At 39.7% G+C, this 62,315-nt stretch overlaps 2 protein-coding genes across 2 annotated transcripts; one reads left to right on the top strand and one right to left on the bottom strand.

The window, feature by feature from the left end:
- Positions 1–3,265: 3,265 nt before the first annotated feature.
- Positions 3,266–17,044, top strand: cd44b (CD44 molecule (Indian blood group) b). The gene is made up of 8 exons (XM_044357482.1): positions 3,266–3,506; positions 11,214–11,379; positions 11,957–12,099; positions 12,264–12,329; positions 13,284–13,691; positions 14,508–14,588; positions 14,777–14,855; positions 15,056–17,044. Exons 1-8 carry the CDS (start codon positions 3,440–3,442, stop codon positions 15,267–15,269), a joined length of 1,224 nt encoding a protein of 407 aa, XP_044213417.1. The 5' UTR covers positions 3,266–3,439; the 3' UTR covers positions 15,270–17,044.
- A 1,357-nt stretch (positions 17,045–18,401) lies between these two features.
- On the bottom strand, positions 18,402–33,267 carry slc1a2b (solute carrier family 1 member 2b). Its single transcript, XM_044357307.1, has 11 exons — positions 32,987–33,267; positions 30,181–30,320; positions 28,304–28,456; positions 27,724–27,974; positions 27,231–27,378; positions 26,972–27,098; positions 26,488–26,721; positions 26,196–26,390; positions 25,106–25,240; positions 24,709–24,973; positions 18,402–22,766 (listed from the first exon to the last, which is right to left on the bottom strand). Exons 1-11 carry the CDS (start codon positions 33,022–33,024, stop codon positions 22,695–22,697), a joined length of 1,758 nt encoding a protein of 585 aa, XP_044213242.1. The 5' UTR covers positions 33,025–33,267; the 3' UTR covers positions 18,402–22,694.
- Between the last annotated feature and the right edge of the window lie 29,048 nt (positions 33,268–62,315).

Raw genomic sequence — 62,315 nt, 5'->3', positions numbered from 1 at the left:
CAGATAATAACTCTGGAGCCTTGGTTAACTGTTTGGTGAGTTTTTGAGCCGACATTCAGACAAATAGGCTCCCTTGTCCTTTTGCAGCCTCTTTTAAATCTTTCTCAAAACATAACCCACTTAGTTTTTAGGTCATGTTTATGTTCACTCAAGTTCTTGAATATGAATACTTGAGTTCAACTAGGGTGAACATGTTTATTTTACTTGTATAGAGTGACAGTGATTGAGAGTTTTGTGCATTCCATCGTACTGGAGTGTTGACTGAGTTAGTCTTTTTTTCTAAATCAGTTGAACCTACATGGGACCATGTGTATGTTCAGCTGTTTTAAAAGAGATTTATCAATCACAGCAAATGTTACACATTGACCCAGCTATTCATTAAAGGAGAGGATCGTCTTTAAAGTTTGTGTCAATGTTGTTTCTCCAGAGAGAGAAACCGGGATAGACATTGTTCTGTTAGGGAAACTAACTCAGGCTGGATAATCATTTGTTTTTAGAGTCTCTGTGTCACTGTCAGTTTTTTTCCTCTGTCTCTTTTTCACTCTATGTGTCTGGATTTCTAAGTTTACCTTATTAGATTGTATTAGAAATCACTTATAGTTTAAACATATTTACATTATTTTTAACTTTTTAATCACATCTGGCAAGGCAAGGCACACTGTATTTATATAGCACATTTCATATACCACATATACCAAAAAAGTCAGTGTAGTTTATATGAAAAAAAAACAAAACCTCGAACCAAATACAACCTATAGATTTTTTTTTCTTATATGATGTAAACGCGCTTGTTTTGTTGTTTATATTGCATCAGTGTTGCTATGCCAACTAAACAGGAAGAGATTTGTATCAGTGGGGCAGGAAATACATACAGGAAATGACAGTATGTGTGAATCATTTTGATGCGTGGTGTTCTTTTTGTTCCTTATTTTTGGGGTGTAATGTGTGTGTGTGTGTGTGAAATGAGTCATCAGCAAAGATACATGTGTCTGAGCCAGTGTCTAAAATCATATCCAGAATCAGGGTAGATACTTAATTTTATCTTTAATATGTTCTCTAAATTGAAATATCTAATTTAATCTTAGTTCCTGCACTTATTCAAAGAATTTCAGCCTTTCTGTTTTTAATGGCCTCTTGTGAACCACTTGACCTGGAGTGCTAATCAGTGGTTTGCCTTAAACCGGAGGTCAGTAAAGGCTAAAGGAAGTCAAGGGGCTCTTATAGGCACCCATTGGGAGTACATTGTTCTCAATGTCTTCAGCATTGTTTGAGGTCCCATCTATGGATTATTATTAGCTGTGTGATGGAGCTGAAGGTGTTTTTCATCTCTACTTCCTGTGTTTCACTGATGAAGTAAGAAGTCTCTGTTTGCAAAACATGTCTACCTACAGTAACTAATCTGTATTCTCATTATTTTTAGTGTCAGAATCATCAAGTCTTTCCAATATGATGTTTCAAGAATATGATTTATTTAAAGCAGATCTTTACCAACAGTCAGTGCTGAAAATAGCAATACCAGAACCTGATTTTTTATCTGTAATAATGACATAATAATAGTAAAATTTATTTATATACAACAATTCATGCATGAAATGCAACACAAAATGCTTAACATAAGAGCAGAGAATCATAGCAGACAAGAAAAAATAAGATAAAATTAAGTTAAAATGATGGGATAAAATAATATAAAACAACCATCTGGTAAAAACACTTAAGGAGAAAGCAATGGTAATCTGTACCACACAGATTAGCTATAATGCTGCCATGTCACTGTATTAAACGCTGTCAGTCCATATGAGTTGGGTCAGCATGCCACTCTCAAAAATGTAAAAATTATAATAAAACAATATTTTGTAGTTTGATTACTATAACCTCACCTCTCCCTGTGGCCCCAACCTGCATTAAACTGGTCTCACACTCGCACATTACCCCCAATACTCCCTCTTTGTCAAATCTGGATATAAATGAGCTGAAAATGCTGTGATTTAAATGCCATAAGCAGTTGAGCGTAATAATAGCTGTGTTCAACTGAAAGGCCAGGTCAAATCAGTTTGAGTGCTGTTCCCATGAAGTCACTGACCATGCTGAGCCATTAGACATTCTTTATCCATGGTTGGTAAGGAAGTCACAGAATTAAGCAGTCATGCTTTCTTATCACACTTGTTTAAGAATCGAGATATTGCACAATCACATGCAAACAACACATGAAATGTTGTCAAGGGAGCTTCCGGAAACCTGAAGTGACTCCATCCATTGCTTGCTGAGGTGAAATGTTCAATCCAAGGTAAGAGTGGAGGTAAGTTTCCCACGAGGAAAGTGGGACATAGTTAGATCTTGCAGATTGCAATGGAGCATGGTTCTATATTTGTAGGCTCCTAAGCTAGAGGCTTTGCTGGAACAGATTTTCATGGCCATCATTGTTTTCATTCCAGTGCATAGTATACAGAGGTTTACTGGTAGTGACTTTCACATCTTAACTATATTTTTCTGGTGGCTTTATGTATGTTTGGCAAATCTGTGCGATAAGCTCAAGGCAGGTAAAAATAGATGTTAGACACATAGGAATGTTTCAGACTTTTTCATCCATGTTTTGGATCTTTAGAAACTTGAAGATGAGGTCTGTCTCTTTGAAATGGATGTGACCCCTTTCAGTTGGTGCCACGGGATCACACTGAGACATACAGCTCGAGAGAGTGCAAGGGAGCAGAGAAAAAGAAAATCAGATGAATTGAAAATGGAGTAAGGAGGACTGAACAAAAGACCAGATGGGCTTTCAGAAAGTGTTGCTGTCAGGAACATGAAAAGAGGAAGAGGGGGAGAGCGGGAGACATGGAGGGAGGGAGGGAGGCAGACAAGGATAAGCAGCCAGACAGAAGGAGAGATCACCTTCTTCTTATCCATTACAAACTGTGGAGGCAGTCAGAGGCTGGAAGAGGGGAGAGAATGAGCAAGAGAGGCTGTGAGAGGTGGGGCGGGAGGGGAGGTGGGGCAAGTGTGGGAGAGGCAGAAGGGTGTGTGCTCACATGAACCACTCTTCCCCTTCTGCATGTGTGTGCCAGTAGCCTCTGTGTTTTTCAGGCAGAGAATAGAAAAGTTGGGCAAAGTCTGAGTCAGCTCCTGCAGCTACCAGACACTCACAGCAACTCCCTTCACAGTACCAGGTTTCTTCTCTCTCTCTCTCTCTCTCTCTCTCTCTCTCTCTCTGTCTCTCTGTCTGTCTCTCTTTTTGTTTTTTGTTTTTTCTACTGCTCTCTCACTCATTCACTCTCTCTCTCTTTCACACACTCTCATACACACACTCTCATACACACACACACACACACACACACACACACAGCACCCGTCACTCCTGGCAGAGGGAAGACAGGACCACAGGAGAGCTGTTACACACCTTTACTCCCAGCTACTCACCCAGCCATCACCAGACGTTTTGCCCAGGATGTGGACTCTTCTCTTGGGGGTCACCTTTGGATTTCTGGCCTCCTCCAGGTCAGAACAACTTCAAGGTGAGGGGACTGTGCTTTCACCCAGCGGATGGCTCTTTGTTTGAGCTTTTTTTTTTTTTTTTTTTTTCCTTATTCTGTCTAAATTCTGCCTGGCTGACTGGCCGACACTCCTTTGTTGCCAGACTTTAGAACCAGACAGTATTGTTATTTTTTTCCCCTGTTGAGCCTTGGTGAGAATTTGAGTGAGCATTCATATAAGGAGAAGAGAGTGAAAGAAAGAGGCTGTGCTCTGCTGCTGCTGCTGCTGCTTGTAGAATGGATGAGTGGATGCCGGTTAGAGAGCGTGTGCTACACCAGCACAGACAGGCTTACGTCTGGCAGTCTGAGACTCCTGATAGACACAAAGGAGACAGGCGCTCTTACTCACTCTGTGTCTCATACACATTCACACGCTGGGAAGTGAACCTTATTTATTAGGGTTTTGGATGATCAGTCTAGCTTTCAGCAGCAGTCCTTTTTTTCCAGTTATACTCAAGAATAGAGATGATTTTTTCCTTTTTTTTTGCTGTGCTGCTACAGCTGGAGTCTGCCATGCTTAATGCTTTATTCTCTGACACAAAGGATGTTCAGCAATCGCTCTAGCTTTTCTCCCTCAATGTCTCCCTCTTTCTCTTTGTCTCTTTCTCACATGTGCTTTCTGCGTAAGATTTTTGATTGGATTTGTTGCTCGGAGCAATATATCTCTGGAGGTGAAGTTGGTACTGAATCAAACAGGTTTGGGTTCGTCTGGCTCATTCCCTTAGGAGGTGGTGGTGAGGTTGCTCACAAAGACTCCCTATAGCACTGCGCCAAAGAACAATCAGCATCCAGTATTTAAAGGTAAATAAGAGATTACCTAGGCAGCTTGTATGTACACTGTATGTAGGAAGATGGAGAGAGGTCAGTGGACCCACTTTCACTCCCCCAGTGCTTCAACATGTGCTTGTCCCCACAAGGCTTCTTGTGTGCTGTGGAGTTGTGAGCTTGTGTGTGTGTGTGTGTTTGCGCATGTATCTCTATGTCTGAGTGTGGAGAGTAATTGGTGTCTGGTGAGAAGTGTCCTGCGGTGGTTACTACTCGTCCTGGTCCAGACGTTGTCTTTGAACCTTAAACCTGTGGTTGTGTTTCGCCTGAAGCACATCATTAAGAGCAGGACTCGTGAACCTGTGGCCAGGCGAGACTTTCATATAAACCAAGATGAGATTTATGGAGGGATTTTACAATGCTGTCTGTATACCCGATAGCATCTTTGAGCATGTATGCTTCGATGAAAATTGTCTGAAAAAAACAACATTTTGAGTACAATTGGCTACTGGCATCTCTAATACAGTAGTGACTAAAAATGCCAAAAGACATTTTAATTCTATATATTTTTCAGTAGTTAAGTGAATTGATTTAATCCATTTAAATTCATATGTAACTATGTGAACTCTGCAAGAAACACAATAAAAACCCATTTAGAATAATTCAAGTTCATTACTGCATTTCAATAATTTAGTTGATCGTGAGACTGAAGAGAGTGATGATCACCAAATTGTGAGACCTTTTAATTTGATAATTGGTCAATTTCTTGTCTCCAACACTAGGTAAGGGATTAATCTGTTGATTTTGATCAAGAGATATACAAAGTCAGCACATCCAAAAACCCCCATTAACTTTATCTAATCTAAAAGCTTAGTGTTCTTGTATCTTTGGAGTTTCCCATATAGACAGCAGGCATGACGATATACCTACCACTAATGTCACTTCTATGCACAGAAATTCCCTCTCTCTCACCCACACACATACAAAAGCGCATGCACTTGGGCCAACGACTGCTGGACTTCCTGCAAATGTGGCCGTATTTGCCTCCTTGGCATAACGACCCCTCCTATATTTGCCCGTGTCATGTTTCAAGGTCAGGGGTGGTCAGGGGCCCCGTGGACTGGGACTGGGCCCTTACAAAGAAGGCTTGTGCCTGTATAGGCTCTGAGTACCATCTCCTGCCACCTGAGACTCTCAGACACGTGTTTGCCTCCTTCACTGCTGTACCCTCCTCTTCAAACCAGAATGGCCCTGCATGAATATCTTGCAAAATTCTTCTCCTCTCCTATACCCAGCCCCACATCTGCATTACAACTTGTTCTGAATAGTGCAGGGGTTCTTGTACTCCAGTCCTTTTCTACTTTTTTGTGTGCTGTTAAAGCTACTAGTTACTTTTTAAAACCTTTTTGTTAGTTATAAGCTCCCTAATGACACTCCCCCTGTCTGCTCTCCCTCCTCATACACACTTAAGTCTTTGTGTCCCTGGGAAATCTGCTTTGAAAGCATGCTGTAATGTACAAACATCCTCCTGCACGATGATGCACATGATTTCCAAACACACCATATCAACAGCCATAACAGAAGATTGTACTTCTTTGATTTTAAGCATAAATTTGAAAGGTCATATATAATAGATAAAAACAACGCAAATCCTACTTTAAAGGAATACTTCAACATTTTTGGGAAATACAGTAATTTGTTTTCTTGCAAAAAAGTTGGTTGAGACAATCAATGCTGCTCTCAAGTCTGAAGCCTACATTAAGTATAAAGCAGAGCCAGGGTGCGATTAGCCTCACGCGGGCCAAAGTCTTGTTTCTGTTTCCTTTTTTTATGTGTGGATTAAACATATTAATTGGGAGCTTTAGATGTGCCAGTATGGTTTTTTGTTGTTTTTATTTATTTATTTATTTTTTTGCTATTTAAAGAGCCAAGCTAGCTGTTTCCCTGCAGTCTTTATCATAAGCTAGCTAGGCTCACCACCATCAGCGAGCAAATGACCATGCATTTTACTGAGAATGTTGAGCTTTTTCTTTAAAAAAGAAACAAGCTTAGAAAACACAAATTGAATCACATAAAAGAATCTTTTTTATATATTTTTAGGGCATTTTTGTGCCTTTTTTTTATTATAGCGACAGTGGAGAGAGTTAACAGGAAATGAAGGGGAGGGAGAGATACAAGAACCAGCTGCCAGAATCGAAACACGGATGTGGTGGTTGGGTGACAAGCGTCTTAACCAGTAGGCTACCAGGGCACGCTATGGGTAGGAATTTCTGTAAAACACATCACATGTGCTGACAGTTTGATTGCCCAAACAAAAGCAGCCAGTAAAAGGAGATCTGCATTGCAAGGAATGTTTCAAAGTGTCATTTCCACTAAAATCCTCTTTACCTTCAAATCTGAATGTTTAAAAAGAATGTTGGAGGTCAAGTTTTATCTTACAGGAGATTATCTATTTAGATTCATTGAAAGCAAAAAAATAGATGTATTTGTGTGAAAGCAGGGCTACTTTGAAAAGTGGATATAATGGGTGGAGGTGTAGTTGGAAAGAGGCAGAGCAAGCAAATTGCACATTAGGGAGAAAATCAGATAATGAGAGTCCTTCTTGTGACCTTCAGGTAATGTTGTCAGTGTGTGTGTGTGCGTGCGCACAAACATATTTGCACCAGATCTCATGTTTCACCTGTCCCACTGGCCCTGTGGACCTTTGTTGTAACCACTGAGGGGAAAGACATGCCTGCTGACAGAGCAACTTCACTGAGGTGTGATAATGGAAGATAGTGGAGCATTGTGGGAGTGATGGTGACAACGCCTCTCTCCAAACCAGCTGATGAACTATGGCTAAAATGATGATACAGTAGTTGTGGACTACAGGGACATTAACAAGAGATTCTCTGTTTAAGCATGGGACTGACTTTAGTTTCGTTCAAACATTATCAGCAAAGTGTAACTGAGAAAAACAAGAGAAAAATGCAGATAAAAATAAGCCAATATTGTGTTTCTTATTAATCTTGACATTGAGATACTGAGCATGCTGGTTTTCTCACTGTGCTCCATGCTGTGTCATGGCTCTACAAACATTATAACTTTAGCGATTATCAGCCAATGTCAGTATGTTTGTGTGCATGTGATCCACCTCTCTGTGTATGTGTGTGCGCCTGCATGCAGGGGGTAATTTGTTCTTTATTGCTGGCATAGAGAATACAAACAGAGAGTAATGAGAGAAAACAAGAGAAAATGAAAGAGAGATGGGAATAGAGAAAGTGAAGTGAGAGTGGAGAGTCAGGCTTGTCTATTACTCCTAGAGCAGCTGGAGGTTTTGGCAAGACACTGTGTAAGAGCTCCCTTTCTCTCAGGTTCTGTACACCCAGACTTTGCAGTCTCCTTGGTTTCAACTCCATTAGGTGACAATGGAGCCTTTTGGAGAATCACTGCCTTGGCATAGCAGGCTTCTGGACTGTATAAAGACACCCATGACTGTTCCCTTTGCATACTAATGATTAGATTCATGTCAGCCCCCTTTTCAGCTTACTGATGGTGAGCTGTGCTCTCTTTGATCTCTCTGGGCAGTTTTGCAAGGCCAAGACTGTTGTCTTGTTTTTCAGCTCACTTTCAGGGACACTGTGCCATGTGGCAGCATGTGCCGCGGTTCTGTCAGGTGTCTGTGTGTGGTTAAAAAAACCCCAGAAAGACAGAAAGAAAGAACTGAAACTGCCTAACAAAACCAAGTATTGGCACTGACTCTTGTTGCCAAACTGCCACTGATAGCAGACAGCTCAACTTCCTGCATCTGTTAGTGCTCTGTTTACTCATAACAGCTAGTAGAAAAGTGGGGGGCTTAAATCATATTTTGTCTTTTAGAAGTTAGATTTGTGATAAACGTGGCTACAAAATAACAAATTGTTATTTAGCAAATTTCCTAAATGTTTAGGTGTTTTACTTAAAAGTCTGGGATTTCACATCTAATCAAATATAATCAAAATTCAAATCAATATATTGTTTTTTGTTTAAAGTATTCTTTAACATTTTCTTACATTTACTGTACATGCTGCAATGCAAGAGTCAAATTCAGGATGCAACCTTGTGCAACCAGTGCAGCTGGTTGCATAACAGCGCATTTCTTCTTTACTAACTGAACAATTTGTCTGTTAGTATTGCATGTGATTACTATGTGAGCATATACAGGGGCAGACAATGTACAATATAATGCAATCTAAAACAACAACAACACAAACCACTACAAAAAGTACCATAGAGTTGATTTAATGTCAGTCAAATGTAATATTGATTGCAGGATATTTGTATTAGATTACTGCTAATGAGCAGATTTTACAGGTCTTCACTATTATGCACAAATGGTTCTGTAACTGCAGCTACAAGAAAAGAAAAAAAGTGTAAGTGTATTTTAGTGCCCTGGCATGATTTCTTCATTTAACTCCCTCAACTTGTAGTGTATATTTTTTGTTTGGTCCTGTGAGCAAAATCAACTAGGTGAGATAGAGCTATGCAGTATTTATTCAGTCTTCACTTTAGGAATAGTTCCAATATGTTTCTTGAAAATCCTAAATTAACAACATTATAGTTTTTAATGTTATATTTTTCTTCCTATTTTCCAGGATTCATTGCAGGAAGACTAGCAATCAAGAATTATAATATACAGTACCAGTCAAAAGTTTGGACATAAGTTCCCATTCCCTTCAATGAGAAAATGTGTCCAAACTTTTGACTGGTACTGTATATTATATGTGGGGTCTTATACCATACAAGTCTGATGTTGTAACTGAGTGACTTACATCTTTCACAACCCATGCATCCACTGCCATGGTAGCACATGTAAACAAGCACTAAACAGATGCAGTGCAAGTATGAGTGTCTTCTATGCATGAGTGGTGCTGATTTTAATAACTCTATGCATGACATATCTGTGGTGTCTGTGGTGAAGGATCTTACTTACTGCAAATTGTGTTTGTATTAAATCAATATAGCATATGAAATACACTGATATTTGACAGTTCATGCAGTGTAACTTTTTATTTTGTGTAGTCACAACTATCTGTTAAGCCGTTATAGAATGAACACATCAGTTTCCTGATCAACTTTTCTGCAACTGGTTGCATAATAAATGGTTAAATTTATAACTTCTGTTGCAACCATGACATCTGAATGTAGCTTCACATGATTAAAATTTGATGCTTTCAAAACTTTTGAACAGATTTTCACAAAAATTCTCATGCACTAAACTTTTATGTGTGTGTGTGTGTGTGACTATGGAGACAAAGTCACGGGTAAATAATAAGTGTGAGGACTGTGTGTCATAGTTATATCACAAGACTCCTCCCATGTGCTCTCTCTCTCTTTTCATTGTCAATGCAAATGTTCACCTGCTCATAACAGGAAAATCCCCAGGTGTTTAAACTCTGACATTTATGTTTTGCCACTTTCAGCAATTATCTTATTTGTGTGGAGAGCATGTGTGTGCTGCACATGTGGCTATTTGAATGGGGAGATCTATGTGTACACACACTACTGCCTGTTCAATAGCTCATTTGCCAGGCCTATTTTGCATTTTAGTCTTCATTTCAACGAGGGAAAGTAATTTCCCTGATGTTTCTCCTTTAGTCAACCAAATTTAAGCAAATACTGTAGACTGACATCACATGTGAGCACCACTGACCAGATTGTATTGCACAACCTGCCACTGATCTAAAACAAAAAAAGAAGTTGTAAGTTTTGAGGATTACCACTTTAATCTCCCTTTGTACAGATAATATTGGCTACTGAGGACCAACTAGAATGAAAGTTTGGTTACCACCCTCTAACAAGGCATACTTTACAAAGAGCAAGTAAATCACCTCTAGCACAACTGAGCAAGTTATGCTAGAGGTGATCTTTTCAGCCATCAAATTCCACCAGCAGTGCAGCATTTGCATTTTGTTTTAGTTGAACATCTTTTTAAGAAAGTGGTCAGTTAGTGTGATGAGAAGTGTAGTGAAACTACATTTTATGATAACCCAGTTGAGTATTTATTTGCCAGTATAGTGTGTGCATGCACATATAGTCTGTGTGTGTGTCTCTGTGTGTGGACCTTTGTCTATCCCTCCTTGGCTCAGCAAGGCCTGAGGGCCAAACACTGAAGATGACTGAAGATGCTGCCCAGCACATGGTGATTCAGTTCTTCTTTCCCAGACAGTTTGTCTGAACATTATCTCAAGACTCACACAATAATGCAGCCACAAAACACACCACACATGGTTAAATCAATTCTTTGCTTATCATACATGGTATGGCTGTGAAATGTGGACAGTGTCTCAGAGTAGTGAGTGAGTGAAACCTCTGAAGGAAAGTTTAATTGAGTGACTCGTTGTGTTACCTTAGTCAAGAAAGAAAGGTACAAAGATGTCTAAATCACTGTAGATCCATACATATCCTGCAAACAAAATATGAATGAGCAGCGAAGAGCTTTTAAAACTACCGAATGATTCCCAGCTGGCCCATTGTTTCTTTTACCCTGATTCAACTGTATTCCTTATATATAAATCAAGGCCAAATAATAAATTCCAGTTATCTAACCCACAGCACCTGGATCCCTATTGTAGTATATTATTTCATGAGCTAAATATCTGTCTAAAACATTCTACTTCTTTATATATTGGATGTACATATTGTCCCACAAGTCAGTGATAACAGTAATATTATAGCAGCCTCAGTTTTATCTTCTATCTTTTAATTGCTATTAAATTACTTGTTGATTGTTCACACATTTAAAAAAAAAAACTTTGAAGTGCTAGATTTGTTCTCAACTGAGTGGAATTCCCATCTCATCTAAAAATGTTGTATTCAAATATAAGCAACCCTCACTGTGTCTAAATTGTTATAAATCCTGTAAGACACTGAACCTACTTTTTCCCCCTTCATCTTTCCCTACAGTGAGTTCTCGCACCTGCAGCTATGCTGGAGTATTTCTGGTTGAGGGAGAAAGCCGTCACTCCCTGACCTTTGACATGGCTAAAGAGGTGTGTGAGCAACAGGAAAGCAAAATTGCAAGTCCAGAACAACTCGAAGAGGCCTATGCTAAAAACATGGAAACCTGCAGGTGAAACCTTTGTCTAATTCATATTATTACATTTATCTTTATTCACGGGACTCTTTTTTTCATCAAATACTTTATTAATGGTTGTTGAATAAAAATGTGGAACATTTTGGACCAAAAGATTCTCAAGAACATCTTTCCATGAGTTTAAATCTATTTTCCTTTGACAACACTGATACTGATTCTTCTTCGGTTCAAAAATATATCAGGAACATCATTTATTCACAGTCAGAAATCCTAATTGAATCCCAGAACTGGAGTTAAACTGTAAATGCACTTGGTCACTATCATGAAGTTTCATCAAAAGTTATGAAACCAGAAAAGAGGAAGAAGGTTTTCTAGTTTGACAATACGGTTACTGCACGTTTGTCATGTGGTAGAAATCATGTGAACGTAACAACCATCTGTTCCTCAACTGTGTTTGTTCTTAAGTCTGACAGCAATTTGACTCAGTTTTGAGTATGATGTAGTGTGTTTAGATCTGGCTACTTGGAGACAGATTGCATTCTGTATCAACAAAAGTTGCAACAAATTCTGTTAAAATGCAGCTGCTAATAATGATAATGTTGCGTCCATTCAGACACGGCTGGATCAGCAATGGGAGCTCTGCCATCCTCAGACACACACACCATGAAAACTGTGGAAAGAACATGACGGGTTTAATTATTAATTCACATGTAACTGATGGAGAACGCCTTGATGCCTACTGCTATGATGACAAAGGTGACTATACCCACAATGAATGGTCTGTTACACTTTATCTGTGCAAGCCAACGCTTATAGTGTGACTGAAGTGTCATGCAAATTTACAGTCTGCATCACATAGACCTGTTGTTATTTGCTTCTATATTTTGTTCACTACTTCTTCCTGTTCTCTCATGTTCCAGTTGGGCCTGAGAAGGACTGTGCCAAAAAATTTTCAAATCCTTCGAACGGTCTCACAGATGAACCAGGTTGGTAAAATATGTCCAGTTCACTCACCATACTCAATACATTTAGTTCCCCATTTGTCACCATATACGCAAAGTTTAAACACCAGTCTCGACTGAAAAACAAAGGATCTGAAATAATAGATTAAAACAGTGTAATCCATCAACATTTAAGCATTGAAACTTTAAGCAAAGAAAGCAAAGTGAAACTTCTTAGACAACACCTCAGTTCCCAAATGATCTCACCTCGATAGTCAACGCCAACAACCTCTCAGCTTCTAGCAATGTTATTTGAGGCACTCACGAAGGTGGGACATACAGTTAACCCAAATTTTCTCTGGCTGAACAAGTAGACTCTTGGGTGAAGTTACTTGTTATGACCGCCCTGAGTACTAATTAAGGATCAGTTTCCCAACCACTGGGGTTTCCCTTTTATTATTATTTTTTGCACAGTTGCACAACCTGGAAAGTACCTGAGTAGCGGTAGCACTTTACATGGCCTCATTGCAGTTTATCAAGCTGTGTATTACCCTAGAAAGTAGTATTTTAATTACAGGATGATGATTTGTGAATGCATAATGATGAAAAGAATGCTCTAACATACTAAGTGCTTACATGCAGATGTGACAACAAATTGAAAGCACAAAATACACAGTGTACTAAAAAAAAAAAGATCAAACAATGCAAGGTCATGCTTTCATGAACAGATTTTATTTTTATTTTAAGACGCATGCTTAAAATCAGGAAAGAGAAGAGCTGAGTTGTTAATATATGTTAATATGTATTGTAATGTATTATTGTAACATAAATATTGCATGACAAGAAAAAGAATCCCAAAGGAGAATGTGTTCAGACTTTACAAGATGATAATATGATAGCTATATACAGATACTGCCATGTTACTAAGAAATGTCTGTTCTTACAAAACATTTCAAAAGAAAAGTTGTGACTGTAACCATGTATGACCCACTTCCACAGAATCCTCATCACAGCCTGAAATACAGGTGTCTACAGGAGCAGCAGGCCAGGCAGCAACACAACCTGAGGATGCTTCTGATGGTGATGGAGCAAACCCCACATTAACCCCTGGGGAGAATTTTCTTGGGGAGGTGACCTCATCAGCTACCATCACTCCCATGGAACTGAGTCCAGAGGAGGCTTCTACAGAGGGTCCTACTAGGGAGGAAATCTTTGGAGGGAGTGAGAAAAGCACTGCGGGGCCCGTTTTCACTCCCACAGTATACGATCAGCCCAATGGATCTGGGATGCAGCCGTCCCTCTCTGAGGAGGAAGCAGCCTCTCCAACGGCACCTGTTGGAAAACCTGAGGAAAGACAGGATATGGATGAGAACATGGTGCCTGAAGTTGATGATGCCAGAACAGAGTGTAAGATAAACTCAGACTCAGATAAACTTACAAATAGCCCAAGTAGAGATGTGTATATGATTATAGCTCACTAAAGTATGCAGAATTTGATCAGTATCATCATACTGATTCAACTCTGTCATTTTTTGACTGCAAATTTATATTCTAAGACTGCTGTTATTTGGTGTAGTCCTTTATATCCAAAAATGTAATCATAGAAAATTGACTTAAATGCCAGTACTTAATTTGTATTTTAAAAGCCTAAAGAGATTCTTTAAAAGCAGCACATAATGCCATCAGATGCAACAGGTTTTGGGAGGACTGAAGTAACTTTAAGAACACAGGACGCCCCCTTGTGTTAGTTCAGCTGTAAAGTAGACTTTTTATAAAACAGGCCTCTGTCTCTCTGCCCCTCAGAGGAATTACAATCAAGCTCATTCCACAAATGCACCAAATGTTTAAAAGTGTGTCTTAAAGTCATTGAAGCATGAACTGTAGTATACTGCATACAGATCAGTTTATTCCACAAATCAAATTCCAAAATCAATTTTCATACAATAACAGCACTAGAAATATAATCTTATGGAGATCATTTAAAAGAACAAACAACTTTCTCATTACGTAGTTTGAGTATCTGGAGCCTGCAGCCTCAAAAACTGATGAAAACACATACGATTAAAGGCAGTTTAAAGAGAAAGAAATCCTAAAAAATAAAGTTTTATGTTGTAAATATGCAAATTTTGGTGACAGGGCATACTTTCAAGTTTGATATGTCATTGAATAACTTTTATGAGAGATGACTGAAATTTTTGCCTTTTTGTTTTTTTTGACATACAGCTCCACATCTCCCTAATGGCAGAAAACAGATGGATCCTGTCGTGCCTAAGCCTGATCCACAGGGCAACAGTGGTTCTACGAGTGAGCAGCCATGTTACTGTACTTCACGTATACATCCAACACCCTGAAGTCCATAATAATTGTAGTCAAATAACATCATGTTGGGCACAGGCACTACCAATACATCGGGTTTTTTATTTGGATCCGCTCTTTATTGACCGTGATTTTTTATTTCTTTTTGACTCATGGCTTGTTATTTCTCCTTCCAGACTGGCTGGTAATCGTTGGAGTGATAGTGGCAGTCGCTGCTATTCTTCTTGTGTGTGCAGCTGTTGCCAAAAGAAACAGGTATGACTTTTCTTATTGTCTTGCACTAATAGTGCTGTTGTGTACCATGGTTCAGACTTAATCATCCCCCCTGTTTCTCTTTCTTACTGTGCACAGTAGGCAAAAGCCAGCCTTCCAATTTTCACATATTTTGCTGCTGACTGAGGCATGGTAAAAAAGAAATCAATAATAAATAAATGTGTCTGAATGTGCTCTTGCAGCTGGTGTGGCAAACAGCAGACCCTGATGATCACATCCAAAGACAGCGGCGAGGGGAACGGTGCAGCAGCATCGGCGTCCAGCTCCCACGCCCAGGAGAGAGAGCAGGAAATGGTGACCCTCATGAACAAGGAGAAGATCCAGGAGAACGGCAACACAGAAGAGTTCACCGTCATCACGCTAGAGGAGTCACCAGATAAAGAACAACTGGCGTGAGAGAGGAGTGTAGAGGCAGACAGGACAGAGTAGGAGAGGACAGGACAGGGAAGGAGGGACAGAGTGAGGAGTTGGTTGGGAGATTGGACGGGTGGGGGGTTAGGGCCCCATAAAATTTTGGTGGCCAGCACTGAATGGACAGTGGGTAAGGGTGTTTGTGAAGACAGGGCTGATGTGTGTGTTATTTAGAAATGTTGGAGTACAAAGTATTGTACTAGGTCTGAAGCTGTTGATTCTCAGTGCGATCAGGTCTTTCAAACCATCATGTGCAGCATTTTGTTTGTCTGGAATGCCAGGTTAGTTAGGACTGAATGGAGGTAAAAGATGGTGCAGGTTGTGAATGTGATGTGTGTCAGTTCTTTGTGTTAATGTGGTTGTATTTTTTGTTGGTGACAGGGGTTGACAGGCACTGGTTTTAAAGGGAGGGGGGGTGGTGAGGGTCTTTTTTTTTTTTTTTTTTAAGTGGTGAAGCCCTAAAGTGTAAGGCTTATCGGCCAAAATGGGAAATGATCAATCAATGATGAGAAACTGGACTGAATATTAATGGGTTATTTTATTTGAAAAACTGCAAATAGAAAAAAAAACATTTAAGCAAAACAACCCTTTGATTTTGTTTTGTTTTGTTTGCTTATTGTTGTAACCTTGTGTATATTTCAGACATTGCCTGTGGACTGGAGTGGAAACTGGGGATGTCACTACCTTAATTTATGCAGCTTTGATTCCCTTTTTCTTGGTCTCTGTATATAAAGTATATGTTTTGGAAATGCCTTAGCAATAGCTGCCAGTGCTTTTTTCAGTAGGAAGGGGCTTTGTATCCCTTTTAAATAAAGGAATGTGTCATTTTTTGAGAGTTATTTAATTAGAAACAGTACCTATCAGGTAAAGAATTGTGAATGGATTTTTGCAATAGTCAAAGTGGAGTGGATATTGTATGAATCAACGTGATGTATAGCATTCAAATCTGTGCAGTTTATGCACCACTGAAGTCAGTAAATATGGTATACATTTATATTGAGTTGAGAATGTGGTGATATCGAGTCCCTGATGTTATCCTGAGGATAAGTAGAATAATAATGATGACATATACATGCTATATACACAGTGTGTACATTGATTCGGGAAAAAAGAAAAAAGCAAAAGACAGAATTGGATAGTATCTATAGCAGATTAATCTGTTTTTGAGTGCAAGATTTAAGCTCAATCTCAACATGTGAGTGACAGCGGCTTAGCCTTAGATGTTGAAGGAAGTGGCACATATGATAATGGGGGGCCCATGTGCTGTAAACACATAGCAATGTAAAAGGTTTCTTCATAAAAAAAGAGGCTGTGACAACGTTCTCTGTGTGCTCACGAGGGGAGGGTGGGGCGGGGGGGGGGAATTGATGAATGAAGCTTGTGTGCTTACCCAGGCCTCAATGTGCCAGTTACTCTGTACATTCACACATATAAACAAAATGCTGCATTTTTTTTTTCTACTGACCTTCTCATTGGTGAAATATATCATACATTGTGTCATATCAATATTTCCTGTGTGACAGATCATTTTTCTCGGTTTTCAATGTAAAGCCGAATTATATACAACGATTGCAAACAGATTTATGTTTCTGACTTGTTCTCTGTTATTTCCTGCTTTTGCTCTTATATGAATCATTTTGAGGAGAAGTAGCAAATGTTCTAGCGTAGGCAAGTTTTATTACGAATTAACAAAAGATGTCGCTGAAAAAAAAAGATTTGTAAAGTCATGAACGAATGAAATAAATGTATATAGAAAGAGATGTAGTGGAATGTGGTGTTTGCTCGCTGATTGCTATGTATGTGTGAAGATAAAGGGAGAGCATGAATGGCATGACAGGGGATGCGAGTGGTTACATTGTCCCCACATAAGAGGAAGTGAGGTTTCCATGGCACTGGGGTCGTGATGCGAGAATATGTTAGCACAGGATACAAAGAATGACACAAAGACAGCCATTTTGAAAGATAGAGATGGCATCTTTCCATACAGCATTAAGCTGCATGCAATATAGCCGAACTGTCTTCTTTGAACAACATACAAAGGAACAGGATTCCTGTTTATTTAGTATGCGTTTTTTATACAGTGCATGAAGTCATTAAACACTGCTCTGCAGCTGCTCAGCCGTAATGCTGCCATCCAAAAATGACAAATATATAGTCTGTGATTTCGGTTTTGAGAAGAACATCAATTCTCTGGTGTACTCACTCATCTATTATTACATGAACTTAATGCTTTAACAATGTTTTTTTCTTTACGTGATTCACTGGAGACTAATGAATATTTATCAGCTGTGAGAAATAATGGACATTCTGGCAAAGATACAATCTATATTTTGTTTTTGGCTGTTTTTGCTTTGGTGAGGTCAGTAGTCTCATAACTAATCACAACTATGCTTTAACATTTTAATAATGCTTGGAAAGTGCATTTTTCAAATGTTAAGTTGCTAATAAAGTAAAGACAGTTCAATTAGGGTATACATTTAGGATTTGTTTTCACTCCGCTTACTGTAAATATTATTGAAAAATTGATTTAATTGACATTTCCTGTGCAGTAATGGTGCAGCATCATAATGTCCTGGACCATCACCTCTAGTGCTCATTCCTACTTTTATGCTAAACAAATGTTTTTGGGACACACGTCATTGGGTGTGTTTGGGGGTGATTAGTGTGGACGTTTGTGCTTTGTGTTTTCCAGAACTCTAGATTACATATCGTCACTTTTCACAAGCCTGCAGCAAAGCTCTCCCTTTCTTCCGTATGTGTGTCATCTTTAAAATTGTTGATCAGTACTCATTTCCTCAGTGGCATTGGGAATAGAACATAAATGACAAAAGCAGGCTGGAGATGCTAAAAAATAGCCAGTAAACAGTTCTTTGTCCAATTCAGCGTATTAAGCCCCTACCTCTTCCAAATAATGGTAGATAGCACCAAATGCATTTGGTGATGTTATTAAGAATAATACACCAGTAAAAACTCAGAGTTACACAAACAGAGCAACAGAGACAGATGTGACAAATGTTTCTGTGTGTGAGTGTGTGCATCTGTGTCTTCGTATGATAGTTATGTGACAAGATACACATTTATACAGGCAAAAAAACAAAAAACAAAGAGCAGCCAATATTAGTTATGAATCAACATTTATTAGTTATATTTGTATATGTACACCAAAGGTACAACACATATTGATATGTAGAAACAGATTTTTATGTATACCATAGACCGAGGAAAGAATTCATGTATTTTTTTGTCTTTTTTTTCTCAATATTGTATCTCCCCGACACATACGCTCTGCCTTTACATCAAAATTACAACAGCTTTACAAAGAGGGAAGGCTTAGAAAAGTAAGATCAGGAAAGCACATTGTTGGCAGGAGTGAGACGGTTTATCAGCTCTGTTTAGGAGTTTCTTCAAAACAGACACATTTCAATAGAAAAGGACTAGCTTGAAGATATACTGGCCCTTAACTGAAATACTTTGCCAATTATTTTTCCGTGTAATCAGTACCATTAGCTCAGCAACTTCCAGGTGTTTGTGCGTGCATATAGTTTCTGTGTAGAAAGCGAAAAAAGGCAAGTGGAAAAAAGGCAGTTCAGCTGTGTATATCTATGAACCTCCATGATGTTAATGTCTCATTAGGTTGCATTGTGTGATGATGTGATGATGATGTGGCATGTAGACAGGCTAACACAGAATCTAAAAGCAGCCAGCTGACTGTTTGGTCTAGATATCCATGTTTCGCTGCTATAAATGCACATGTGCCAGGTAAACAAAGATGCCTGAGACTAAAGCCGGTTTTTCTCCATTGAAATGACAAAATGATTCAGATGAGTCACCTGAGGAATGTTGCTCTATGCTGGAACAGGCATTTGAATACATCTGATGTTTGTTCTTTCACTTGTAACAACTACTAGGCTGTTTGATTCCTTTCTCTATCCTACATACAGGGCAAATTTGACCTTTTCCTTTATTTGTCTCTCTTTTCGACAACCTTTATCACAGTAATTTCCACCCAAATAACTCATGTTGGCCCCCTTTGTCAAACCAGAAACGTCCCCTCACTCTCACTCCTCTCTCTCTCTCACTCTCTATCTTTCTCTTCTTAGCGCAAACAATGTTTGCGTCAGGATCACTGTAATTTCCGGAAAATTCTGCATTGCCACTGAACAGAACAATTATATATTTATTTATGTACAATGAAAATGAATGCACACTGCTTATATCTTAATGGAACAAACATTCAAAACGCTTACATTAGATACAAAAAAAAAATGATATTTATATATTGGTGTGTGACAGGTAAGTAAAACAACTAGTTAACAGCTATTAGAGAATAAAAAAACAAGCAATTTATTAACACGATTTCCTCTCTATACATTTTGTCTAATCTAATTTTACTCAGGACATAGATGATATTTTTTTCTAGAGGATTACATTTTAAAATGTCACAGCAATGAAACTATATTCCTACATACCATTTCAATGCCCACAAAAGAAAAAAAAAGAACAAAACAAACCAAAAAGAAAAAAAAAAAACATCTGTTACCTACAATATATACACAAAGTGCAAGGAGGCACTTCAAAATATCATGCTTTTTAAGATAGTGGTGCAAAAAAATAATCATCATTTTATTTTATTCATGCTTCTAAAACCGTGAGTTTGAACATAATAGTGGTTCAACACTCAATCCCCATCGGTGACACTATGGTCTGCATTGTCTCCTTAATGGAGAGAATTTTTTTTTTTTTTTTTCCTGAAGATCACAAGGTAAATAGATCAGGCTCAAAGGGCCTGTTAGGTTGTCAGTGCTGTGCTCTGCAGCTCGCCGATTACAATTATAAATGTAGTGACCTTTGAGGTTTAAGAGTGTTTACGAGTGTGTGTGTTCATATGTGTGCATTGGAAAAAAAACTGGTATGTGTATGCGTGCATGCTTATTTTTGTGTGTATGCATATGTGTGCATCAGTCTGTGCTGTGCGGTGTATCAGAGCACACTTCTGTTAGCCAAGCTTAAAACAAGCAAAGTGAAAGATGTCTTCTGAGAGTGTGTTTCAGGAACTAGAAAGGACAGAGTGCTGCACTAAGTGTTCTGTTAAGTTTCCTAGTGTTACTTCAGTTGGCATTTGTCGTGAACAAACTGAATGTACAGTTTGAAGTGAACATCTTCAAGGCAAGGTTGTCATTAAGCACAAATAAAACACAAACAAGACAAGAGAGACGTACACAATACTGATAAAGAAATCATATCCACACTCACACTACAGAATATTCACCTCTCCTTCACACAGGCTAAAAAAGATTAACAGCCAGTAGTCCAGCTTTGTTTGCGTGTTTGCAGATATTTTTAAGCCATTTGGTTCTTTGAGAGGAATATATATGTTTATTACCTGATTCTGGCATGATCTGTGTAAATGTATGTGCCCATTGTTCTGTTCTGAGTTCTCTTAAACTTCTTCTCACCAATATGGACACACAGCTGCAGCATCTAGGGTTTGTAGAAACAGTCTTGAGCTCTGGTGGCTAAAATATATAGTTGTTTACCTTTTTAGGTCTGGCTAAACAAGAAGCTGCCAAGCTTCCCCAAAGAGTGTTACATCAATGATCTGTCTCTGTTTGTGCAAGCCAAGAATCCATCTGACAGCCAAGTGCTGCACTACTTCTTCCTCCTTTCTTTTTTTAAAATTATCTGGTGGTTCACTCAGTGTACTCTGTCAGTGTTCAATAATAACCACATCTGTGCTTTCAAATAGTACACAAGTTGAGCATCATTCAACCACTGGAATGTAGTCAGAACATGTGTATGTGCTTACTGTATGTGCTGTCTTTTCAACAAGACCGTTGCGGTAAACTGTCATCGTTTTTCGAAGTCAAAGCTTTCATACGTTGTGCTGTTAAGAGGCCATTTTCTTGAAGTGAATTACTCTTGTGAGCAAGTAAACATTAGGATTACATCAAATATCTTGTTTCCCTGTAAAGGAGTAAATATATAAGCCTGAGTATCTCCTGTTGTCATCATCGTTGTTTTAACTTGGAGTAAGATCAGTATCGACATGGGACGATAATGTGCATGACTTTGATTATGCCACGGAGCTCATTGGCACATCAGCTTTGTTTGTGCTCTAAATCATGTCTTTTTTGTGCTACAATTCATTCACATTTGTCAATTACTTATTGTTGTTTCTTTTCACAAAAATGGTTTCGACCCTAATTTAATTTCATTGGCATCACTAAAATTTTTTTTTGGAAAAGGAAAAATATTGTATAAAGTTTCATATTTAGGGCAGTGACTTTCTTAGCTTTAAATTTGAGGCTTACAGTTCATCAGAAAGGGTGGCCATATCAAGCCAGTTACAAATGGACATTGATGTGTGAAAAATGTGTTGCTTGAGATGTCATGGAGGCAGTTCAAAGGCCTCTGTGAGTTGATTGATTTTCTGCCTGTATGGTCCCTATAATTGACTTGGTCATATTCTTAACCCCAGCTCTCTCTCTATCACACACACAAACACACATAGGTTTTCTATCTCACTCAACAGGTGCCACAAAGAAAAAAAGTCCCTTTTTTTTAAAGTAGACGAAAAAAAAGGTAGGGGTGGGAGGGGTGGGGATAAAGAAATGGGCTCCATGGTATGATTTGTGCTTTATAATTCTGTGGTGACTGTGCTTGTAGGTTATGAGGCTCAGCGTGGTTTTCCTGTTCATTATTGTTCTCCCTGCCTCCTACCCTTTCATTAGTTTACTGGACCTCAGGGATAGTGTGTAATACTGGACAAATGCATATGTGATCAGACGCACTTCAAAAGGCTCTGACAGTTTAAGAATTGAAAGTTATGTTCTCGGATGAAGGAGTGTGCTGAAAAGCAGTGGCCTTCTGCACACACTGTAATGGTACTGACAGGGATGTACTGCAAGGAAGTTCAGTACAAACAGTATAGTGGTTGCCATGATTAACGCTCTAACTCCCACTCATCCTCTGGCATTCGAATGATGAATCATCTGCATGAAACTCAAGATGGTCTCAGTGCATCTCATGTTATAGAGCCAAATACTAATCTTCTCTTATCTTATAAACTCAGAACCAGGATGTATTGCTAGGAATATCTTATCTAACATTTTTTTCTTCCTTCCTTTCCCAAGCCTTGAAGTATGTTGTGCAAGTATCTGCTATATAGGACATAATTGTGCTCTAACAGGTATACCTCTGTTATCATTTCACGGTTAAGTGAATTAGTATTATTTATCAGTCAGATAGACAGTTACAAAAACTTTTTAAAGGGACTAATAAAAAAGAAAACTAAACTACATAAAAAACAATTAGTAGTTCTGTTCATGTGACTTTTTTTTTTCATTCACTCTTTTTTCACCAGATAGGAAAGCTTGTGGAGCCCAGGAGCAGGGGATCTCTGTGCTGCCATTATTCATGTTTCCATGGTTCCTCCTCAACAAGCGTGCACTCCGCAGCAGAGCCGTTAGTGGCTGAGGTTACCTGTAAGCAGTTAGCAGGGACATCTAAACAGTGGATCCAAGGCACAGACAAATAAAAAGCACAGTTCATCTTTCTTTGGATGAAAGAGCTAACAGTAACACTGCATGATTTGATTCAGCACTCTCACGTAATATTACTTTGTTTTAGCCAAGCAATTCGATTGGTCAAATATGCATCCCAATCAGGCTTGCAAAGCTCATAAAGCATTGTTGATCATGATTTATGGTTGCTATGTCATCTCAAATTCAACAATCAAACCTATCCTGTTTTTAAAAGCCATATGATGAAATAAATATTTTAGATAACACACATAACTGTAAACATTTTTATTACGGTAAAGCCGTAATACTTTTTAGAACATTCTTTTCTGTAATTTTGGGTGCTGTAGTGATGGTACTTTGGCAATTAAAATACAGTTTCTTAGGTATCATTGCTGTTTTGCAACATGCAAAACACTACAGAGGAATACTGGAACTCCTGGATGACCACTGATGATCATGCTTATGGTAGTCCTAAGAGTGGAGTTTCATTTACTGACCTGGGAACAGACCACACATTTATGATGAACAAAAACTTAACAGGCAGTAAAAAAATACAAATGAATAATAATGAAATAAAAATAAATGAAATGCAAAAATAGACAGATTACATAGAAAACAAGGTAAAAACACTAGAATGAATGCATTGTTATGTTTTTGCTATTTTGCAAGCACTCTACAGTGGGTTTGCATCTTTAAAAAAGGGGGTTAGAAATGTGAGTCATGCTATTTACAGGCAAACAGAAAAGAAAACAGAAAAAATTAGACATTGTGGATACTGCAAATAGCAAGCCTTTGTGTCACATTTATATGTAAATGTCTGCTAATAAATGGAGACTAAGAAAGAAGGATATAACTTTTTACTATGGACAAATTGCTTGTGTGACAGGTTGCCAGTGTTGCTAGGCAACACCTTTCATCCTTTAATAAATGAACAGGCTCATCAGTAGACCTTTTCCACTAGTGTGTGTGCCTGTGTGTGTGTGTGTGTCAGGGAGCAACTCTCGTATATTATTCCACAAGGCTGGAATACATTCAAATGCAAGATTCAAAGTGCATTGTGTTTTACATTATGGGAGCAACTGCACAGCTTTCAATTTCACAGCACAGTTCTCACAATGGGTAGAAACAGCCAGTGTCAAAATTTGAAACGTGGCTCAGTGACAGCATGGTAAATGTGTATACGGAATATGTGAACTGCTAATTAGCTGCTACACATTTCCCTCTCTGTATTTTAAACCCTACAGCAAAGGGCGACCCCTTGGAAATAAACCTGTTAAACAATTAAAATCAGCCGCATTTAGATAAAGCAGAATGAAAAACACTGGATATTAAGCTGATGACAGAAAAGTCTCTGCAACAACTGAAGCAGATCAGGGAAAACATCCTATCAAGGGGGTTTTTTGGAAAAAGGATGTGATGTGAACTTTTGATAGAGAGGAAGGCTGCTAAATAATTCCTCAGGGTCATAATGAGGATTATCTGGCTCTGCCTTTTGAGTTACAGCCAATCCCCAGCAGGTTATATTCATTAGATTAAGATAAATATAGGGCAATAGCATAAAATCAAAACTGATTTATCCCACATTTGCATGCCTTAGAATAATTTTTGGTTTGTTTTAGTTTGGAAACCTTTTGGCATGAGTGCTTTAAAATTTTCGACATTTGCTCAACACAAAAGCTGCTATTCCAGAAGAATGAAATACATACATACACATGCATCTGTTCTCTGTTCTGTTCTCTTGTTTCACTTCTGTCATAAAATAATAGTGGATGTATTTACATTATTATGTACAAAGATGCAATGAACAAAACAAAGAGAGTCAAGAAAAGGTGCAGGGTGAGCATGCAACAGCAAAGTGAGGGTTATATACAAGTCTCTATGTCCGTAAGCATTAATTGTACCTTGCATTCATCTACTACGACAGAATTGTTAGCAGTGGCGGTAGAGATTGTGGTAGCGGTGGCGGTTAAGACGCACTGGTTGGAATTGTTTTCGTGGTGGTTCTTCATGTCATCGTAATAAGACTGGGTCTTTGTCATCATTTCGATGTCGTCAGATTTAGCCATGTGCGCATCCAGCTCTTCAAGCTCTGCCTTGGACATGTGGTACACGATGCCTGCACCGTAGGAGTCACCCACCACATTCACTGAGGTCCTGAATCGGTCCCTGAGGAGAAAGAATTGAGGATAGGAAGAGGCATACTTTATTCAGCGTGGATAATACTGGGAGGGACTTGCAGAAAACCTAATGTAGCAAAGGGAAATATATTTTTGTCTTAATAGTTGATGCCGAACTCACAGCAGCCAGTCGACAGCAACCAGCAGACTGATGTCTTGGGTTGGCAGGCCTACAGCAGTCAGGATCAAGAGCATAGTCACAAGGCCAGCACTGGGAATACTGGCAGCTCCGACACTGGCCAGGGTGGCTGTGAGACTGGATGAAAACACAGCAACGCAGCAATCAATCACACCCTCAAAAACCACTAAACCTAACCACATCCTCCACTACTGACTCTTCACCCCGCAAATCTTCAGACACCAGTGAATGCGACGCACTTTTGGAAAAAATTTCTACACCTCTCAGCTACAGATGAAGACATTCACTCTGTGTATGGTGCTTGTGTGAAGAGCAGCAGCAGAAGAGCACCCGAGTGGGTCCTTCATTGCACATGAAGAGAGGTTCAAATGTGAGAGATGGGATGTTTAATTTGAGAGTCCATGGATTGATATGCCATAAAAATGTCAGGCTGAAGGTCATCCATCCTCAACTCTTTCTATTAACGCAGGAGCATTTAGGGAAGATAGACAGATGCTTGAGAAACGGTGTGTGGTTGGTGTTTGTCTTCCTGCTTTGCATGAGACACTTCACTGGCACATGTTGTTGCTTCCTCCTCCTGGTGGTTAATTTGCTCCACAGTAAATTTCTTCTCTAAAGAGGCTGCTTTGAGCCACGGAGGCTTTTCTGTTCACTGTTAAATGCCTCTACACCACTGATGTGTTTGTTTTTATTTATTAAGAGCTAACTGGGTTTGCCGAACTGCTTCCTCAGGGCTCAGATTACATACACTTTGAATATTGGGTTTTACAATTCTTACTGTTAAGACTAAAAATAGCTTTTCTGAGTTTAGTGTGCAGACAAGTCAGTTCAAGAGGCATAAATTCATACAGCGATAGATTTCCCAACACAACATTAATATCCCATATCGCAAAGGGCATCCAGGGCTTTAAACTGTCCAAACCAACAAGTAAGAATACCAGATTTAAGCAATGATACTAACCACATAATATAATTTTTTCACTGAAGAAAGAAATAAGCTGTTACCAGTACAAATATTATTAAGAGATAACATTTTCAGTGCAAAGATATACCACCATGAGTGCTTTCTGACCTGACAGTGACAATCTGACCCGGGTCAAGGTGGATACCGTTCATTTGGGCAATGAAGATGGCTGCCACGGCCTCATACAGAGCAGTTCCATCCATGTTGATGGTGGCGCCGACCGGGAGCACAAAACGAGTGACTCTTTTGTCAATACCCAAGTTCTCCTCCAGACAGCGGAAGGTGACAGGCAGTGTACCAGCACTGCAGGGAAAAGCAGAAAAAAGGTATATTTTCTATTAATTGCACAAATATTAAGAAGCACCAATTTATCGATTCATCCATCCATCCTGGTGCTGACCTGGAGGCTGTCCCCAGAGCAGTGATCCAGGCCTGGAAGATGCCCAAGAAGAAGGTGAAGGGGTTTTTCCTGACGATAACAAAATAGATGCTGGGCAGGAAGATTGCGCCGTGGATGATGAGGCCGATAATCACAGTCACCATGTACATGCCCAGCTGCCTGGCCACCACTTCCAGGTCCTTGATGGAGATGATCTTACCACAGATCAGACAGGCAATACCAAAGGGAGAATACCTGACAAGAAGAAAATCTTTTTGTTAGTTTAGGTTTTTCATTTGTCAGTAAAACTAATGATAGCCATCAGAGTGTAAACTGTTATATTCCGACATGTTCCATTTGATTTGAATAAAAAGTACATGCTGCTTTACATTAATTACATCTTTTCAGATGTAATGACTAGAGAAATAACTTGACATTTATAGTTATTTCTGTCTGACAAAATGAGTTTAAAAAATGAGTCGATGGCATCTTAAGTGATACTAACCACATGATCATGATGACAAGTTTCATCACGATCTCATTGAGGATGTTGAAGAATTCAATCATGAGTCTGGCCTTCTCTCCCATCTTGCCCATGCAGATGCCAAATGCAATAAAGAAACCAATCAGACCTGTGACGGAAAATCATAAGCGTGTCAAACTTTTGAATACAAGTGTGGACAGGTGAGATGACTATTGCATGAGGGGATCAGGAGATGAGAGGTTTCAGATTCTGTAACTTTAATACTGAAAATAATACATACCCAGAACATTCATGCCACTTTTGAACTGCAGGGACTTTTTGATAATGTACTGAGGCTCCTTGGTAACATTAGCCAGCAGACCCTCCATAGTGGTGGCATTGACGTCCTCTGGAACAACCACCTCCACCTTCTTCGTGACTGTCTGGATCTGAAGTAAAGGAGGAAAATATATAAGTGATGAACTGGATGATTGATGCTGGGTCAGATATGATATTATCTATGATACCAAACTTACAGATAGCAGAGTCAAACTGGTGTATCTTTATAATCTAATATGTCTTGATTTTGGTCAATCTGTACAAGCTTACCCATTTTCAGACTTATAAGTTTAACATTCTTTCTAACTTGATGTTGAGCTACACATAATAATTATATTAAGTGATGCCATTCATCTGACACTCAAAGTAACTCAGACTTTTCAGGCATTTAGTACATGCACTGAAAATCCAATCTCAGCATTTAGATGTGTCATCTTATTGTTGTCTTCCCATACCTGTTGGAAACAAGCTTGCACAAGATTCTCTGGGAACAGGTTCCTGATCAGATCAAAGAAGGCATCCAGGCTGGACACGTCATCGTTTTGCATGCCCTCGCCCAGACCCTCCTTCAGTTTGGGGTTGCCAGGGTGGATGACTAATACCAGGATGACTCCCAAGATAGCAGCAATAACAGTGGTGGACATGTAGTAGACCATAGCTCTGGTGCCAAGGCGACCGCTAGATTTGGCATCCAAACCGGCCAGACCTGCAGCCAAAACCAGCATGATTATGTTTACCTGGTAATTACTTGGTCTTATTGAATGGAAATGTTGACTTAATACTGCGGGGCATGAGGGCTGATTGCAAAGACCATTTAGGTGACTGCATAATTGTGTTTGATCATGTGCATGATGCATGTCATGATGAATTAAATGACTGATATTTCAGAATCAGGGTTACGGGCTTTCCGATATGTGTATTTTTAGCCGTATTACAGCAGTAAAAGGTGTCACACCTAGTATCGACTGCGTAAAGATAAAGTACAAACACGTCAGAAAAAAATTTGAAATATGTCATATAAATGTAATAGTGCACCTGTGATTAAACTGGAGATGATGAGCGGCAGGATCAACATCTTCAGCATCCTCATCAGGATATCTCCAGGAAAGGCAATCACCATGACGATATCTGGGTGAATCGGAGAGGCAACACGAAGTAACATCCCCGATACAGCTCCCAAGATCACACCTGAGACGCAAGAAGGAGTGTGAGTGAGTCAAAGTGCGGGAGTGTTTAATGCTTAAATAGAAGGAAATCAGGAAGGAAAATAAGTCAGATATTACATTTGAATAAAACATTAACAAACATAAATGATGGGTCTATCTTGTGCTACTGGGAAGAGCTTCGATTTAATCTATTAAATAACAATTTTCTCCTTAAAGAAGCCTTAATAACTGGCCCCTGCCTTATCAGTTCTATTGTTTGGAGCTGTACAAGAGGCTGTCTGCCTTAGGAAGACAGTGGGTTGATGGGATAAAACAGAAACCTGCTAAGAGAGAGTAAAGCTGGTGAAGGATTAAGATCAGATCTCTTTGAAGCAGTGGGGAGGAGGCAGCATGTCAGATTCCCTGGTGAAGCATCTGTAATCCCTGCAAAACCTAAATGTTTTCAAGGAAATTTTCACTTTTTGACCCTGATCTCAGGCTCACTTTGTGCCTCAGTAGGATATTCTCAGTAGGATATTCTGCAATTTGTTTTGGGTTTTTTTGCTACCTTTACCTATCCTCTAGCTTCCATTCATTCTGAAATCAGCCTGAAAACAGTGACATTTGAAAGTTCAGTCCCTCCCAAATAAAGCCACATGTGTGTTCCAACTAACACATCTTTTCCTGCCACACACTGTTCCTACACCGGAAGTAAATATGACCTCTGTGTGCTCTAAACCCCCCTGCAGCCTTGCCTTCCAGGCCAGGGATGGTTGGCCTCTGTGTCTGTGCATCTCAGGCCAGACAAATCTCTAGCATCCCTCCCCTGGAGCTGCACTTCCTCTGCTTCCACACCACTGCCAAAGATCACACAGCCCGAGATGTTGTTTAATAACACACTCTGGAATCAAAAGCCCTCCAGCTTTTTTTTTTTTTTTTTCTAATTTTGTAAGCTGTCCTCTGTGCTTCAGTCTATCCTCCAGTCTAGCAGCATCCTGTGGACTCTGCACACCCAATGGTTTTGGATGGCACTTGATTTCCTGTGCCTTCTCTTTGGTCTATTTGCGTGTTCCCATTCAGGCTCTTATCTGCCAAGTGACAGATGATCAATGATCGTGCTGGCTCACTTGCTTTGCGAGAGTCCTGCCAAGTGGGGTGAGATGTACACATTACACATGCTCACACAAACACACATCCATGCAAGCAAGCATACAGATACACACATGTCTAAATGAAACTTTTTCACCAGCTCACAGCCTTTGTGTTTAAGATGGTAATGATTGTGAGGGACCAAATAGTCGTCAGACATAACAAAGTATGAATGATATGTGTTGGTTGAACACCAATCTGATTAAAAGCCTATAGCCAGATATTGCATCACTACTTTAGTGCTCTTTCCTTTTTTTCATTAAATCTTCCCCTGTGGCGCAGTGAGCCAGTGAGCTATCATGACAATATTTTTTATGCATCACCAGAGGCTGTTTGGGTGACCAATGTAGCTCAGAGCTTTCGATAGCAACAGGTGGCACAAAGCTGGGGAAGGTCAGGACACCCTTCTTGCTGTCTGGTACTGAAAAAGCACAGATGGCACCTCCTCCTCCTATTACTAGCAAGCTGCATAAATCGAGCTATGAGTTAACAGATCACTGAGCTCAGCAGTGGTCGGTGCCCATCTTTAGCTTGCCTTGCTTTATATTTGGTCCTGCAGAAGTAAAAAAAAATTAAAAAAGGAGGAAAGAAAGATGCACCAGTGAGAAGGTTACTGACCGAGGACGGTGAGTGTGAGCAGAAGGTTCTTGAACAGCTTGGAGCAGATTTTGGCACATTTGGACTGAGGCCTGGCCTCGATGGGCTCCAGGTGACTCTCGTGCATCCTCACCTCCACTTGTTTAGGCATACTGTTGGCACTGTGACAGAGAGAGAGAGACAGAAAAAATGAAAGGACTGTTTATTAAATGCAAAGCTATCAAGCTGAACCCCTTCGAAAATGCACTCATGGCCATACAGCATTATGCGTCATTACACATCATGCGGTCACATTCTGTCATGTGCAGTCACTTTGAGAAAGAACAAAGCATTATGTTAACGCTATAACAAAATACAGCACCATTATACAGAAATCAGATCATCAGGATGTGCATAATATCTCTGAAAAACATGATATACCTAAAAAGCAAACAGTAAATGATGAGAAAAATGTTAAGCATTCAAGTGTGCTGGCAAGCTGTCACTCCAACACTGTTCATGGTTACTATAGCATCCAACAGATGGTATAGTGACGACAAGCTGCTGCTTATAAAATTCCAGTCCTTGGGGGCGAAACTTGAGATGAGTCAGTTTATTAAAAACTGAGTATGTATTTTTCTTTAGTAGCAGTTTGTAAGATAATTCTGTAATTAATTTTGGACTTGTTTAAAACATAATATGACTGACTTATAACTTTCAGAATGGATTAACTTAACGTATTGTTGCTATGTACACTACATTCACAAGTAGTAAGAAATTCAAATGTCAAATCTCCTTAAATTGAGATATTATGATATAAAATACCATGTCATGTGTATGTTTTTTAGTTTTTTCCTGGACAAGGTGGTTCAAAGTGTAGATAAACAAAATTCCAACTTGACAGGACAGGTTTGATTAATAACTGAATGATAAAGCATATTGCATGCTCAGACTTATACACCCATTTCAGACTCTCATACCTACTCTCTCTTCTCCCCTTAGTTTCCTCTAATGATTGCGTGACAGTACATTTAGAATCATACAAACCCTGAATAGAATTGTACAATGAGGGGGTGCAGTCACACAGCCCAATTAACTGAATGAAAACTAATTTCTCATTACAGGCAGCACAGAGCAGTTTCCTGCAGTCCCATCGAGGTGTGAATGAGTTTGTTAGCGAGAAGAGAGACAGCTGTGTCTGTCACATGTCAGTAAGCCAGGTGTTCAATAACTCTGTCAAAGAAAGTGAGAAAAAATATATTCTATATATTCACCATCTACTCAACAAGAGTAATTTATCAAATTGTCTTTCTCTGTTTGACATCTTTTTTGTCCATGAGGAAATGGAAATGTCTCTATGTTGCCCGTGAAAATGTCTGCAGTGATGAATTACAACAGAAAAGCAAAGAGGAAACAATGTGACTCTGACCTTTCACCTCACCCCTGGGGTTCATGGCCTAAGACTCACAAATAGAAGCCTCAATAGTGAAGTTAATTTTTTTTGTCCTCATACCTCCCCCCCATATTCCACTATGAAGTGAGAACACTTCATAGATATTAATCATGTTGGTTGTCAAGTTTTCAAGCTGAAACTTGATCAAAGGCAAGGCAGGGAGCTCAAATCAATAGACTGCGTTTGGAAAACTTCCTCGCAACAAAAAGGCTCTTAATGGTGTTATTGTTGTTGTGTAAGTAGTCGCTAATAATTCCACATGAACACACACACAGTCTCTCACACACACATATACACACCTCCCCCAGCTTTGTGTATCGCTGTGTTGTAAGCTTGGCTATAGGAAGACCACCTGGTCAGCTTCCAGGCACACAGATGGACCAGCTCTATCTCCTCTTATTAATTTCAAAGTGAAGTGTGACATACAGAAAATAAATGCAAATAGCAGGCAAACAGTCGGCACCATTACCTCGCTGTCTTTCCATACTTCAGATAAAAGCTGGATGAATTAGTAAAACTCCAGAAATAAAACGCTGAAAAATTAGCATTACCATGCAATCCCATTTCATAAGAGTGATGAGAGCTGTTAATTGAATTTTTTCCCGTTTCTCTCCATTTCATTATTTTTAGCACTGAGAGAGAGAGGAAGCAGACGTTGGACGTCACCAAGGTCGGATATTATTCTGTCATGATCCCCTCATTAGCGCTTCTCTCACCAAGTCAGAGACAGATGAGAGAGTGGGTTTGAGTGTGAAATTTAATGATGGATGAATATGAAAATGTATAGCAAAGAGTCATTTCACAGCAGTAGGAAATAACAATGTGTATTGTATGTTATAAATTCTCTTTGCTGTACACAATTTTAGCTTTGATTAATATGCCATGAGCTTGGAATTCATTCTCTCTGCCCTGCAGAATAATTCTGAGATATTAGGCTTCAGAGTTTTTAACCATCCAAGGGGTTAAATGGAACTGGGAAGATTGCCACAAAGATGTTAACAGCCACACTCAGAACCTCATAATTCACTCAGAACCTCAAAAGTCATGACATACATATTCAGACACACAAAGATGCACACACTCATGCAAAGTTTCCTCTCCTCAGTCTCTAATGGGATCATTTTATAAACCAGTTAATCGTGCCTGAGAGCTTAGTCAGATTAATAGCATTACAGGACTGTAAAGCCATGATGAATTAATGAAGGTCCTAATAAAACTAGATCTTGTGTTGATGTCAACCCAGGTGACATACAATTTAAAGTGAAAGATGTTAAAAATTAACCAAGATTGCATTTTATCTGTCAGTTAAAAAAAGAGAAGTTTCCAAGTCCTGCTTACTCTTTACTTTAACATAAATTAGAGTGTCATTGAGTTAATGGAATGTAAAGTACTTACTTCATTTCTGGTGGAGTAGAGGTAAGTGCTATATACATTGACCAGGATCAAGTCTCCAGCCTTTGGTATTCAAGAGTGAATCAGCACAAGAAATCGTTACTAGGATCACGACTGCTCCATCCAAAATGTTGCCAGATGTCAGCAGATAAGTTCCCAGGTACAGCCGGAGGCTGAAAACAACAGAGCTCTGCTGACAGCTAGCAGCTCTCAGCTTTCCACCAGCTCTTCCAAGGCATCCAGAGAGGAGCGAGTCAACACAGCCCAGACGACCGAGTCACAGCCACAGCAACATGAATTGCCCCATCCTGATGTCTGCAAACCCCCCTCAGCCCCCACCCCCTGACTCCACCACCACCAACATCACCAACACCACCACCCACAGCCAGCTAAAACACCAAGACACACACTCACACAGACACACAGACACACAGACACACACACACACACACACACACACACACACACACACACACACAGAGCACACACAAACACACACAGAGCACACACACACAACAAACCTAGAAATAAATAAATAACTAAAAAGAAGAAGTGGAGGGAGGAGTCAATATCTGAGCTTAAGAGTCAAATCCCTCAGAGTCCCTCCATTCCCTGGACACTGTAATCCCCCCAGAGAGCATGCTCCCAGACTCATCCAGCTACATGGGATAGCGAGAGAAAGGCCAGGCTGCTGGAGATGAGCATGATGATGCCTGCTAATGGCACAATACAGACAGTAGTGCTTTGTAAGTAGCCCATGACAAAGGAATGACAAATAGAAGATTTAACCTCAGTAATGTTCACGTTTTGGGACTTTGAGGACATCCTAATGGACAGCAGATGAAAGGTTAATGTTTACTGTTCTCTGCAGTTATGCTGCAACATATTATGTCACTCTTGAGCCACTGTGGTCCAAGAGCTTAAAGAAAAAGCAAAGTGTATATATTATCAGGTGATCTTTGCAAATTATCACAAGGGCAATCATCAAAATATCAGATTCAAAACAAAATACAAAAATGCAATTTTAAAAAAGGAAGATTAATAAAATCTTTAAGTATAATATCAAAATAGTGTCCACACACACCACCACCATATAGATTTATATATCCCCACTATTCAATAAAACCTCAAAGCACTGAACCCCAAAGCACAAATGACTAACGTGATTCATGTGAGGATGGTGTCATGCTGATTTCCCTCTAGTCTCCCAGCAGCATGGGACTTCACATTGTATTGAGCAGTATCACATTATTCTAATTAGGGAAATGTGTTGGAAAGCTATTTCCTCTTCAAACAAATGACCAACACGACAACAAAAGCAAGAGGAATGCCATCACTGTCAGCAAAGGTTGTGTCATGAGAAATCACTCATCCTAAATCCCCTGACATGTCATACTCACTCAAAGGGCTCTCTCAGGGAAAAAGGAGCATTTTTGAGATGAGAACGAGGGAGAAGGACAGAGAAGAAGGGGTTACGGGGGGAGTAAAAGGGACACTAGGGGAGAAGGGGGTACTGGGGTCACACCAGCACCTCTCAGCCAAAAGAGGGGCCTGTGAGGGGAAGGCTGAGGCAGCCATCCTTGCTCTTGGCTGGTACCATGTGAAGCTCTCTGCTTCCTCTCTCTTCCTTCTGAGGGGCTTTGTTTCACACGCAAACAGTGGCTGTGGCCCCAACTTGCCCGGCCAAGCGCTGCATCCAAACTGGCAGGGGCAAGGAAAAGAAAGGAGGGGGTTCGAACTGGTGAGGGGGGAGGGGGGGGTATAAGGGTATAGCGAGAGGGGAGGGCAGTGGGCATGTCCAGAATGCCAGCTCTTTCAGGCCACTGATGTCATGCCTGTGCCCACCGTGGGAGAGCAGCGGAGGGACCAAGACGCCCCTTTCTCTTTCCCCCTCCACAGTCTCTTTTTCCAGGATGAATGAATCTTTCACAAGCGGCAGCCCATTGTGTACCATAATCGACGGCGATTATCCCGATTTTATGCTGCCTTCCCAGTGTGAGGAGGTTCCCTGAGTGCTGGCATTGAGGACCGCTGCGATGCAGCAAGGACCACGAGGGGTTGTCCTAGCAACACCCTGCGGCTTAGAGAGAAACGGATAAAGGGGAGAGAGGAAGCTCACTGCCACACAAACACACACCCAACACACAAACACATAGCCTACAAACACACACACACACATGCTACTACCATGTAAAGATGGGGTACAGCTTGATAGATAGCAAACAGATAGACACAATATATCTTTACCTCATCTAAGAAATTGCATTTCATAGACCAAGAAGTAATAAAGCTTTAAAAGGACAATTTTATTTTTTTCTAATTGAGCTACTTTGATATCTGAGTTGCATAACTAATGAGCTACTGTCACACATTCTGCTATAAAACACCATACACAACGTAGCTGTGTGTTACATAATAATTAGCAAGTTTGCATTTCAGACAGACTGTGTGGTTATACTTGTCTAATCAGGTTGTTGGGATCCATACGATAGCACAGAGGGAGATGTAAATGAGAATACAAGTTTCCCACTGGTCTCTCGAGGGGCCCAATGCCTGTTCTCATGACTCGAGTATCACAATATACTGTGAGGTAAAGACAACTGGAGCTGGGCCAGGCTCCGGATATATCTGGCCCCTCTGGGCCTCGCAGCCACTTGCCATGCAGTGGGAAGAAATGGGCTCACACATACTGGCTGCCTAGGAGCTGTGAAAAAGCCCCCCCAAATGAAGCTCTCAGCAAACACTTCAGGTTGTGCTGTGCATAGGAAGTGGGAGATAAATTCCAGAATCTGAAGAAAGGGAAGCTTTGTCACTCTACGCCTCTCAATTATGTATCCCTAGATGGTTCTCGGGATGAATGCATGCAGTGATAGATAATGATAGAGAAATGTGTGGACTATCATGCAAATCTGGTTTACTCCATCAGTAGTGTAACCTACTGTTCTTCAGATGCTCGACACAATACAGAAGACCCTCTTAAGAGCACTGCTTGCTAGGAAACAATATATCCTATAGGTAGAGGGACCGAGGCAAAAGAAACTTTCCCAGTGGGTGGAAATGGCCTCAAAATGTTGCATCCATTCAACCCCAAACATCAAACCCAAATCAACACTGCCTCTTTCCCATTTCCAACAACTGCCGAAATGAAATTTATCTACCGGTTTCTCCCTCAATTATTCCTTTAGAGACGAAGAAAAAAACTGTTTTTACATTGTGTTTCATATCTGTCTCTGATGTGCAAAACAATCCTATAATGTGATGTGTGTGAATGTTTGTCCACTGTCTGCATATATTCATGTGTCTCAGCTGGTTCTGAATCTACTCAGTGAAAACACACAACATACTCAGTCTAAGCTTATTACAGGCTATATTAGTGTGGGTGAACCTAACCTTCATCCTCTATGTTTGGTTAATTTAGGAGGGTGATTCCAATCAAATTTAGGTGTGCAAAGTCACTCGGTGGTCCACCTGACATTTGTCTTCAACTGCTTCCAAGTGAACCCCAGAGTGAGATTACAGTCTGATCAAAGACTGGCAAAAAGCCAAAGGAACTGCTCATTGAATGAAGCACGTTTTTGTTGATATTCACTCAAGTTCATGACAGCACTCACTATTTTTGGACTGAATGAAAAGGCTAATCAATGCTGCATCAGTTCAAATGCACCAAGTTGAAAAGTTTATGTTATCTTACCGAGTAGTAAGTCTGAATATATCGGTATTGCATAAAAGTTTGAATGAAAAGGATATAATGAATTCTAAAGGACATGACCCTATAATGCCAAACAATGTGTCCATGTACAGTATAATTTCAGTACAATAAATGAGTAAATTTGAAATATAATAAGGCAGAACTAAGGCAATATTTATAAAGGCAAAGTATGTAATCAGTGATATATTGTTGGAGTTTTGTTATTCTATGAGAACAGGCAAAAAAAACCTTTTTTGCAGTATAATCATGCCTAAAGAATCAAGCCATTTACAGTCATCAACAAATAATTAAAAACATGGTATTATTGTAATGGAAATACAAAGTTAAAGTACCAAATAATTATAAATAGCCCACTGCAGCCACATGTGGTAAAACATATTAATGAATGCTCATTTAGATCTATTAGTAATGTTGATAGGCTAATTTAGACTTAATAGGCTGCGGTACTTTCATTATAGGCTCAAATATGTTTTGCGGCTCCAGAGAGATTTTTTTTTTAAAGCTGTTTAATAACTTATTCTTAGGTGGATTTTAAAAGGCTAACTTGGAAGCTTTTTGGACCGTCTGTTCTTGAAGGGTTGAGCCTGCCAAACAGATATAGGGTAGCAGGGCAGCAATTCAGTACCACGGTCAGTGACACAGCCTCACAGGTCAACCTGACACTCTTTATTGCTGAAGGAGATGCTTTTATCACAACTAATCATGACGTTAGCATTTAAAACTACTCTGAAATAGAGATAAAGTTCTCATAAATTCACACATGCAAATCCTCCTTGTGTGGCAGATTTTTGTGTCTGTGTTTGTTTTATATCAATTCTACTGAAGACCACCAGTCTCATTTGTGGCTACTGTCCATCAAGCGCAGCAATTTGCAAAATGCCTAATACGTTTTATATAACAGCTGTAACACTGTCATCGCAGCTGTTTTCATGCTTTCAACACATTTTCCATTTTTACCATTCTCTTTTACAATCAGGGTGCATCAGCATCCTGACGACGCATGATTGAACAATACGTGCCTGTCCCTCAGCATCCTCTAAGGTTTCCCTTTGTTTGGCACAACTCTTTGTGTCCATAATGAGGCAGTCATTAGAGAGAGCCTCTGGGAATCCTGAGGCTAGTGTTGTAGTCTGCATAGGTCTCTCAGATGTGACCAGTTCCACTATAATTATGCGCTAACAGCCTATTATGCTGGGGAGTGGTTGTCATAGACTGAATTGGGCGATTCCCATTCATCTGGATAATATCTGCAGAGGGACTCAGTCTGATGGCATCTAATCCAACCACAACCCACTTCACTGCCAGAGCTACAGTAGAGAACTCAAATATAATCCAGTACTCATCCCCACATGTCTTTCTCTCTCCCTGTCCAGTCTTTCGTTACTCTTTTTCTTCTCTTTTTTGTTGTGTTCATGCCACAGCTAGTATAACTCTCACTCTTTCCTCCATAATTCTCAAGGGAGTCTTGACTGTTTTCAGTGATTTCCATTAAATCTGTAACCAAAAGGATTTTGTTACTGTATGGTCCAGTATCCCATCCCCCTCTCGTTTGCCTAAAGCTGCACAGATGAAAGGTCAGCAGAGAAAAGAAGATCATCCATAGTCATGTGAGATTTTCCTGCTGCACCTCCCTACAGCCTCCTCTATCAGTAGAGGGGTTACACACCTATTGCAGACACACTCATCTCGCATTCTCTCTCTCTTCTCTCTTCCTATAACTGCTCCTGTGTTCATGTGGGTTGGATATGAAGCGATGCTACAATCATTAGCAAAGGCGCATCTGTTTAACAGAGCTGGCTATAAAGCAGTACGCAGCTTTTGATGGCTTCGGTCCGATCCCCACAGGAGCTCATTAAATCAGGCAGTAAGGCAGGACCACCCCACCCCCTACTACAACCACCACGATGGTATACCCGCTACATTGCTGAGAGGGGAATGACTGAGGCAGAGGGAGAGAGGTGTAGACAGAGGAGAGGGTGGGAGGGGTGAAATAGCGAGAATGCCATATAAAGATAGATGTGTAACAATGTATAGGGGAAGGGTGACGGGAAAAGGGGGGAGGGTGGAAAAGGGAAGGTGTGGCTGATGAAGGTAAGGACTGAGACAAAAGAATAGGACAGCAAACAGATGAGAAAATAAGTGAAGGTGGAGAGGGAGGGTTGGAGGAAGGTCAGATTAAAGCGATCAGCTTTAGTGGAGGATGAGATGGAGCGTGTCTCTACATATACATTATATGAAGTGCTTCTGTGTTATCAGGTTATCATGGATATCTTGGATACATGAAGCGCTGACATCTGTGTTGGGCAGCTGGCCCTGTGAAATGAGATTACTGCACAAATCACATTTCATACATCACTAGACTCACCTGCCACACTCTAAAATTTAAATATATGCAGACGATACATGTACTTACTCTCACTTTCCAACCCTTTCTCAAATTTGTGTGAACACTGCACATGTACATGCAATTGCAGGCACATACACACACACACACACACTCACACACACACAAAATATAGTCTTTGGTCATAAATCTCTGTTGGTCCAGTCCTGTGGTATCTGAGGCGGGGTGAGGGGGTTACAGTCTCACTCAGGATTTGCCAATAAGAGGACTAAGGAGGATGGATGTTCTCTCACTAATTAAACACTGGAGTCTGTAGGGACTGAGTACAGCCTGCAGCAGTGGCCATGCCCCGCTCTCCTCACACCACCCCGCAGTGTTGACAGAAAGGGCATTCCTGCACACCAACACACACACACACAGCTCATTACATCAGCCAGCTAAGCCGGACGGCCACACACACACACACACACACACACACACACACACACACACACACACATTTCTACTGCATTACTCATCCTAAAAGCTGAAATTCAATATATAGTTTCTGGTGTCTCACATGGTGCTTGTTTGATCATGTCTAAAACTTGTCTAAAATAAAACAAGTATTAAACGCTGATATTTTTTAAAAACATAAATATTAGTTAAAATTAGCTTAACATGTTTCTCAAAAGGCAAAAATACTGTATGTCATGAGGACATTCCTACCTCTAAAGATAAATGCCTCTAAATAAATGAAAAATCTTTTACAGTTTTCAAGCACACATTTGAATGTAAATCTTTAAGTGTTATGGTAATATTTGTACTATATTCAGTATAGTTAACTCTAGAAAAAGTAACAAAAGTATAGAAGCTATATACTGAGATCCTTCAGCCATTACCACAAACTGCTCTCTGTATAACCTGCAGTAATTTCTAGACATATGGAGTACAACTATTGTACTATAGAGTACAATTACTTTGGATATGTACCATTTGGTATCTACTGGCTGGATATCATGCTATGCTTATTAATGTAAACATAAGCTGAAACATATGTAGACATGGCCTATGGTGATGTTATCATACCCACATTCCTATAAGGTATGATCATTATCTAGTTTAAAAGACCTTTTTAGTGCAAGTACTGCTTTAAAAATTATTATTATTTTTACCAAAGCGCATCCCTCACAGTCTGGGAATCTGCACTGAGGAGAACACATCACATCAAGGATGACCACAATACAATGGGGAAGCATAACAGGAAATCAGGGAAGTGTGACAGAGCTGTCAGTCTCTCACTCTCTCTGTCTCATTGAGTGTATGTTATCTACAGTTTCCATCTCCCTTCCTCAATATTCTCAGACTCTCTCTTTCCCTCTTTTTCTCTCTGATTTTCTTTGTCCTTTTCTCTCTCACACACATATACAACATATCATTGTAATTGAAACATATTGTGTCAACTAAAAGAGTGACCTATTTGCTGTGCATGTCTGACGGGCAGAAAGTTAATCAGAGGCAGATATTTGGAACCATGCATGTTTGGGCTTGTTTCTAGGCACTACTAGTACACAGGATTCTAGAAAAATGTGTGGGGTGTAAAAACCTGGTGTGAACCCAAGTGTTGGCCAACTGTTTGAGAGCAGGAAACAGAGGTTTTGACAACACTTTCAGTGATGCATGAAATCAAAAATATTAGTAGTTTTTTAACCCTGCAGTGTATCTGCAGGCCTCTACACACTGCAAGCCTGCTTTCCTTTCAGGACCACTTTGCTGACACTGTTCTTTCAGAAACACTGTAGAAATAAGACCTAACCATTGCCTTTTACTAACTGCTGTTACACATGAAAACACCATGAGGGGACTCTGCTACTCCTCAGTTCATTGTTGTTCTTTCCACGTCATTATTCGCTGCATACTTTGTCAAACTATCTAAATATTTCTTCAGTCACATACAGCACTGGAATGCCATTGAGAGTGAACACACTCGCTAAGGCTTTTTCCACTGCCTAATTATGACAGCCTGCCTATAGTCCCAGTCAATCATTCTCAGAAGCTCTGGGCGAAAGCATTTTCAACAACATTTTCACTGTTTGATCCCAGTCACGGCCAAATCCCCAGAGCACACTCATCTTAGCCCACTCAGTGGATGGTAAAACCCCCTTCAGTCGAGATACAAGGCATACAACACAAATTCCCCGAAATCCTGGTTCACTGTAATCCTCCTACTATAAGAGGAACCAGGATTCCCAGTGATGTCAGTATCCATCTGTATGAGCCAGACACTGTACAATGTGTAACATATAAAACTGATTTGATAAATGTACTGTAAATTAATTTAAGCAGACAGAAACCTTTTCTCTTTTTGAATCCTATAGGATGAATGAAACAATTAGGGATGAGCTATTATGTAATAAATAACTAAATGTATACTATGCATTTTGATAGATAGATGGATAGATGGATAGATAGATAGATAGATAGATAGAGCTCCTAATTAACCAGTGCATAATGTAGTGAGCCAAAACTCTCTAACAAAACCCTCTCTGTGTTCATCGGCCATTGAGGCAAGCCGCTCTTGGAACACGCCACCCCTACTAGAATAATGGGCCACTTTACAGGCCTCCAAGTTAGTTCACAGAATCTAGAGCTGGGAAACCGCTAGCACAGGGTTCATGGGGAGGAGGGGCAATTTAATTGTTTCCTTCGTTTTTGTTTTTGTAACCCCCCCCCCCCCATCTCTCTCTCCTCTTTTAATTCTGAAAAGGGGGCTGACAAACAGGCAATGAAGGGGATTGTTGTGTGTTCCGCTGGACAAGTGGGTGAGGTAAACAAAACTTGACTGTATGGTCTATCAGCTGGGTTTGTCCGGATGGGATAGGTTGAGCAGTGGGGAGCTGCACACAAGCAGAGGGAGGATTGGTTACTGATCTGCGGAGTAGGAGGGGTGACGGGCGCTGTGGAGAGAAGGGAGAGAACGGTGGGGTGGAAGGGGTGAGGGTAAAGGGCCCTGAGGGAATCAGGAGAGAGAGAGCAAAAGGGGGTTATTCCGGAAGAGGTGGGAGGTGGACATGGGCGCTGAGGTTACTCCTCCGAGTGTGGGCATTGTATTTGGTGCTGAAGTTCTCATGCATGTCCCGTTTTGGCTCCCTAAAATGTCCAAAAGTGATGGAGCTCTCCGCGATTAAGCGGACAAGTGGCAGCTTCACTCCGCGCTCCCACAACTAAGGCTATTTACATACTCAAGAGGAACATTAATGCCAGCCGATCCCCCAGGGCTGAACAAAGAAGCACACAAACCTGCCTCAGAGGCCCATTACGCACTTAATTGAGGATTTGTGGAATAGTAAAAGGGGGCAAAGGAAGAGGAAGGTGGGTGAGACGGGGAGGGGTAGTGGATGAAGTGGGCAATGACACTTGTTTATTTAAATTTCAACTATTTTAAATATTATTTCAGTCTCTAATTTTTTTCTGTGTTACCAGTCAGCTTAGACCTCAGCTGAAGCAGCAGGAGAATCAAATGTGAAAAAGATATCTAGCCACATCTCTGTCACCATATGGAAACTCTAGGCATCATCAAATCCTTTTTTTTCTCTCTATTTATCCCCTTCCTCTTTATTCCCCATTCGCTGATCCTCGCATTATCCTCATTATGAAATGGTCATAAAAGCAATACTCTAGAAAAGGACATGAGGAGAAAAGCAGCAAGAGCAACTCCTGCAGGATACAATTATTTTTTCAAAAAGCTCAAAAGAGGTTAAAACAGACACTATCCTTATTTACATATTTTAAGTATGTTTTGAATGCTCTTTTGATCCAGTGAGGCCACATGGTCCCGTATTTAAAACTGTCAAACATCTACATTTTTTTTATTTTTATTGAATTATCTCCCTCAAATTCTAGTGTAAGTATTTTATTGTTATATTGTTTTATATTTGTGTCTGTGTGTTAAAACAAAGTTCACAGAGCAGTGACATAAACCAAAGATATCTCCATCTGACCACCAGTGTGAATCTGTCAGACTGCATCTTGGGGCAATTGTTCAGATGAAGTCTTCTATTTGTTTTGAGCGAATCACTTAATGTGCTTTAATTATGATTCTTTTGTTGCTGCACAATGGGCTGATTGTTCTCAGTGGCATGGTCTCTGGTGCCAAGAGAAAAACACAAAACAAGACCCCCCCTGTCCAGCCCCCTTCCCTTTACCAATCACTCTCTGAGCAATTTCGTGACTACCCCTGCTGACCTGAATTCTGATGGAGCAGGTGCCAATGGGATGTGGGTGGCTCAGGGGGTTTTGGGGAGGAGGACAGTGGTGAAGTGGTGGGTGGGATGGGGCCCTCACTGTACCACAGTAAACACTGACTCAACCCTCTCTGTGGCCTTCCACCCAGAATGCAATTGTTAATGTTTGGTATTAATTATGAGATTCTGTTGAGTCATATTGAAAAGTTTGAATGAAATCTATAGATTTAAGAAGAGAAACTGTACAGTATGTCTATGTAGAATCTATATTTCAGGATGTTTTGGCCTATAACCCCCTTATCTTCCTTTGCTTAGCTATGGCAATTTATCCAGGTTGTGTACTGTATTTGGCAAGCTATCAGTAAGCGTGTGAGAATCCTGACCTGTGTCTACCAGATGAGACCAAACTAAAACTTCCCACATGGTCTTTGCACTGGCCTTACAGTTATTTGTAATCTCTTGTTGTGCTTACACTGTTACATGTGCTGCTTCGGTTTCACAAGAAAACTAGTAGAAATCACATCTTATTACAGAAAATTTTATTTTTTGAAATTCAGAAAATTTTTAGTCACAAGAATAAATGTAATGGAATCTGACAACTTACAAACATGGCAAATGACAATCAAGAACGTTTTTAGCTTATTGCCTTCTTTGTAATTGTTTATGGTATTTTGCACTTTATAATATGTTTATTCAACTCTTGAACTGTAAAACTTTGGACCTTTAATGTCTATTTTGTTTTGAGTGTATAGTAGTATTGTGTTTTTCAGTATATTTTATTCATATAATCGGTTTTATTAGTATGCTGTGTTAGATGATGTCATGTCTGCCAGGCACTACGAGACTACAAGACTTCTTAACATTTGTTGTTACGGCAATAAAGTTAACTCAGCTCAACTGGATGTTCATCTCTATTCACTGTAGTTTTGTCACATGACAGCTGCCAGGTGGCTTTCTTTACTTGTGCTGTGGGGAAATAATAGAAAATCAAATTTCCACAGCATGCAGGATCATTCTCAGATGAAATACAAGTTGAAAATGGGATTAATCTTCATCTTAAGCAAACAAGTTGTTACTGAAAAGCGACAACCTAGGAATCAATGGGGTTTATATTCCTTTCCTTACACATCAACACATAGTATTTGGGCGGTTTAATGGTTGCTGCTATCTCATAGCAAAACTGAAGAAGTGCCTTGACCATGGTCAGTGGAGATCTATCGTTTTGCCGCCTAACAGCAGACTCGCTGGTGAATGCTTGTGTTTCTGTTCCTGTGCAGTCATACAGAAGTGAAGAGAGCCAGGCTCTTTGTTTGGTCAACCCATGGGAAAGGCCTCACTCTGTTCAGCTCTCTGAGAACCGAAACACTGATTCTATAGGCAGGACTACAAGAGCGAAAAAGAGGGCATGAATCCCTCATATTGGGAAGATTCACACCAGTAATACAGTTGATGAGAAGATGAATCGCAATTTAAGGCCCCAAAAGCAAAGAACAGGCAAAGGAATGCAGGAAAAAATCAAGTGCAGAAACAAATTGGGTGATATTAAGGTAATTAAGAGGGACTTAAATGAAAGGAACAGCTAAGGGAAGAAAAAGAGGAGTATTGAGAAAGTGAGAAAAAGAAAGACAGAGATAGACGAGCATGAGGGTGGTAAAGAGTGAAAAGAGGAGCTGGATGGCACTTTGGCAGCTTCAGCATGTTCCCAGGAGGATTACTCAAGCACTAGATGCCACAGACTGCCAGCAAGACCACAGAGAAGCTCCATGAATGGATACACACACACATGGACACACGTCTCTGTAGATGTGTCATTGCTGTATTCCAGTGTCTATTTCACCTGTTTCCTCTCCTCCCTCTTTTATCTAGATCTACTGTCCATTTCTCTTCTTTTTACTTTCATTCCTTTACTTTTCCCAGCTTGTTCTCCGCCTCCCTTTTCTCACTCTGTCTTCATCACTTTCTCTCTTATTCACTCTGCAGGCTTTTCAAGCAGCAGTGAGAGTAGAGGCTGGACTTGGCAAGCCACAGGCAGGTAACATATGCTGCATCTTCAGTCTGCTTGTGCGGCCCTTTTGCTTCTTCATGGGCAGAGCTCTCTGTACACAGAAAAATGACAGGGAGGGGAAACAACCTCACCTTCTAACCTGCTCACTCACTCCATCCTTTGGCCATTTATCTCGTTTCAACTAAAGAGAGAGTTCTATAATTTACTGCCTTTTTTTCTATTTCTGTCACTCCCACATATTAAAGTTACTCTCCCACTCTATCTTGCACCTCTGGCAGTGTAAAATCTCAGTTTGTCTGGCAGAAACAAAAGTGTTTCCACATTGTTCTTTGGTTTTATTATTTTTCTCAGACGCTAAACTTTACTGAAGAACAGTATGGAGCAGTGTACAAATTATGAAGAATGGAGGGAAAACACTGTCTGCTTTCTACATTGTCCGGTTGCATAAAAATAGAGTTTTTTTAAAAAGTATTTCTCACAATATAAACAAGGCCATATTATCGCATTCTATCTATTACACATTTAAACTTCTTATAGGATTCAATTAATCTTTCGGCTTACTCTGCAGTGTCAATGCAATTTTCTTTTAATCAGTTCATGCCAGCTCACTGGTGATGGCTCATTTGCCGTCTGGCCTACCATTCCAAGGCAACCAATTCCAGTCAAATCCATCCAGTGGATTCTTCTTTTAATCATTCTCAAGCACAACAGATTACTATGATCAATCCATAAAACTGTTGAGATCAATTGGTCAAATTTAATTTCCCCTGTAGAGCACAGTCAATGAAGAAGCTATCAGTTAGTGGGCATATTGATTTTTTTCTTTTTACCAGTGTGCTGTTACTTCCATTTCCTTTCCATATTATTTACCCCTGGCTTGCATACCTCAAGAACTACCCTCCCCCTATTTGTGTGTGTCCCTTACAGTAGAACAGCAAAAGCACACTCACAAACACACATGTTCATGTGAACATCTACTCTGCCCTGAGAACCCTGAGCAATGTCTACCCTAATTAAAGCAGCATCTTCACAGATGGTTAGCATGACGGTTTCTGAGAAACACAATTTTGACTCGTTTCACTTCGAGTAGGAGATCAGCGATGCTGCAGGGTCTTGTCTGGGCATGTGAGTGCCTCTGTATGGTGTGCATGTATGTATGCATTAACTACTTGGATGTATTTTTGCTCAGTGGGGTTGGTACATTTCTGATCATTGAGTCTTGTTTATTCAAAAAACAGTAAAAAAAAGAAAAAAACTGTCATCTGTATTAATCTTGCTGTAACAAATGTAAATAAATGCTGATATCACACAATTAATTTAAAAGACTTTATTTAAAGACTTAGATGTCTTATTATGTCTATTAAGACAGAATTCAATATAATTTTGCATTTATTTAGATTGATCCAGTCCATTTAATAAACAGCATGAACTTGAAATCTGTGAACTTATATGAGCTGATCACTACATAAAATCAAAAAGAGAATGTTGAATAGAATATATTTCCTAGAATAGCATATGGAAAAAAACATAAACACAGTGGAAATCATTTGTTTTATGTTATTTTATAACAAATGCAGGTAAGAAGGATTAATGGAGCTACCCCGGATTAAACCCACTGCATAAATTCTCTTACACTGATGATGTTATTCTCTGTAAACAAATGCTAAATATATGCATAATGTGCCCAAACAGACTTCCATTGATGTCGATGTGAAATCTCATTAAGTGAATTGGTTGTTATGGTTGCCTTTCACAGCATGTAACCTCTCACATAATAAACATATACGCTCATAAAAAAAAAAAATAAATAAATAATAAAAAAAAATTCCAACCCCCCCCCCCCCCCCCCCTACAAATTCAGGACATACAATTATATATTAAATGACTCATCCTGCCTTTCAGCATTGTGAGCTTGCCTTGAATGTCTGTTGTGTTCATTCATGTAAGGCAGTGAATGCCACAGTACAGTAGTTTGGAGAGCAGCCTCTGGGAAAAGGACAAAACGCATTAGCTGCATGGACACTTTCCTTTACAGATTCTCCCAGCAATTACACTGAAGGCCAAGCCCTCTTCAGATCCCATCCGTGTGACACAATGTACATGGGACAGCCAGTTTCTCTCACCAGGACCACCAGAGGAAGATAACATGTCCAGGAGAAGCACTGCCTCCTCCTCACCAGGTTGCATCCATCAACATGCTGTTGACAGAAGCATCCACAAACACACCCTGTAGCTACACGTTTTTTTTCAAATGACAAGCCAAGAGTAGTGCTGAAGGCGATCAACTGTGGGTGCCAAGAGAGTTGGTTTCCATGGTGACATTGATGGAGCTATTGGGAAAATGTGTGTATGTGTGTGTTTCTGTGTGTGTGTGCTCAATATGAAAGAGGGAAAGGGCTGCAACGATTGGCTCAAGAGGTGGGTGGTGATAGTAAGGTAATAAGCATTCAGTTTTTCCTTCCGGGAGCATTTTCTCATTCTGTACAAAAGTAAAATGCTTCCCTGATGTAAAGCTTTCATGTATGTGGGGGGGTGTTATGGACACATAGTGGTGCCATGGATTATTCGCTCTCACTTTGATATACAACATGCTGAAAATAAACTAAAGAAAACACTGCAAGTAACAGAGTAATCAGAGTAAGCAAGTATAATCATGTATCTACATAATGAATTTGTCAGAGCAAGCCCCAAACAAATTTATCAAAGCAAAGCCACTTTGTGACCTCTAAGCAACTTGTTGACTAATTTATCATCAAAATCACTATATGCAGAAGCAGGTGGTAACTGTTAAGCAATTAACACACAGTTGCACCTGGCTGCCAAGATTTATTACACTCATTGTGTTGCCACGAAAAGACAATGGCTATTTTTAAATTGAGCAATTGAGCTGATAACCAAATTTTTCCCATGGATAGGTTCCTAAAGTTGAACACCACAGGCTAAACGAATTAAGCTCAAAGCAACTTTTCTTTTCATTGAAACAGCCAACACTTGGAAGAGAAAGGGACCGTTGCGCTCAACCAAAGCAAAGGGTTTAGAGAAGGCTGCTTTAGGCACGATTAAACACACAACAACCAGAGAAGAAAATGTTTCTCCCGGAGTTTACATCTACAATACTGACACCAAAGTGTTGCCTAGGGCAGCTGTCTCTACAAATGTGCACAGAGACGCATTTTGATTGTTCCCCATGATGTGATCTGACGGGGCATTAAGGTTGACTTGCATCATTAAATGAACAGCAAATGACTTTAACTTGATGCACGCATGTCTAAGTACATAAGCATAATTTGTGAAAAGAAAGATGTGAGAGAATGCAGCTCTTTTGTTCAACCGTGTAATGTAATGTGCAGCGCGAGCTCATTGTTGATCGTCTACTCTCCGGGACTTTTCGCTGCAGGTTGTCACTCATTTTAATCTATGTGTGTATCTATGGGATGTGAATATTGCACAAAGAATAAACTAAAATTGTATTTAAGGGAGATCAACAAACTGCTGTTTTCAATTTGTATTTGAAATAGTTTGCTTACAAATATTCACTCCAGGTGCACCTGCAGTCATTTCTCGATGATAGCAATTATTTTAATTTAGGCTACCTGTAACTTGTTGGGATAAAGAACAAATTAAACCACGTCATGATCAAGACACACCGTCTATCTGCACATCATCTCCACCGTTTGCGCGTGTAGGCTGTTTATCCTGTTTGCAAGTTAAAATAAAAACAAAACCGCATCTTACCTTTGTTCCAAACCACGATGAAAAAAGTTTTTGGTGCTGTCCCTTTGCAGGGTCTTGTCTCATCCGCTTCAGAGAGGCTCAGCCACAGCGAGCTGCAGAGCGCACTGCGGTCCAGGACAGGAGCGCTTCACAGACCAAACGGAGGGATTTTCTGTTAGTAAAATCCGAGGAGCTCCGCAGCTCAACGATCCCACTGAATGAGCTCTGCCTCACCTCACTCTTCGGAGCTCTACTCCCCCACCCACCTCCGCCTGCTCCCCCTTCTTTGTCTCCTCTGCATGGGAATGCCAACCCCCGTTGGTTGAAGATGCAGCCTACACCTACCTCCCCTTTTCTCTCTCTCTCTCACCCTCTCTTTCACACACCCTGGTTTGCAAATACCGTCAAAGTTGACACAAAATCTGTCCATAAGGAGGTGCAGCGCCATAGAGCTATGCCCTTTCTTTTCTGAAATATTTACCCAGTTGCACGACGCCATAACAAAATACGAAACTATGAACTAAACCATGCAATTAACATGCAAATGGGTTACTGCCGGTTCTCTGAGCCTCTGAACCGTTTCCCTTATTTTCCAATTTGGTGTTGATAGGTTTGTGTAGCCTTCTTCAACTGATTTCATTTCATTTTCATGTCTTGAATAGCATCCAGTATCTCTAATCAGTATATCCTGTACTGCAGGCATAACTTTTATCAGTGCAGTTCTACAGAAAATCACATCTTATACTGAAGTACAAATTTCTTTGAGAATTTTTACATTTCATTTCACTTGCTATAGCCTCTGTCAATCCCTGTAAAACGTCATGAGTGAATGAAAGGCAAGACAAGTTTATTTGTATGGCACATTTCAGCAACAAGGCAATTCAAAGCGCTTTACATAAAACATAAAAGGCATTAAGAAAAGAAACATGATGCAATATAAAAAAAGACATAAAACAGGATTTAAAAGCAGTTAAATAAAATAGAAGATAAATAAGGTAAAATAGAATAAAACAGATTAAACAGGAGAATAAAAATGACAGTGTAGCTACAGTGCAGTGTGAGATATGAATAAACAGTCCAAAAGAAAATTTAATAAAAGGGAGAGGCAAACAGAAAAATCTCAAGCCTTGATTTAAAAGAAGTTCTCCAGATATGTGTTTCCACTTATCCATGTCTAGTTTTAACTCAGGGGACAGAAAGAAGACCTGTTCCAGACAACCTGAGAGGTCTAGACGTTTCATTATAAAGCAGCAGATCAGAAATGTATTTTGGTCCTAAACCATTCAATGCTTTATAAACCAACAGTGGCTACTATATTTTAAAATCAATTCTTTAACACACAGAAAGCTAGTGCATAGATCGGAGAACTGATCCACTTTCTTGGTGGGGACACAAGCAGCAGCGTTATGCATCAGCTGCAAATGTCAGATGTCTGATCAACTTTTTACAGAATCCTGTAAAAAACAACAAGTCCTCCAAATTAAAAGACCACTGTAGGTCGTTTGTACCTGTACTCCAGAACAACCGACTGAAGTGTTTTCAGAATGACCCACTGCAGTGTAATATGCCACTTTCCGCTTTTCCAAAACCATTACAAATCACTGTTAAAGAAAATAATTATGTTTTATAATGTGACAACACTGTGATTAAGGTCTGGTTAGATTTAGGCACGAAAACCACTTGGTTGGGGTTGGGAAAGATCATGGTTTCGGTTAAAATGTTCACTTGAAATGTGGTTACTGCTTCCTTAAAGTCATGCAACCTTTGTCATCATGACAACAGTACACACCATGTTTTGTTTTTTTTAAAAATGCCCCGACTCACAGTCGGAAATAGAAAGCGAACACTGGTCTCTTGCAGCAATGTCCACATTTTGTTGCTAACTAACTATATACTCATCCACTCAACCCACCACCCACCTCCTAATAAGGAAGTCACCTTATACAGACGTCATCTGAACTGCGTTACTTCTCTGAGTCATAACTACTACGGTCACTAGATGGCATCTGTCACTTAAACGTGACTATAGGTTGTTTCTGGCAACTGAATTTACGTGCTATAGGGTCGTTTTTCTTGGAAGCACAGGCTCAAGCCCTTTAATTCTTGATATATTCTATGACTAAACCAAGATTTCTGGCTTGGTTTTAACATTACCAATTAAAGCTGAGCACTGACTTTAAATTGTTCTTTTTCAGCTCCAAAAACATTATCTCTGTCTTATCTTTGTTTAGGAAATTGATTTGTTTGACGCACTTACTCTTCAGGTACTTGTCAGGTGCGCTCCGCAAGGGAAACAATCAAAAGTCAAAAAGCTATCACACTCTGAAAAATGTCACCTGAGATGCTTTCTTCAGTTTAGCATGTGGATGTTAGACAGAAGAGTAAGAAATTGCTGTTATTTTACATCGAAATGTCAACAGTATAATCCTGTTATCTTTAAATGCAGTACATTACCATTAATTCAGGTCGATAAAATGGCTCATTTGAAAGATGACAGTGTTTCACAGTATTGAGTGTTTGGAGGAAAGAAAGTACTTAACAGCAGAAAGGCGGCACACATGTGACTTCACAGTGGAGTTTGTCACCCATTTTCATCCAGCAAATTAATAGGTAAGTTCCTTTTTGCTTTTCTTGGTAACAAAATACATTACATTTCCAATCAACTTGAAGTGTACTATATGATAATGATTGGATACTTTTCCGATCTGATGACAACATCCAAGAAAATAATATTTTACTTGTATATATTTCTATCAAGATTCTTTCAGATTCTCTCTGACTTACACTTATTTTTATCTTGATGTTTTGGATTGTCTTTGCTCAAATTTACTCAAAGTTTCCTTGAAATGCATTGTATTCTGACTGAATGTGAAACGCGTGGGACTTGAATTAAGTCTTGTCAGCTACCTACATCTATGCTGTACAAGTATGTCTTGTGCATGGATGTATGACACCGTGGCAGGCACTGACTATTGCACAAACAATCCATTATTCAAATTTGCACAGTAAAGTTATTTTCATTTTTAACAATTACTGTTATTTTATTATTTATTTTTTAACTCTCATATCAGTGGCAAGACAACATGTTTAACACCACATAGTGGAGCTGGACTTCTGATTCTGATGCTCCAAATTACATGATGAGTTTCATTTTACCTACCTTATCTACTACTATGCTAATGTCTCCAAGTGACTTAAATTTATTTAAATAACATCCCATTGCTGTCTGTGTAGTAGTGTGTACCACTCTGTTGCTGCTGAGATTGTTTTCTTTCATGCCTGTCAGCATGTTTCCATGTCAGATACAGTATGTGGACATCAATCTAACACTACAGTGGCCTATGTGAAACACATGAGAATTCACAGAAATATCCGTAACTTAGTCTTTTGCATCCCTGGATGGATGCAACACTGAAGGATGGATATGATATATAAATTAAGTATTATTAATATTATCTTAATGAATAAACATTTTTCACACTCTTGTTTTTCAGGTAGTTCATAGGGATAAACTCTGCGAGAAGCACCACAGCAGGACGGGACAAAGTCCTGTAACAGAAGACCAAGATAGTCACCCAGAAAAAGATGATCCTTTGATCCAGTCAATCCTCGTGTCTCCAGTCCACTAAGAAACTGATGGACTTTGAGTGGGACTTCATATAAGTCAGTGAACCAACTAACTCATTAACTCACTCACTCAGAGTGACTGTCACTCACTCAGTCACTTCCTCAGTCATTCACTTCTCAGTCATACACACTTATAACTTGGACAGTTTGGTTACAGTATGCATTAGAGGAGCACATCAGTATTTTGATAATGTTTTATGTCTTTAGTTGTGTGCAGTGTTTAAATAGACTGCACTACTTGTTTAAGTATTTACTTTTAAAATTAAGTTGAATTACCTGAACGAGCTCTATGCTTTGTTTTTTCTATTACTTTCTAATTTTGTACAAATGTTTTGAGCAACTTCAGTCAAAATGTTAATAAAGTGAGACATGGTTTGACCAAAGCAGCTGAAGGTGTATCATTTCTCTTAACATTTTGAGTCACATTTCCAATGGCTATGTTTATTCACTGTTGTTTCGATGGCAACACAGTCAAAGAGTAATTTATGAAGTCAAAAGGTTCAGATATTTTTTTTTAATTAACAAAACTCCATGTCGTCCTCATTGTTAGTCAATTACACAGTGGTGTAGCAGTATGTATTGCATCTTACAGTAAAAATCTGTAAGTATACCTCTTGTGAAAAAAGCACAAATTAACAGTAATAAATTGCTAACCCTTTTGGTAGTATAAAAGTAGAAAAAAATAGTTTCATGCTGTATTGATAAAAGCAGTAGCAAACTGTTAATTCTAGCAACAGCAAGACACAGTTACTTTTACAGAAACTTGTTGGCAACTCTGCTGCCAGTTATTTGTTGTTTTTTGATGGAAAAATATTTAACATTGCAGAATGGATTCTTAGGGAACTCCATATGTAATTTTTGTACACTCAGATATATAGAAAGTAGTCCCTGTCCTTTAAATAGGCTTCAAACCAGTTTAGCACTGTGCAGTTTAACACTGCCAGAAAGTCCCACCGAGTTTACCAGTCTGTCTAGCCATTTGTTATGGTTGACTGTGTCAAATGCAGCATTGAGATCCAATAATACCGAGACTGAAATTTTGCCACTGTGTGTGTTTAAGTGCAAGTCATTTATGACCTTAACAAGAGCAGACTGAGTACTGTGGTGTGATTGGAATCCTGACTGGAAAACGTTTTTTCAGTGCCAAGAAAAAACAGCCTTCTCAATAATTTCACGTAAAATGGGAGGTTTGATATGGGCCTATAATCAGTTCATTAGTGAGGTATCTAGATTTTTCTGTCTCAAGAGTTTCATGAGACGGAAATTTAATGTGACCACATATCTATGGTGGAGGTGGGTGCCAAGGCGAGAGAAAATGGGAATGAGTGGGGGAAGGGGGGAAGTTTGGTCCTAGGAGTAACCAGCTCTTTAATCTGGTCAGTGAAGTCCAGGAGGTGGTAGGAGGGTGACTGGAGAAGATGGTCACCTGGATAGGGTTTGGGGTGGTGAAGAAGGTGAATCCTCACAGGTAGTACAGTAGTTGCCATGTAGGGTGGAGAATCTTCTTCTTGGTTCTGATGTCCCTCATGTTTTAAGCTTTCTTCAGACAGGGAGTGAGGTGATTCTCTTTCAAGGTTTCTGCTGTATTGTGTCATGTGTTCTTGTTGTTTTGGTTCCACTTGTCTCTTCTCCTTGGCAGAAGGAACAGACAGGTGACAGAGAAAGTAAAATAGGTTAAACAAATTTTACTCCTAACTTGTTAATCTGAATCTCTCAACTCTTCTTCTGACTGATGGTAGAGGGTCACTGATAACTGCTTCAGTATCTGCGGAACTAAGAGTTCAACAAATCAATTGAATCAAAGTGGGATTCTTTCTGTCTTGTCAGAGACCATATCCTTGGAAAAGCAGTATATTTTCGTGTTACTGCTCATGCCTCTAACATCTTTTACAACAAAGTCACCCACAATCAGAGTTTGAGGCCCAGTTATTAGCTTTCTCTGTAGCCTTTTCTCTCTCAGACTTACTGTCTGTCCTCACATTGCTGTGTAAAGATGAGAGGTTATCCAGGACATCTGATGGAGACCGGGGGTCCTGAAACAGTGGAGCAAATCTGTTTTCAAGTTGTGTACTTGGTTGTTGTAGAGGTTTGTTGCCAGTTCTCCCTTGTGCAGCTGCCCACGGCTGTTTCCTACTACACACAGGGGTTGATGAAGCACTCTGCCTGGATGGTAATGCAGGTCAGCCAGTAGCATCACAAATCTCAGAGCGCTATGCTCTGACTGTCACTCTACCTCCCATTTCCCAGGGAAATTATTTACTCTTAGGCTTTGCACCAACAGAGTTCCAGGGAAGACTACTACTATTTATTACCTGACAGACAGGACAGTCCTGCTGTTTCTTGGTAGTCTTGTTGGTGATAATATTATATATTTATAGATTTTAAACCATTTATAATGCTTATGAGGTGGTGTAAGACCCCTATTTGGAAAGCAATGGAGACACCAACTTCAAAATTCAGAGTTGCTAATGTAAAACACTGAAATATATCAACAACAGCTGAAATTTAGATTCATGCACATAGTTTTATATCAATCATCAGAATGACAAAAGGAAAAAGGGAAGGACAGAACAAAAGTATAAGATGGCAGGTTGGCGGGTCATTTTTCCAGAGACAGGGTGATATTTCTAAGATGCTGAGCGATACTGCCTGGTTGACAATTAATTTTACCAGATGGAGGGATATTTTGTCACTTGAAGGTGACCCTGGTCACTGTTCTCACAAGAAAAATAATGGCATCTGTTGTTTGTTCAAATACCTAAAACAACTACAGTATACAGTTTCCATTAACTTGATAAAGACCTCTAGTGGATGTGTGAATCTTGACAGTTGTCTGTCAGGGTCAGTGTGCCTCATCCAAGGTGCTTTTTGGCTCAAACCCGACAATGTAGGCAGAATGTGAACATTTCTCTTCAGGTCTCTTTTCCTTCTTCACATTATTTCCATCACTTCTTATGTTTACAACCAAATGTAAAACCATTCATGTTTTTGATGATTATATGGGACTGTCAACAATTGTGCACCATTACTACCATTTGAACGACTGTTGTGCCTCGCCTCATCTACTGTGTAACGACAGCCTTTTCACCTCACCTTCAAATGTGGCCATTCTGAACAGCAAGAAACACTTTCGCTTTCAGATGTGGTCAGACAACTCATTCTACAAACAGTTTGTTCCAAGCTGGTCTGTATTAACATTGTCACAGATCCACAAAACCTCAAAGGGAGTGGTCAGAGTGAATGGATTTGTCATCAAATATTGTGACATTGCCATGGGAGACTGCTGTTTTCAATGTTTTCAAAGAAACCAACTTCCCAAACCCCATAAACTGATGTGTTAGGAAAGAGCTCTTTTGAGTGGGGGAGACTTCACCTGATAGTGATGTAGCAGCACTCCAGGTCACCCACCTTCACTATATTGCAAGTATAGCTCATCAGACCACTCACAAGAGTAGGTAAAACTTTATTGTTATTGCAGTTATGTTAAAGTCAGTGCTCTGTATGCCTTTAAAGCATATTGGGAAGCGAATTAGTGGATGGAGAGTAATAACAGCAACTGCTCCAAGACGTAGAGTCAGACACTAACTAAGCCAAGCGAATGGTGGAGCACCTATTCAACTGAGTTTATATTCCACTAAGTTTGCATCTTTGGATCAAACCCAACTGTTCTAACACTTGGGTGAATGGTTCGGTGCACTTACAGGCTGCACTGACGGCTGTGTGGCAGTATTTGTGAACCACACTAATTAAAGGCTTTACTAATTCTAGTTGCAGCCTTGCCACCATCAACGAGGAACAGGGGAAAGTAAAGGCTATAATTGCAGGTATGTAAAGTGACATCACAGAAAGAAAGTTTTATTGACTACATCTGTTTAATATATCAATCTTGAGTGGTTCAAATGAAAAACTTACCTCTAGATACAGGTCAAGCTGTGGATTAAAAAGAATAGTGATCTAGTGGTAAATTCAGCACACATTAGAAAATTGTTTTACAAGGCCATTAAAGTAACAGCTCCTGCAGCAGCTGCATTCCCATCAGATACAGGAATGAGTCTCTCCAAGGATACCTACATCTCTGTCTGATACTGAGATGTTGAGAGACATTACATTGACAAGATTGAGCAGACAAGGAAAATGCTTGTAGTGGGCAGTGACTGAGCAGGAATCTTGGATGGAGCAGAATGAGCAGGTATGGACAGGATGATACAGAAGCTGTCCTATTAGGGAGGAACTCCCACAAGAGGGAAACATGACACCAGGAAAAGATAAGTTGTCTGACTGGAATAGCTTGCAGGTGTCTTTTCATTTATCATTATCTTTTATAAAGTTGTATGTTGGATTTTTTAAATTATGATCACTTTAAACCATCACTACATGTTTTTATTAGGACACTAAAACACAGGACACCCCACCTAAACCTAGACACCTTCTGACATACTACCAGCCATCAATGGCTGATAAGTAATGAACAACCGAAATTTACTGAAGGGCTGCTAAATTAATGAAAACTACTTGAATGCTTTTGGCAATGTGTGCATTGCTATCAGTGGTAACATTATGACTAAAATAAACCCAATTATGCTCGAATAAGAGGTGGTTTATGTAATTTAGTGTCACCTATGTTTCTCTGATAAAGAAATAACTCTATTAGTTTACTTTGTAGTCGTCACCCTCCTAAAATTAGCGTTAGGATATTAAATCACAGCGACAAACAGTAATAACAGAGACTGCCACTTAAACATAGTAACCACAGACAACAGAAGCCTATGTTTGAAGTTACTGGATGAGTGAAACCGATGAGATCTTTGAGTCAGTTTGGAAATGCCGTTGTTTCTTTTCTTCTTTCCATCATGTCATTGTTGGACCAAGGATTAATCTTGTCTTAATCCATCCTTTGTCACTTCCTTTTTGGTCTGCTGACCCTCTGCCAAAAATACTTTCTTCTGCTTTGTAACAGTCAGTTACGGTAGATGGGCTGTTGCAGTTCCTATAAAATGTTTGTTGTGGTTTCCTACCTTCTTCATCTTATAATGTTTTATGGTGGCTGGCAAACAGTGAAGTGATGCACTTCAGCCATCCTCTGCTATGCAATGTGTCATTGGTGTCTTGACTTTTCCCCCAGAATCTTTGTTTACTTCATGTTTCTTAGGAACAGGTGTGATCGTACTTTCAGCCAGGACATCTGGTCGCACCCAACCATTTAAAAGTAAACTGTATCGGCCAAAACAGAAGTTACATCATTTCACTTTAACTGAGCTGTACTAGTCAGCTAAACTGGTTCAAGTTACCGTAGCTGGTGTTGCAGGCATCTTTCTTGTAAGTGTTTATGAAATTTGGCTTTAAAGGAAAGTTCCAGTTTATTACATCAGGTTGAAATAAACCGGAATTTTCCTTTAAGAACTTTTGTAGCTCCCGTCATAGGCATCTGAGCAATGGAGCAAGTGGAGCAAATGCATCCCCATTATTCAATTAGGGGGAGCAAAGTTGTGGTTTTGCTACCCCGTTTTTTGTCTTGTTAAAAATAAACTTATCATCATACAGTCCCCGCAATCAGGTGTTTATATTTTAGCAGTTATATCAATGATCATTTTCCAATTTTCAGCAACTGACAAAAACAAGTAATAAAAAAATCTGATGTTTTCGGACTATCCTTTGAGTTGGTTCAGTCCAACTCATCGTGAGAGACAGACAGACATACAGACAGATATACAGACAGACAGACAGACAGACAGAGCAGAGCTTTCCCTCACAGCTCCAAAGTGTCTGAATTAACAAACAGTCAAATGTTCAGTGGTGGAAAGTACTTGTTTATACTTCAACAGAGCACTCTGCTTCAGTTTCGGTTTTAGTCAGACTTTGGATGGAATTATTTTTTAATATGATGACACATCGCTCCATGTAATGATTTCTCATCCAGCTGCTCTGCCCTGTGCTTTCATTATGATTATTCTCTCATTTTCTCTTACAGGGTAAATGAGAGCTGCAAGTTTACTCTAAGGGGAAGTAAGGTTTAGTCCTCAACTAAAATGGCCCTTTTAAGTCTTGAGGAGCAAAAATCACCCTCTGAGCTGTGCATTAAAATAGTCCTTGATTTGAGATAATGTAGGTTTAAGTAAACTGCTTTTGAAGTTATGATTATTCATTCCTGAATAAAATTACAAGTACACCAGCTAGTGGTGCTAATAGCTACCACTAGAACCTGTGTCTGGAATTGGAATTAGATAGTTGTTTTGAGGCCATTTCATTCATCCAAATTGTTTGTATGTTGTTGCAGTTGTTAGACTTTGAAGATGTCTCGTGAGTATCGAGAACAGCAACCCTCAGGTTTAACATTGTTTAACCAGGTTTAATTATACAAATCATATTGTGATGTGTTGTAAGACTATTTCATTTTTATAAATTGTCCTTGTTTAACTTTGAAGATGGCCTAGTAGTCTGCAACCTACTACCATTTTAGTCTACACAGTGTTTTTATGAACATAATTTCAAATATGAAATAGTCATTCTTCTAATAATCATTTCCTGCCCTGATCCACCCGATTATACACTGTTCTTGATGCATTCCTGGTTTTCATAGCACCCTCAATCTAACCAATCTAGACTAATGCAGATGGCTGTTTCTTCACTTTCTTGAATCCAAGAGGTTAGGTGGTGTAGTAATGCAGGAAGTGTGTTTTAAATTACTTTTTTTTCTGGGGGAGGACCCCCAGACATCCCCACCAATTATGTATCAAGTTTGCTCCCCCATTTTAATACATAACAGGTGCCTATGGCTCCCATTTAACATAGTCACTTACTTTCAGAGGAATGATGATGATGATGTGAAAATCTTTCCCTCTGTTAGCCCCTGCCTTGTCATTCTTTTGCTTACTCTTACTCTTTTTCTCCTCTCTCCTCAGATGAAGTACTGAAAATACAAACCCTCATACATATGTAAATGATGAGCATGTTCTAATTGATATGGTTCCATTTGGTTTAGTTGCTCTCATGTTCACGGTGTGTGTTTCAGGTGTTCATTCAGTGTCTTGTCCAAGGTCCTTGATGAAGTGTTCCCTGCAATTGTTACATGTGATTTTATATACCAAAATAACCCAGGTAGGCTACAGAAGCGAATCCCATTGATATAGCGGTGTCTCCTAACCATACCGTAACTCCCTCTCTAGCTTCCTCCCGGCTGACAAGATGTTCTGCACTGTGTAGGGGGGTCTTTACTTACAGATATCTCCATTAAAACCTGTTACCTTAGCCCATACTTTGAGTGTGATTTGAGAGAATTTGTGATAGGATATGGGTGTTTTGGGGAACCTACCAAAAAATGAAGTAAACTTAAAATGCAAAAGTACATTCAATTTAACATTCATACTTTTAGTAAACACATAGAAGAAACCTGCTCTTTGACAGAAGCTTACAGCTAGTTACACAGGCTGCATAACAAGTTGCAGTTCACTTACACTTTAAGTGCAACCTGAAACATCTTATTAGGCTTCAAATCAATTTTCTTCTGTGGTCTGTTGGTTCTTCTGTCTGTCAAAAGAGTCCTACAAAATGCATGTTACCTCACAGCAGTACTGTGACTGTGGCCTCTTGTGTTTATCTCCTGATCCCTGTAATATTGTCTCATTTTAATGCTAAGTGTAGTCTATTGTTCATGTCAGGTATTGTTAGGTTTTTTTGCAGTACTTTATCAAAAAAAACCCTCCATGCTCTAAGATAAAATAACAGGAATGAACAAAATCACAACAAGTATTGTAGCAAGTATTCTAGGTGACAAAAGACAATATTCAAATAACATTCTTTGCTTGTTCAGTCCTGTGCAGTATGTTGCCCAAGGCAGCCTGTTAAGTTATGCCTATATTGCGGCTCAATTTTGGTGCGCTCCAGTGTGTTTCAGTACTGGAAGATCAAATGTGAGCTACTGTAGGTCTCGCCCCATCTGTATATGGCTTCCAGATTTGGCTCACTTTTGGGAGTGATTAGTTTTTTGTGCTAATCTCTCCTAAAAATAAGCGGTTTTCAATTCATTTGAGCACCAGCTCTGCTTTGCACTTGGACTAGCCAGTATCACCCAGTGAAATTGATTCTGATGCATCTGGCATGACACCAGCAAACTGATTTAGACTGCTGTTGGGCATTGCATCTTCCCTTTGAAGATAGAGGCACTTCCCACATGTGATGTATGTAAAATATATCATTTCTGTTGTGTAGGGCAGTAGGATGACAAGAGGGTCACATAATTGCACAGTCACACCTTTGGCACCAACAGTTTATATGTGGATATTGTTTGGATTTGAATACAATTATTATATAAGATATTGAGCATGGCATTAGTCATAATTTGTTAATTGTTTTACAATTACTTTGATCCTTGGTACAATTTGCTAGGTAGCAGGAACTGTGCACTATGGCTAGGACTGTTGCACTGGGTCATTGGCTACACACTGCTGCAATTAAGCCCTCCTTAGAGTTCAAGGGAATAGCCAACCATGCCTTGGATTTGGCTTGCCCATGAGACAAGGACAATCATCTGGGCCCCAAGTTCATTATACCAGACTGCACTGTAAAGGATAAACATGGACATGCCAGGATTTTCTTCTATATACAAAGCAGCAGGGAACCCATCTGGGTATTTATTCCCCACCTATTTTGCAATTACTGTAATTTTCTCAGCAATGTCGGCTAATAGAAAACAAAGAATGATGCCAAAGATACAACTTCTTGTTATGACTAAAGTAAGCTGAATAATAATAAACATTATTTATATAGCACCCTAGCACCTTTCAGAGCCGTTAGAGCAGAGTTACAAAGTGCTGTACATAGGAAAACAATTTTGAAACAAATCAGCACTAAAATTAAATAAATACAGCAAATAAATGTACAGAGAGCATTTGTATAGATGTGACTTTTAGCAAGTCATTTAAAAGATGTTACTGATACTGCAAACCTCAGATCTTCAGGCAGGGATTTATTTCAACTTCTCATTATCTATGCCTTCCCAATAATGCCAAAAGCCACAGATAAGAATTGGGCAGCAAATGGCCCAAATCAACCAACATGCTCAATGCCATTCATAGGATTTATAAATTTCTGCCATTCAGGCCCATTTTCACCTCAGTCTGTCCTCTCTGTACAGATACTATAATTCGGGAACTGCTCATAAATAATGGTGGAGATTTTCATGAAACTATACTACCTAACAATACAACAGTATGATTTATCTTTTAAAATCTGTTTAGGTAAGATACAATTATATACAGCATTCTGTATATAATTTTGGCCTGCCCCGGTTTAAAAGCTACACTAACCCTAAAGGGCATAGGCTCGTGGTGATGGCCTCTCAGGAGCAATCAGAGAACCTCAAAAAGTGGTACCAGGATGTCTGAGGGTAATAAAGCCAGCAGGTCTTCAGAGATACCCCAGGGAGGTGGGGAGGGTCCTTGGGGGAAGAGGTTAATGCAAGTATTGAACCGTGTGCTAAGCCTTGTAAATTTGAAAGATTGTCTTCAGTGGTGGTGAACGGGATAAATGTTTACAAGAACAGCTAAACCAAAAGAATGCCATGGCCCCCCTGAACAAAGGAACCATACCTGTCCTCATATATACATACTGTATATATACAGTATATATGTATATCTTGCTATCTCTGTATTCACTTTCTCCTTCTCTGCCTTCCCTATCTCTCGCACACTTTCTCAGTTCACTAGCAGCAGCCA

The sequence above is a fragment of the Thunnus albacares genome, chromosome 7 (genome assembly GCF_914725855.1).
Source record: "Thunnus albacares chromosome 7, fThuAlb1.1, whole genome shotgun sequence".
Classification (NCBI taxonomy): domain Eukaryota; kingdom Metazoa; phylum Chordata; class Actinopteri; order Scombriformes; family Scombridae; genus Thunnus; species Thunnus albacares.
Note: the sequence above shows the minus strand (reverse complement) of the source record. Positions and strands in the feature narration are given on the sequence as shown.

Bases quoted from the DNA above. Each gene is read 5' to 3' on its own strand.
- slc1a2b (XM_044357307.1), bottom strand. From the start codon at position 33,024: ATGTATATAGCACTTACCTCTACTCCACCAGAAATGAA. The intron at 28,457-30,180 runs GTCAGTAACCTT...CTTGCGTCTCAG, and splicing joins GCTCACACTCACCGTCCTCG to GTGTGATCTTGGGAGCTGTA. The intron at 24,974-25,105 runs GTGAGTTCGGCA...CTTTCTCCTCAG, and splicing joins GTTGCTGTCGACTGGCTGCT to GGACCGATTCAGGACCTCAG.
- cd44b (XM_044357482.1), top strand. From the start codon at position 3,440: ATGTGGACTCTTCTCTTGGGGGTCACCTTTGGATTTCTGGCCTCCTCC. The intron at 13,692-14,507 runs GTAAGATAAACT...TTTGACATACAG, and splicing joins TGATGATGCCAGAACAGAGT to CTCCACATCTCCCTAATGGC. The intron at 14,589-14,776 runs GTGAGCAGCCAT...TTCTCCTTCCAG, and splicing joins GGGCAACAGTGGTTCTACGA to ACTGGCTGGTAATCGTTGGA.